Raw genomic sequence first — 65,501 nt, forward strand, 5'->3', positions numbered from 1 at the left:
GTCAAAGCGCTATATCGNCTATCTCATGCTGATGTAATAGCAGTCAAACTTCTTATACCCTGCATCTTTTTAAGCGTAAATCAGTTGGGAACACACTTAAAGATTTTAAATTTTTTTCTAAACAAGATGTCAAAGTTTTTGACCAAGTCAAAGAAAAAAAATTTCGTTACAAAAGTACGTTTGCTTATTGACTTGAGTAGAGCCTGTAGAAGAATGTTGTTAATAAAAAATATTATAGATGAATTTTTGCAAATTATAATACGCACCATATACAAACCAATATGTGACATATGAAAATATTTCGGCAGTAAAATTTGTTAGATAATAAAACAGGTTTGGTAGAGTGGATAGTAAGGACCCAAAGTATAAAGTGAGATGAAACTAGCGTTATTTGCCAATCAGGTATGCAGTGCATTTCTTTCAAATTATATTTTGCTCCGCTTTTGGCTAACCATGGCTAACGGTTACACAAAAAATTATATCCAACAAAAGAAAAAAATTTCATTATTAATTGGAGACGCTGGTAACATTTATGTTCAATAAAAACAAATAAAATTGTCAAGTAGTTTAAGATTAGCACCCGCCATTAATTTAACAAACTGTAATCACTGCGTTTCATAATAGCACTAGGTGGTACTATAGGGTATCCCAAAATTCAGGCAAGATTTGAATTTTACAACATTTGTGGCATAAAATGTTGTCAACGAAAAAAAGCAACGTGACAGCTGACACTTCAGGGTTATTAAAACTGGAGAACTACATGAAAAAACAATGCGTTTTCGTAGAAAATATGGTCGGAATAGTGATATATATACTTTATCAACTGTAAAAAGATTAACGAAACAATTCCATTATTACATGAATCATTCCCTGGTCGTGTAATTTCTCGTTTTGGAAATCAGAATTGGCCGCGCAGATCTTGCGATTTAAGACGGATTGACTTTTTTCTTTAGGGTTTTATGAAGTCTTAAGATTTATGCCAACAAGCTCACGAACACCCACGCTTTGAACGAGGAAATTGGGCACTGTATGGATGAAATTATATAAATCGGCAGTGAAAAATTTCGACAAAAATGTATATGCCAGCAAAGCCATGGAATCCATTTACCCTATATGCTATTCCGTACATACAATTTTTTATTAAAAAACCTGTGTTTTACATCAAAATTACTTCTTACGTGGATCTTAGGCACCTTTCATAATAAATTTCAAAAAGTCTTAGTACTATAATGGTACTTGTGATATTAAAATACTGTAATAGTCCAGGCAAGTTAGACCAAAATCACCCAGAATACGGAGATTTTTTTCTGATGAACCGATCGAGTTGCCGTTTTCGGCATTGTCTTCGGAAAAATATCAGGAAAAAAGTCTATCTATTACACGTTGGGGCTGGATCGAAACTGCATTGCGGGTGCATAAACTGCATCTTGGAGTGCATAAATTTTTTTGAATTTTCTAAAAATGGTAAAAATTGACTAAAAGTTGTAGAAATTTGTGTGCACGGGTTTTCGGGGTCGGAGATTCCGAATCTGACCCTGCAAATTATGCCCGACGGCCCTGTGACCCCCCAGGGGGCAAGGGGGGGCCTTCTGTAAAACATCGAATAGCTGAGTAGGTAATTATTGCCTTCTAAATTTCCACTCGGGTGTTTTTGGGGTCGGCGATTTCGATTCTGACACTGAAAAGTATGCCCGATGCCCTGGGGCTGCCACAATCACAGGAATTTCCTAACCTCAAAAAATAGGTCAAAAATAACAAAAATTCACGAAAAAATGCTAAGAAAAATATTATTTTTTTTCTATATTCAAATGTTCATTTATATGGTTAACACTCCGTCAAGCGTGATCCGCGATCAGAATTGATGGTTCTTTTTCTAACCTAAGAAAACGGATTAATTAAGGTCAGACATCACGAATTTTCAAAAATATAACAGATTCGCGACAAATTTGCTTTACGGGAGTTTTCGGGATCACTGATCACGGATCCGAGGTCAATTATGCAAAATTCAAGACGGCGGATCCAAGATGGCCGACCAAATTTTCAAAAAATAACGATATTCGATGTTTTACAGAAGCCCCCTCTTGCCCGCCTGGGGGGCCCCAAGGGCGTCGGGCATAATTTTCAGTTTCAGAATCGAAATCCCCGACCCCAAAAACACCCGAGTGGAAATTTAGAAGGCAATTACTCAGCTATTCGATGTTTTACAGAAGGACCCCCTTGCCCCCTGGAGGGCCCCAGGGCCGTCGGGCATATTTTTCAGGGTCAGATTCGGAATTTTCGACCCCGAAACCCGTGCACATAAATTTCTACAACTTTTAATCAATTTTTACCATTTTTAGAAAATTCGGAAAAATTGATGCACTCCAAGCACCCGCAATTCAGTTTCTATCCAGCCCCAAAATGTAATAGATAGACTTTTTCCCTGATATTTTTCCGAAGACAATGCCGAAAACCGCAACTCGATCGGTTCATCAGAAAAAAATTTCTGATTTATTGTCTAACTTGCCTGATCTATGCATCTATTACCTATGATATGCCAGCAGATAAAACAATGTTATAGTAATATTTGGGATATAGTTTAATATTAATCTGATATTATAATCCGTTTATTCAAAAACGATGAAAAATAAATTGATTTCAAGAGCCTTTGATACTTTTGATGCAACTTATAACACGTTTAAAGGCGGAAATACACATGCCTCTTGCTTGCACAATAGCATGCAAGTAGTTTGCAAGAGATAGCTCCTGGTATGTGTATTTATTAAAAGGCATGCCTGTAGAAGAACCGCAAGTAAATTGCACATCATTTGATTTTTTGGCATGCAATGTGAGGCGGGGTGATTTCGGGGGAGTTCAAGCGGCACGTCGGAACGTGTCTACTTGCTACCTACTGACATGCCAATAAGCCATATACTAACGAGGCATTCCATTTTACTTGCAAATGTATCAGCAGTGTGCCATTCGCCGGCATATGCCATTTCTTAGCATGCAAATTACTTACCTATTTTACTGGTATGTGTATTTCCGCCTTTATAAGCCCGTGGAAATCTTATCTATATCGGACATCGTTAAAACAAAACTATGCCAATGTAGACAAACACGACCAAGAAATGTATTACATTGTTGCTGATGGGTTTCAAATCTCATTGATAATATTTGGAAAAATATGTTTTTATCAGTGACGATGATAACGCAACTAAGACCGATCGATATTCTCTGTATTGTATTCGTAGAGGATCTGAAAATGCTATAAATATATAATAAACATTTTCTTAAAATATAAAGATTAAAAGAACCATTAAATGCAAGAAAATAAAAAAGCAATCAAAATCTTCAAGTGATAAGAGATAATGTGCACAGGAATATTTTCGAATACAGACACTAACTGGTATCTGAATTTACGACATGAAATTCTTTAAATATTCCATGCTCTTAAATTAGACCAATACTTGGCTAGGAACATATCTACTCCAAAAGTTTTGCTTTTCATACGTAAAGTATGAAGTACATGAAATGAATACGTAGAGTATAACAGAAAACAAAAAATATTCATATCTTGAAACCTTTTCAGAGAAGAAACTTTATCTAACAGAACTTTGCATAAATGCAAATATTAAAAAGGGTATTCGTTCAGTATCAGTAAATGCTGTTTTTCGCCGGATACTACATCTGAAAATGCATTTGTATAATAACAAAAGCGGATAATTTAAATAATTGCTCCTGACCTTGCGCCTTGACTTACTAACCTCCTTAACATTGCCAAACGTCTAGGCGTGTGTGCCTGTTAAACCGTCACTTTTTCCAATTCGAATGAAGTGAAGGTCTGCCCCATTCTAAAGCGTTTGCTTAAATGTTGGTGTTGATTTTGACATATCAAGAGTGGCCAAGTTTTAAGGACCAGGGACCGGTTTTTCAAATGGAGGTCTTTTGGATTAACAAAATGAACATTTTTAACACTTCTAGGCGATATAAAATTTGTCCTAATTTGTTACTGCTTTACAAAAATTTTATAAAATTCAATCAATGACTAAAAGACTACTAGATGATTTTACACCTTGTCAAATAGAATATACTGAACATGAAAACCATAATAATTATATGCAATTTTGAATATAACGAGCGTTCAAATAAAAACGCGGTCAAGTTGGTTCTGAAAATTTGGACGTAGGGCGTAGCGTATAGCAAATGAACTTAAACGTCATCTGTCAAAGCGCTATATCGCCGCTATCAATTTGAATATTTTCGTTTTAAAAAGCGTTTAAAATGGTGTTTTCTCAAGAACAAAAAGTGTTTATCATAGAGTCCTACTTTAGAAATGGACGCAAGATTGATGGAATATGGAAGTATTCTATTGAGGAATGTTTCATAGAATTTCAAAATCAATTTCCCGGCGTTGTTGAGTACAAAATTTTTCAAAGTGCAGTTCAGCGTTGTGTTAATGTTTTTCGTGAAACGGGCAGTGTAACAAGAAAAGAAGGAAGCGGCCGACCTAAAAAGCGGACTGAAGAATTAAAAGAAAATGTCCAACAAATAATGGAAAATGCGCCAAGAACTTCTGTACGTGTTTTATCACAAATGGTGGGAGTATCAGTCGGTACCTGCCACACAGTGTTAAAAAAAGATTTGCGTTTGTTCTCCTATCGTTTAACTTGTCAGCAAGAACTTCATGAAGTTGATTTTCCGCGACGGGCTGTATTTTGTGAATGGTTTTTAAACAACTACGGTGAACTTCATAATATCACCTTTTTTTCTGATGAAGCCTGGTTTCATTTAAGTGGTTACGTAAACTCACAGAATATGAGAATGTGGTCTTCTGAAAAACCAGATAACTTTTTTGTCGAGGGCCCTCTACACGCTCAAAAAATTGGAGTTTGGTGTGCTCTCAATCGAAGGAGGATTTATGGACCTATTTTTTTTAATGGTACTCTTACTGCGCAAAGGTATAGAGAAGAAATTATCGCTCCTTTTGTTAACCAGCTGGAAGAAAACGAAATTACAAACTTTTACTTTCAACAAGATGGCGCAAGGGCACATACGGCAGGCGAGACGATGAATATGTTGAGGGAAGTTTTCCAAAATCGACTAATAAGTCTCAATGCTGAACATGAATTTCCACCGAGGTCATGTGATATTACGCCGTGTGATTTCTTTTTGTGGCCTTACCTTAAAAACACTATTTTTGAACTGCCTATTCCTGATTTAAACCATCTGCAGGCTCGACTTATAGACAAGATTCGTGAAATTAACAATACCCCGAGCATCTTAGAAAATGTCTTTAATTCTTTGAGGAACAGGTGTGAAAAGTGCTTGGAACAAGGAGGGGGACACTTTCAGCAGCTGCTTTAATTTATTGTTATAACAAGGAGGGGGACACTTTCCGCAGCTCCTTTAATTGTTTGTTATTGTTATCACGATTATTCTTTAAAATAAAGTTATATAGTCATTAACGTTATTGAAACTGACAGCTGCTATACAGCTCGTTGAGAAATGAGGTTAAGTTGGTCGCTATAAGCTACTCCCTACGTCCAATGTGTCAGAGCCAACTTCGACCACGTTTTTATTTGAACGCTCGATATTTGTAAGGGTCCCCTGTACATCCATATTTTTTTTTGGATAAGTTCTGAATCACCCTGTATACTTAAAACAAGTCTATATACAGAATACATTAAAATAAACAAAAAAACCTTATATGATATGGATCCCAAACTTAACCATTTGTGAGAAAAAAATTATCAAAATTTATAGAACTAAAATTTACTTTACTGATTAAATGGTGAATAAATTTTAAAATTTTTCACGGTAAATAAAGTTAATAAAATTTGAAAATATGATATGCATTTAACTCTTCATCATCCAATGTCTCAGAAACGGTTGGCCCGAGAGATTTTGACCAAGTATACCTTTTTTGCTTAAAATTGATAAGAGGAGGAGTAGCCGAGCTCTCGACTCCCCCCACCAGTATCTCCCATACATTTTTCGTGAATTTCATGCTAGGTCCAATAGTTTTAATCGACATTTTATACGAGTTGCACAAGGGCGCAAGTTTTGCAAATTCACTTCCGGAAAGTACTCGGAATGACAAAGGTATTTGTTTAAAAAACAGCCCTCCAGCCCTCGTAGTTACGCCACAAATGCCGGTCAACTTTGATCGACTATAACTATGGAACCAATTAACGAATCACCACGTTTTTTTTTAAAAAAAGAAGCGACTTTCCGAGTACTTTAAAAGCATAATTTAAAAAATAATTATAATGAATTTATAAAGTTATTCTATTTGTTTATAAGCGCAAAAATTACGCATATCTTTAAACAATTACCACGGCCCTCCTAATTAACGGATTTCAATTTTTCTGGACGCATTTTAAAGTTTGAGTGCCTTTTTTATGTGATAAAATTTTCAGGTATCTAGAAGTCTTAATTTAGGCTCCGTTAAATTTGCAAAAATTTCAATTTTTTTCAAAATTCTGGATTGGAAAATTATTACTCGAANAATTAACGGATTTCAATTTTTCTGGACGCATTTTAAAGTTTGAGTGCCTTTTTTATGTGATAAAATTTTCAGGTATCTAGAAGTCTTAATTTAGGCTACGTTAAATTTGCAAAAATTTCAATTTTTTTCAAAAATCTGGATTGGAAAATTATTACTCGAAAACTGTCGGACCGATTTTAACGAAAATTGGTATATCTTGTGTAAAATATGATTACAAATATTTTTTCCTTTTCAATTTTTCTCTAAAATGTTTTTGAACTGTGTTGAAAAAAAAAGAGAAAAAAAATGGAATTTTTTCCCATTTTTTCACTATTTGTTTAATAATAAGTTTAGCACACGTTTTCAAGCGCACGCATAGTGAAAATATGTTTCGTTATTATCATTTTGGAGCCATTAAAGCAAAAATTAGCGATACCTACTATATAAAATATCCATACATTTGAAACAGATCCCACCTGGTCTATTACGGTTATAAAAATTTTTAATTTCGATAGTTATCTACTGTTTGCGATAAACAAGAAAGTCGTCACAGAAGTCATTGCTTTTAAAATAGTAATTCTGGAATAGCGACGAATTTTTATTTACAGCATATTTATACAAAGTTATTTACTTAATATTCGATATTTGTATACTGCGACACAGGGTGTTTATTAAGTATTTGTACAAACTTTAAAGGGTGAATCTACTTAAGTACTTAATAAACACCCTGTATATTTTTTAAATTAAATGCGTTTACTATGAAAACCAGCGAACTGTTAACTTTTGTGTTGTCAACTGTCAGTGTCTATTCTATTAATTAATTACCTATTTGTGAATTACGAGTAGTTGTATGGAGATTATGATAACTTTAGCTTTTCAGGTTTGTCGTCTAATTGTATTTTGTAGTAACTGTTTAAATGCCTTATTTTTGAATAATTAACTAAGCTTCTTGAGTAATTTAATAGACCTGCTCTTTAAACGTGACAATATTAAAAATTGTGATACTATTTAGTTAACCGAAATTAAATTCTTAATCGTTTAGGATTTTCTTTATTAAAAAGTTAAAGTTGGGATCATGACTATTGCATAATTTAATTTAAATTCTCTCGTAAAACCAATTACTTAGTACTTTTTACTACAAGTAAAATCCGTCACAGTGCATTAGTCAGATTTAACCTGCAGTATGAAAATAAAAGATTTAAGCATTATTCTACACTAATCCAAACAATTAAAGGGTCAAAAGAATTTCCGAAATTTTTCCGTGATTTTTGACAGGTAAAAATGTGAGCACCTCAAACAAATTTTTTTCTATTTTAATCATGATTATGAAGTGTTCAAGCTCAAAAATCATGAGCCTTTAATTTTTTTCAAAAGTTTGACTGTTTGAAGCAAAGAGACGGTTCGTTAGATCGATATGAAATTTCACAGGGTTCTTCTGGGTTGTACCGAACCCAGAAGTGAACTGTAAAAGTCATGCTTAACATTAGTCATTTCGTAAATATTTCTAATTTAGCCGTCAATTTTCTAAAAAGCCATTAATTACCCTTTTTTCCTGTTTTTTTAAATTAAAAAAAAAAATCCGAAAAGTTGCGGCAGCATGTTATAGGAAATTTATTACAGTTTTCGAAACTGCTCTTCAATTCTCTGTACGACCATTTGTCGCCGAGATATCGATGATTGAAGACAAAAGGATCCTTTTCCATTAAAAGTTCGATATTTCGATGAATAATGGTCGTATCGAAATTTTAAAAAAAGGAAATTAAAGCTGAAAAGCAAGCTATCTGGTCCATACAATGGCTTAGCTGAAAAAAAAATTCCAAGTTCGTGAACTCGGAAAAAAAAATAAAAAAATTTGCAAAATTTTCTTGTCGCGCTATTAGAATTGCATGATAACCGTAGCTCCTAAAAATTTTCGACCGAAAGATCTAAAAACTAGAATCTTAGTTTCCAAATGCTTTTTTTTAATTCTCGATACAACCATTTTTCACTTAAATACAGTGTCAAAAATCACGGAAAAATTTCAAAAATTCTTTTGACCCTTTAATTGTTTGCATTAGTGTATATGAACTCGTAATTTTTTTTGCACGCTGACATAAGGGTATATTTTCTACGTAATCGGAAGTTCTCAAAATGTACATGTAAAAGGACGGATTTTTAAAATATTAATACCTGTAAATATTTGTAATTTTGAAAATAACTTTCTTTAGACTTCGTATCGCCTTTACAGAATGCTAAATTGTATAGGAAAAGAGTGAAAGTTATGCAAAATAACAGATTACATGTATTCGATCAAAATAAAATTTGCATTTCAAATATCTGATGTCGTTTGGATTGAAACTTAATTTTTTAACGAACTCCATTTTATTTATGTATCCACAGAAAATCCCATTTAAACATCTTCATTTGTTTGGACATATTTATCGAAATTTATCAATACCTATCTCAAACATGAGCATTCTAAGAGCAATTGTTTATTAAAAAATAATTCTTTTTGCCCAAAGAAAATCCTTTATTTGGGCCTTACTGTACAAAACCCTATAGGTACCTATATCTTGATACATTCGAATTGTAGCTTGACTTGGCCTGTAACGCAGGAAGCCCTATAGTAAAATCTCAATATACACGCAATTTTGGAATCACATTAAGATAAGGGGAAACATTAAATATTGGCGTACGTCATGCGATGTTAGATAAAATTAAAACTTGTTCTTCCCGCGTAGTAGTGAGGTAGTAAACCTTATAGAATAACTACTCTCTGGATTTGAAAAATTAAATTCAGGTATGTTCATTGAACCTTTTCTATACCAATTACATTACATAACTGGAATATTAGGTATGTCTGCATCACTTTTCAAATATATTATAAAAAAACATAAAAAACTAAAATTAGATTCTTAGACACATGTATATGTATATTACGGTCCCTTAAAGGGTTAATTAAAAGGTATTTTATTTCAGCGCAGCAAACAACAAAATTTTCAGAATCAATGTTTTAATTTGACGGTGTTGAAATAAAATTCATATTGGTACGATTCGGAAAGGGTACTTTACGCAATGATGAAGAGTTTTGCTTTACTACTCATTTATTTTTTACTTTTTCCAAAGTCTATCTGATTTTATCATTTTATTAAAAAATATATTCAAAAAATTAAAACGAGTAATAATATTTTACTTGACAAAAAATGTCTTCTATGTCTGGTATTCCATTTTGAACAGAATGCGCGTGTTACATGTGGAAACGCTAAAAAGTACCTATAGTCTGTTTGGAAATTAAAGAGAGTAATAAAACCCCGAGATAAGAACCGGCCATGGGCGTGGTAATATTTCGTTTCAGGTAATTATCGGGTAACACTAATGCTAACAGGTAATGGGTGTACATTAGTATATTTTACTGGATACATCATAGGGCAGGAGCCAGTGTATTGTGACAGATCAATCCAGTCTTAGAGCTGAATATACGAAGACGTGCTAGTGCAGTAGAGTAAAATTCGACTTGTGTTTAGTGACTATTGTGCCAGTGGATATAATATTGTTTGGGTAAAATGTCGAGCTTATCAGATTACGTACCTGCTAAACGCGTGAAAAGATGTGCGCTGTCTCAGAATGAGAAGATTATTATATTAAATGTATTTAATGCATTGAAACACCAAAATCCTACCAACAGTGTTGACGACATCGTGGAAAAGTGTTCCAAAATGACAGGGATTGGAAAATCGACTATCTACAGACTTTTAAAGGAAACAAAAAATGAACAAGATACTGTAAATCCCCCAAAATCATCTACAGGGAGGTCAAAAGTCGTTATAGATGATTTCTTCAAAAATGTCATTCGCAGAAAAGTACACTCATTTTATTTTAAAAAAGAAATACCAACGCTAAACAAAATTTTAAGTGAACTTTCAGAGGACAACGATTTGCCAAAAATCAGTAGAAGCAAATTATGGGCCGTCTTACGAGAGTTGAATTTTTGCTGGGAAAAGCAGAACAGGAAGTCAGTTCTTATCGATAAAGATGAAATTATTTGTTGGCGAAGATCCTACTTAAGATCAATTAGAAAATTCCGTGACGAAGGGAGGAATATTTATTATCTAGACGAAACTTGGGTCAACGAGGGATATACTGTAACAAAAGTATGGCAAGATAAAAATGTAAAAAGTTTTCGACAAGCATTTTTGGATGGACTTTCAACAGGGTTCAAGGCACCTTCAGGTAAAGGGCGAAGATTAATAGTGACACATATAGGTAGTGCCAGTGGTTTTGTAGATGGCGGTTTACTTTTATTTGAATCTAAAAATACAGGTGACTATCACGAAGACATGAACGCAGATGTTTTCGAAGAGTATTTTACACAGATGTTGGATCTTATTCCTCCGGGGTCTGTAATTGTCATGGATAATGCCAGTTACCATTCACGGCAGACCGAGCGGACGCCTACGACTGCTTGGAGGAAAGCCGATATAATTCAATGGTTATCCGGAAAAAACATTTCTTTTGAAACAAATATGGTGAAAAAGGAACTTTTGACACTTGTCAATCTTAATAAAGATCAGAAAAAATATGTTATCGATGAAATGGCAACAAATCGCCAAATAACGGTACTACGGTTACCACCTTATCACTGTGAACTTAACCCAATCGAATTAGTCTGGGCGCAGGTAAAAGGAGATGTAGCGCGAAATAATACGACGTTTAAATTAAGTGACGTGAAAATTTTGTTAAAAAATTCCTTGGAACGAGTAACTGCAGATAACTGGCAAAGATGTATACATCATGTACAAAAAGAAGAGGAGAAAATGTGGGAACTCGATAATTTAATTGACGTTACTGTGGAACCTATCGTTATCAATCTAGGAGACGAAGATAATTCATCAGAATATTCAGAGGATGAATTTTAATATACCTACTTTTTTATTTTCTTTATTGTACATTTATACAACACTACATTTACTCACCATAATTTGAATTTTCAAAATACATATATTTTTGTGTGGAATAAAAGTCTATTCATTAAATTTAAATAAATATTTTGATAATAATATTGAATAATTTTATTTGAATTACTAAAAACCCTCTTAACCCGGTTATGATGCTTAAAGTAGCCTCATGTTTTGAAATGCTGTTTTTATATTGTTTACTTATAAGAGAAATGGACCGAGAAATTGAAGCGGCATAGACAAAGACGGATTGTCGGGGATTAAATTTTAACTACCTGCTACAATTTAGTACAACCCGGTCACACAAAGTTTTTTTAAAAGTACACCTCATCTATACCGATAATGCATAGTATAAGAATATTGAATATAAGCACCAGTACTACATTTATTTACGATTTGCATACATAATAAGCTTTTATTACTCTCTTTCATTTCTGAACAGACTATAGTCAATAATTTGCTGTATTATAAAATTATTTTTTGTTCGTGATCTTGATGTGTTATTATAAAGTTAGGCCAATCAATAGAGGTTTTGTTTGTGACAAAAATAATAGTAGCAAACGGACTGTGCCGTCATCTAAAAGACAGTCTGTAGATATGTTTATATGTTTCATACTCCAATTTGCCATCAATTATTAATTTTTATAAACATTTTTATGCAAAAAACGTATGTTTTTTAGTTTTTTGCTTATAAAACGTAAACTAACAAATCAATTTAAATGCTATACAATTTGTAGAGAATCGAAATACGAATAAAACGAGAGGTCGATCGATCCGTTCCGATAATTAGAAACGAAGAAAACCCGGAAAAATAGGAAAATTTAGCGTTTCTTTAAAAAAAATCATTACTGTGCCATGTTTAAGTTGTAGAGCTGACCATATGCACAAAAGTATTGAATTATATGTACTTTTAAGTGTGCACAAAGCAGGCGCTCTCGCTGTGCCAAAGCAATTATTATAATTTTAATTTTTTGGTGCACTATTTTGCAAAGTTTCTGCATGCGGAGGTGGTCCAATTTTTATTTTTCAGCCGGATTTTAAAAGTGCTCTACCGCGCGCCTTTTTTGAGCATGTTTGGAGGAATTTTTCATCTATTTCGCATCATTTTATTGGAAAATTATAATATACGTTTTGTAGTATTATAGTACACTCTACTACTACTTCTACTTTTAAAATCAGGCTGGAAAATTAATATCGGACCAACATCAATTATTTAATTTACCCTCTAAGACGTTGTAGCTACTTTATTATAGATAGACCCCCATTTGTTATTTTTATTTTTCACCAACAATTTTCACAAGCTGAAATTATCTAGATTTTTAATAGTCATAATGTTTTTGAACTGTGATTATTTCGCCAAAAAGTATAGGTATGTCAAAATGAATAAAATGTTCTCCGGCAGAACTCCAACAATAAGTAGAATTTTTCCTTGAAAAAAAAAGTGACCGGAAAAAATGATTATCTCAGAAACTTCTTGATTTTATTATTTAAAAATATGTGCGGTTATTTAAGACACAAAAAGGTATACTTTCGCCAAGTTTCGTCAAAATGAGAAATAATAAATGAAAAATAAGAAAAAAAACCTGTTTTTCACATTTTCTTGGAAATTTTGATGTTATCGTAAAAAGTGACCTTTACAAAAGTTGTAGATTTTTGCATGATCTACAGCTTTTGTATTGTATACTTTTTTGTTTGACGTCAACTTTCGCCAGAAATTCCAACGATACAATTTTTCACAACTTTTCAACCCTCCGCCACCCCTGCTTACGCATTTATTTTTTTAGGTTTATTATAAGCCCCTTTGCCATTTCCACTTATAAAAGTCCAGATAATAATTTTCTTTTTTTTCCTCTGAATGAGTTATTTCCATCGGTCTATAAATTAAAATAAAAACGATGAAAACAAAAGCTACATCTAAAGACATGTCGTAACATATCAAAAATTAATAAAGGATGCCATTTCGCGTTAAAAACTTTAATTTCCTTTTTCCTAAACAGTATTTCTATATATTAAGGCTGTTTGAAACGAATTTACTAATCGCAAGAAAGGGGACAACCAAGTTTCGTGTTTGTTATTCACAGCAATTACTCTTGGTTGGGCGTACGCTGTAATTTGAAGCAAACACAACACGAGTACACCATTTTGCGGGAAAAGTAAACACCACTGAATATTACCAAACAAAGGATGTGTAATAATGTGGAAGGATACATCACCACCGCCAGCCAAACAACTACAAGCAAGGCGAATTTTAATATCTATTAAGATTATTAATTAATGGTAATCACTCCCACTTCCCCTCCAACTAAAGTCTTCTTTAATCTTTTGACGGAAGATTAATGGATATTTTTAAATTTGCATAATTTATGCCGGGCGCACTTATTTTCCATGGTGAGCGAATTTTATTAGCTTTCATTTCCATGTCCAGCATGTCATAAATTTGAATTTAAAATCATCTCGTACCGTTGTAAATACGTAACGTCTTATTACCGTTATGACAAAACTCATTGGCAAATAACGTTTAATAATGACGATAGAAAAATAAATCAGTTGCGAAATTCCACATTTCTAATTAATTTGAATATTTGAATATGATATTAAAAAAATGAATTAAATTCGCTCAAAAAGAAAGCCATAACACACACTGTATAAAGTTGTAGACATATTTGTTTTGGTTACCTACTAATAGGCTATTGATTATAGGATTTTAAAAGAAACTATGACGTTCAATATATTTTGTTACATGAATCGTTCAAATGGTTATTTTAGATGAAAAAACCGCGAAGTGCTATTAAATTAGAGGGTGACAATTGAAGATAGGGGTGAAAATGCACCCTTTTCAGTTTTTTCACTGTAGTTCGAAAACGAAGCAAAATTTCGCTATAGTTCAAAGGAAAAATTACTTGGAGAATTGAATTTCCTATCGAAGTGGCTTATTTAATAAATTAAAAAGAAATATTTTATGCAAAAAATCGTTAATAAACAATTTAAAAAAAAGCAGAAAAATAAGATTTTTTTTTAGTAGAAGTAGGCACAGAAAATTGCTGTACAAAAAAACATTGACTGAGTTATAACCGGTCAAACTTAAATATTTTTTAGATTTTCGGCGTTTTTTAACATAATAATGATTATAATTATAATTTTTACAACGAATTGTTTCTTTACTTAATAAAAAATATTTCAAGTTTTATTTGTTAAATAAATAAAGATTTTCACAACTGTATGAAACTAAGGGGGATCTTTATTTATTATTAACAAATAAAAGGTTTGAAATAATTTTTTATTAAATAAAAAACCAATACGTTGTAATAACAATAATTATTATAATCATTATGTTAAAAACGCCGAAAATCTAAAAAATATTTATTTTGAAGGGAATCTCATTTAGTTTTTTTGTTTCTTTGCCTACTAACAAAAAATTAGTCAAAAAAGTAAAAAAATCTTATTTTTTACTTTTTTTTAATTGTTTATTAACTATTTTATGCAAAAAATTTTTCTTTTAAATTTTTTAAACGAGCCATTTCGATAGGAAATTCAATTCTCTACAAAATTTTTCCTTGAACTAGAACGAAATTTTGCTTCGTTTTCGTGCTATATAAAAACTGCAAAAGTGTATTTTCACCCCTATTTCAATTTCAACCCACTAATTTAATAGCACCCGCGGTTTTCTCAGTTTTAATGACCCTTCGAACAAGTCATGATGAAAATCCTTTAACGTCTTATTTCCTTCCTTTTTTGCAAAAAAATGAGAATTAAAACGTATAAGGGTAAACATGACGAAAATCGAAAAATTGCCTAGGCCTATACCTATCTTTACTCAAAAAAAAAACTAGAGGGGGGAAAAAATTAAAAAAAATAAAAAAATCGATTTTTTTGCATTTTTCAAATTGTTTATTAACGATTTTTTTGCATAAAATGTTCCTTTTAAATTTTTTAAATGAGCCACTTCAATGGGAAATTCAATTCTCTACAAAATTTTTCCAATGAACCATACCGAAAATTTGCTTCGTTTTCGAGCTAGAATTAAAAAACTGGAAGGGGTGCATTTTCACCCCTATCTTCAATTTTCACCCTCTAATTTAATAGCACTCCGCGGTTTTTTCATCTAAAATGACCCTTTGAACGATTCATGCAATAAAATTGCTTGAACGTCATAGTTCCTTTTAACCATGTTTTTTTTAGGTTATAATCAATAGCCTATAAAGGGTGCCCCAAAAGTAACGCAGGATTTTAATTGTGCGTCATGACTCTCGCAGTGCTATTGTAAACAGCCAAGATTATTCCATTGACAATTGAGAAATGGTTACTTTGTAGGTTATATCTCACCCACACTCAAAAAAGTCAGTAGACAGATCCAAATAGATAAATCGTTCGTCTCACTTACTGGCATACTAATGAAAATAAATTTGAAACCGGTCGTCTATGGTGATTTTGTTGAACAATAATTTTAACTGTTTACTAGATATGCTGGATTGGGCTATAGCCCGCACAGTAGCTGTTTCCCACAATATGTTATAAATAAAACTGACTTACTGAAATACAGTTGACACTTTCTGAAATAATTATGTAAAAGGTGTAATTATATGCTACCACATTAATATTTACCACTGGGACATTTCGACGACAAGCGAGACTTAAAACCCGAAAGCCTAATTAATTCGTAATACCAGACCAATGTGTATTAATCGTAAGCGAATACAGCAAACGAGATAACAAACGGGGCTAGCACTAATCCCTATGGGGTATAACAAGGCAGAGTTGACAAACGATTAATATCCATGTTATATGCCGTTGTACAGTCACGCGCAAATGTTCTCATATCTCATATTTATAATACCCAATATCAAGAATCTCAAACATCCAAGAGATGTGCTGTAACATAATCTACGTTGCGAGTTGAAACTGCTTTTTTACTTCTTCAGTTTGACAATTTTCTCCAGCTAATCTGCTGTCAACATTGTTGTAATTTCAAATCTCAGGACCAGCACACCTTTTTTATATAAATTTCAGAAAACAATTATATTTTGGATTAGTTAGTTCTTAGTTCTATTTCAGAAAGGGTAATTTGAATTTCTAGCCATTTGTCAAAAACTATTTCAGAATTTGTAGTCAGTTATAATTCATAGAATGTAATTGTATTTCAGTTAAGCCATTTAAGTTTCAGAATATGCAACATGGATTTCAAAAAGTGTCAAATATACAGGGTGTTCTGAATGTCCGTGAGGAAACTCCGGGAGGTGATTCTAGGAATTAAAATATGTAACAGCAGTATGTAATGAAAATTTTTTTCGCATTGTCAACTGTTTGCAAGTTACACCTTGTCAAAGTTCAATTTTTTTTATTTTTCTATTTACATAACTTATTAACTATAACTTCAGCAAAAATAATAATATAATAACTGTCTGAAATACATCTGATACTTTCTAAATTCGAACTTCTGAAATTAACTAAGATGAAATCGCAGTGACGCTTTCTAAAATTAAATTGGCAGTTTCTTAAATACATCCGGAAAAGGAGTAGAGTCTTAGAACTCGAGTACAACTATACCAAATGTTTATTAGTAGTCAAAGCGATAAAGCTTGACAAGAAAACTAAGGAGTGTACCAAAATTCACGCACCAAGTAATTTTGGTTTTTAATTAATATTTAATTAAAAACTAAATTTTTTATTGATTCATAACGTATACAGTATACGAAATAGCATATCGAATAAATGGCTTCCATGGCTTTGCACATACAGGGTCGGAAAGTACCGATGGTCCATCTGCCGTTACGTGAGAGCGATAAAGTAAGTCATAGAATTCCGTGCTATAGAGAAAGATGGCTATAATGAAGGCGTCTAATAGTCACCGCCCATTTCGCCCTTCCACAAATAAGAAGTGGATCTTATTTGTGGAAGGGCGAAACGGGCGGTGACTATGAGACGCCTTCAATATAGCCATCCTTCTCTATCGCATGGAATTCTATGTCTTACTCTATCGCTCTCACATAACGGCAGATGGACCATCGGTACGTTCCGAACCTGTATGCACTCTTTTGTGGAAATTTTCCATGACCGTTTTGCATAAATGCGGCTAAATTTCGTTGAAACAGTGCTGAATTTCCTCCTTCGAGGCGTGGGTGGTTGTGGACTTGTTGCCGTAAACCGTAGACTTAAAAAAAAAACAAGCAAAAACGTCCAACGGTGTTAAATCGCATTATCTCGACGGCCAATTCTGATTATCAAAACGGGAAATTACACGACCAAGAGTCGTAGAGTTGCAGTAATTGTATGGCATGTGGCACCATCTTATTGAAACCGCATGTCGTCTACATCCATACCTTGCAATTTTGGCATAAAAAAAACTAGATTATCATGTCGCGCTAGCGACTGTTATTGCCTGACCAACTGCATTTTCGAAGAATACTTCGATAATGCCTCCAGTCTAAAATCCACATCAAACAGTGACAAGTTGAGGAAGCATTTGTTTCTCAACAATCACTCGTGGATTTTCTAAACCCCAAATGCGATAATTTTGTCGACTAACGAAGCCACTTGAAAATGAGCCTCATCGCTGAAGATGATTTTGTTCGAAAAATCAGCAACCACTTGTTCCATCATCCATTCAACGAACTCTCCTTGCTCTGCGTGGTCAATAGGCTTCAGTTCTTGAGTAAATTGAACTTTGTAAGCATGAAAATGCAAATTTTTCGTAAGAATACGCTGTAGAAAGTTTATCGAAATGTCCAATTCTTAACCACGGTGCCAAATTGATGTTCCTGGACTCTCAGCAACACTCTCACGAGCTACTTCGATGTTTTGTGTTGAATGACTTGTTAAAGGACGGCCAGAGTGTTTAAGATCCAGTCTCCCTGAATTTTTCAATTAATTTCTTCACAGTTGATGAGGTATCACTATTCCGACCATATTTTGTACGAAAATTGCAAACTGTAGCTGCCAAACCTTCATTACTTTTAAAAGATTGCTCAACAATGAAAACGCGTTGTTGTTCCGTGTAGCGTCTATTTTTAATAACCCTGAAATGTCAGCTGTCAAACTGACTTTATTTTTTCGTTGACACCGCACAAATGACGCAAAATTTAAATCTTGCGTAAAATTTGGGACACCCGATACATACAGTGTACCGAATTTAAACCATGGAAATTAAGGAGTTCATAGAGTAAGTAAAAATAATGGCACTTTGCTATATAAACTTGTTTCAAAACTCCATTGTTTTTTGAGATTAAGTGCTAAAATTTAAAGAAAATGTTATCTCTAAATATCTTCTGAAAAAAATGAAGATACTGAAATAAAATTTTGTATGCAATATATGAATAAATTGACATTCAACGTGAAAAAATTAAGTCGCTATTCGCGCTAGTGGCGTAAGTAGATATGAGGTATTATAGTTACATTTACTTAAAAAATTATAGTATGCCCCTTGATTTTTTTTATTTTTGAAGAAAACATTCCTTCATTTTGACAAATTGTAAAAAACCCTGTACAATTTTAAATTAATGTATACATATCTTTACAAATTGTTAATTTGTGCCAAGAGTAAAAGCTACGCAAAAAAGTCGAGATCATTTTCATTCAAAATAAAGTTTCCATTTAAAAAATGAATTTTATTTTTCAATAGCATGTTATAATACCTCATATCTACGCCATTGGTTATAGGCAAGGCTTGAATACCATTTTATTCATGTGCTGTAGGTACATACAAAATTTTTGAATATTTTCATTAGTATTTTTTTAATTTTAGCACTTCTCAAACACGGTGGGGTTTCATATACAAGTTTATATAGTAAAGCGCCATTATTTTTACATAAGTACTTCATGGATTCCTAAGTTTTAGTGGTAAAAATTGTTCCAAGAAAAAATAAATAAATTTCAATTTTATACTTCTACAATTTATTCAATTTTACTATCGCCAATGATCATTAAAGTTATTATGTAAGATTCATGTTCATTTGCTCCTATTTCGTGTGTTGGCGTGCGGGTTACCCGACCGACAAAATCTACAGCTTTAAACAGGTCGACTTTCTAGCAAAGGAAGAGAAACTAGGCTGCAATTTACGCCCCAAACTTCGACCTGGATTGTGGGTTTAAGAAAACGGCAAATAAAAAGCAAACATCGCGAAGAAAACGCCTCGTGAAATTTGTTGTATCTTACCCGAGGCTAAGCGAGGAGGTGGAAAGGGAGGTTAAATTTCAGTAAAGCGGGCGAATACAAAATTCTCCGAAATTTTGCGTCGACTAGCAAAAATGTTTGGGGGCAATATTAAAATGAAATTAATTAATGACTTAACAAAGGAATTTTATAGAAATAAAATCTCCAAAACGGTTGTCCCACTACTGCGAAGAAAAAATTATTTCTAGAAAAACCTAAAAATACACCAAAACAATTTTGAAACTGTGCTTAAGAAAAAAAAACAATTTAAAATATGTAGGTCTTTGCACAAGCACAAAAAAGTAACGAGTGGTTTGTAGTTAAAACAAAGCTGAATATTAAATAAGTTATTGGTAATATAAGATTTAGAAAAAACTCATATTGACTGATGAAGACGACATGAAAGTTGAAGAAGAGTCGAGACCAACATCAAAGCTGTTTTTGGTGTGTTTGGCATGAGTTAGATATGGCAGAGTGACGCCCTCACGAGCGTTTGAATTTAGTCAGTGCAAAACCAATGATGTAACTGTGATCATGTTAATAATGAGTGGAAAAATCTCAAACGCATCAGCCATGAAACGCGATAGAATATTGGAGGATGAAGTGAGGAAACCTAAGTACCAGACTGGGGAAAAAATTAAAAAATGTGGTATAGAAAATCGAACTTGAGACACTGACTGCTTTTTTTACCTCCCTCTTCAAGAAGTAGGAAAAATTTCACTAATACATTGAAAATTTATTGATGAAAATTTGAACCGATTTCTATGCAGTGCAGTGGAGTACAATGTACAAATTCCAAAGTTCTATTTACTGCAGCATGGATAATAATATATGCCTATTATTTTTTTAAAATATGAATCAAAGCAGTGGCACGCAATCATCAAAGACTTTATTTTTGAAAAATATATATTATATTATAGGAAATTAAACATATTTCACCAAACTCTATAGTCATAATTAAATAGTTTAATTCTTTGAATATCACTTCATGTTAATATAATATTTTATTGAATTTAGAGCCAGTTCTACCCTGAACAATTGCACAATGCCCGAAACTGATGATCCTTACTTTAAATATTCTGTGCTGGAGCAATGACAACCACCAGTAAAAAGTTATAATGCAAGATTAAATAAAATAATAATTTACCAACACTTGTCACATATAATTGGGTGTATCTACTGTTGAATAATGTAGGCAATTTAAATACAGCAAATGTTTAGCGTTTCTTTTTATAATTAAATTAATATCTATTATACTATGTATTACTTTTTTCACTGGCGCTCTTGACTTGTTATTTATTTATTTATTTAAAATTGCACCTGTTCAATGGGAAGTAATCAATTATATGTTAGGAAAGTACAAACTTGTGTTTATATTTTTTAATTTTAATTCAAACTGAAAGCCAATAATACCTCTGAAAAAATATATGTATTTCAAAATTTGTAAAAAATATCAATATTTTATAAAACACAAGCATAATGATAGAAATATAAAATTCTCACATTCAGGCTTTTGGATAATTATTATACCACACAAATTGCATGTACAGGGTGGGCAAATAAGCGAGGTAAGCGGCTGTATCTCAGAAACTAGTGATCGTAGAGAGCTACGGTAAAAACTTTTATAGGTAAAGTGGGTAAGGGAAAATGCTGGAAATTATTTTCAAGTTTCCAAGATGGCCGCCAGTGGGCGTTTCCACCATCTTGAATCACATAAAGTTACGTTTCTCGCGATTTTCCCCAATGAATGTAACNCTCTATCGAATGGCATATCAATTTTTATATGTAACGTTTCGCCTTTCCAGGATCATCATCAATTTCATTTTTTTAAATACGACTGGAAATTTTATTACATTTTTTGGAAGCATTCATGACCCCCAATACTGTACTGCCTCAGCCCGAACTAGACTCAGACGTTTTGTCTCGAAAAATTCATCTTCAATATATTCTTTCCAAATTTATCTAAATTTTTTATTTAGATTTCTATTTTTCTATTAGATTTTTATGTTTATTGAATTATCATACACTCTAAATGTCGTTAGACCCTGTGAAATATATCTAGTTATTTAAACTATTGCCACGATGCATTACAATACAACATTATTAGAGTTTTAATCCCGTGCCCATAGTTATTCCTATGCCTTCTCGAGTGTCAAAATTCAAACAAATTCTGATCTATTTTTTTTTTTCAGGACATTCATACAAATACATCTGACTCTTTCGCAGTTGCGGTTACAGGTATAATAAATTTATATAATATTACGCTGACCTTCATTTTCAACCTTGGCCAAAACATGTTTTTGAACATTTACTGAAATGTTTTAAATAATAATATTCAGTTGGCGTTTTGGTTGTTCATATGCATTTTTATGAACTAGTTTGTCATAATAAAATTAAAATTGTAATAATGTTTTAATTTTAACGCAACATGTGTGTTATGTATGACCAAGTGATGGCAATAGTTAATAATAATGTTTTACTGTAACGAGTGGTGGTATTAGTTTAAATAACTAGATGGATTTCACAGGGTCTAATGACACTTACAGTGTACGATAACTAAAGAAACAGAAATCTAAAAAAAAAAATAGATTTTGGAACGAATACATTGAAGATGAATTTTTCGAGACTGAATCTGGTTCGGGCTGATACAATACAGTATTAGGGGGTCATGAAGGCTTGCAAAAAATGTAATAAAATTTCCAGGGTGGTATTTAAAAAAAATGAAGATGATGGAGAGACGAAATGTTACATATAAAAATTGATTATGTCATTCGATAGAGGGCAAAAGGTGGCCATGAGAAAGCGTTCTTCTTTTTTCAATATCACCTCGAACAAGGCTGAAATTAAACAAAAACGGATTCCCAAAATTTCGTTTTTTTTCAAATATTTCGAAAACTAATCATGTTAGCCCTGATTTTTTAGAGGCATAATGTTGGTCCCCTGATACTACTTCGTACCTCTTACCGTTTCCGAGATCCCTGTAGTGAGAAGTGAATTTGTAACAGCCTGTATTTATACAAAAAATAATAATAATACAGGCACGAAATGTTAATTATTTGTAATTCAACTGTCTTGTAGTTCTATGTCACAATGTTTTACATTGATACATCAAAAACAACCAACAAGAAATAAGAAACAATTAAATTGCAAAAAAAAATTATTCAGTCAGATATAAGAAAGTCAATCGCCACTGCTTTTCAATGTCCAGGAATTCAATGCGACCAACCTGGCAGAGAGTAACCTGCTATTTCACAGGTACTATGAAAACACGACCTGTCACTTCCATGTTGTCCAAAACAATTTTAACTGATATTGGAAAGAACTACTCTATGCACTAATGTCTAACATTGAATTATTCCCGCAATATCTATTAAATGCTAGGATCATTCGTCAGCAGAACCACCAGACATATACTGGCTTCAATATGTTGAAGTTTGAAACTGGTACATCTCCGGTGAGTCTGCTGATCCTAGCTTTTACTAGATATTATAGATATAATACAATGTTATTTGAGGCATTAGTCAACAGAGTAGTTGATTTATTTTATTTATTTTGAAATGAATTTGTATGCAGACCATAAAAATCTAAAAATTGGATGAGTATAACTAAAAGACTGGACGTTATATAAAATATTGCAGAAGTATGCTATTGGATTGTATGCAGAAAAAACAAATCTTTATAGACATGAAAATATCAAATATGGTCTACCCTGTACACCAGTGATGGTTTTATAAAAATAACTAGACGTTATTTGACAAACATACATAATCGAGTTGTAAAAAGGTATAACACCACCTTAATTGTACAAAAAATATGAATATATAAAAAATTTAAAGCAGCATTCGATATTCAAGCGTAAATATTTACCTGTTGTTGGTGTCTCATTGGTTGTAGCTGTTGGTTAAGGGACTGTGGCAAATACTGATGTGGGTGTACCGCCATGCCTCCAGGAATCTGATTTGACATGTAGACCAAATGTTCAGGAGGGATGGACTTGTTCTGTCCCATATCGTAAAGCCCCGGCATCGTCGTGTTCTGTCCAATATAGGACATGCTGTTGGGTGGAGTGGCTACTTTGTTATTTACCACTGGATACTTCCATTTGTCATGATTCTACAATACAAAATGGTAACGATTCAAACTCAACTTTCAGTTAAATTTCAATTCCGATGGCAAGCTTTACAGGTTATTCAATTAGCAAGCAAAATTTATAAGGTCTTCCCCTCATTTCCAAAAACGAGGTGCACCCTTTTCGGTTTTATATTTCAAAACAAACACAATTTATTGATCTCACTCACAGTGACTTTTCCACACACCACAATATCTAGTTCTCAATTCATTCTGATGGCAGCAAATATTAAATTAAAATTCAATGATTTTTAATTCCATATAAAACACTTAAAATTAATTTGGACATTTATTTACTGGCGCTCACACAATATTGCAATGGCAAACCAAAAGTAAATTATGAATCATAAAACAGATTAAGCTCAATCCCAAACTCAAACATTTGGTTTTAATTATTTAGCCTTCTCTGTCAAAATGGAAACTTAAATGGCTTGTGCAAAAATAAACATTTATAACACAAAACTAGATATAAGATTATTTCCAAATTAAACATAACTACACTGCATTTGGATAACGTTTAATTTTGTTTGCTAATATTTCTTAATTAGTAGGTTCCCTGTTTAATCGAATAGTCACCAAATTAAAATATTTCTCTTTAGATCTTATTTTTAAAAAGAAATTGCACTTTTAGTAAGAGAGAATATTACTAGAAAATCCATCTAAACATGTAATGCAAATGAAAGATCATGGAAAACAGGGACACACATATAAACATTGGAATATACCTTTCCTGTTTTGTCGAGGATTTTATAAAAATACTCAGTAATTGTAATTAATTCATGTGTTAATAGTTTCATAGAAGCATTTTGCAGGATGTGATTATGTTTACAGTACCGTATGTGATTTTCTGTCTATTAAACAGGCGTGTAAAGTTCAGGAAATGTAATCATAAATATAAGTAAAAATAAGCTTTTTTTTACCTATTCTAAATGTATTGTCAGCTTGTAAAATGTCTTACACCCTGGAGAAAACCTGTATAACTAATACAGTGAACAAATATTGTTTCTAACTTGCTTAGATTTATTAAAACCCTCATCAAAACATTGCAATAAATTCATTGTAAATCTTAACAAAATATGTAAGTACATTTTTTTGAAATCTTGAGAAAAATGGAGAAATTATCCACAAAAAAACAAGTTAATATTTTTCAGCTTATACTGGGAAATTGAACACGACATTTCATAAAAGCAATAGCAATTTCGGTTTTCATTAACACTACATTTTTATGTTTAAAATTAAAAGTTTACAATAGAACAATTTTTTTATTATGGTATTAGTATTACGAGGACAAAGTTCCTCCTCGCTTTAGACAAGTGTAAATGTTATTTAATAAGTAATAGGCAAACAGCCCCCACAATGAACCAGGATATAATCTTGTGAAGAATTACTTTGTCACAAAAAATTTTGTGGAAATGAATTGGAGAAAATGACTCGATTCACCAAATAATGCTATCTCATGTGAACGAGTCCAGTGTTGACAATTTACAAATCTTTGGGCAGATCCAGACATCCAAATTGAGAGGTTAGTTTTTTATTTTCGTTATCTTCGAGATTTTGAAAAACTATTACATATTTGAAAACCGTGCTTACTTTATCAAATTCTATTTTACGTTAAAAATAAAACTAACTTAAAAAAATTTTACATATAGTTTAAACAGATATTAAAAAAGTGAGGTTATACCACAACTACCACGTTAAAACAAATGTTTTATGTTATAAAAAATAAAACCTATGTTTACTACTCTATAATAAAAATATAAGCATTTGTCTATGGGTGTAAAAAATATGCGATAAAACACATTCAAACATAGGCGCAGAAAATAATATTTATTTACTTATTTATGTAGAATTATGACCACGTTACTAGAAATTTCTCTGGATAATCATACAGTAGTGACTGTAATAAAAATATATGTAACCATTTCAGAAAATTACTGCACTATACTGTACTTTTCAGTATTATGGACTATCGACTATTATTTTTTTTTTATTTCACTCATAACTTCATAATTACTTTCTACTCTATTAAGAGTAAAATCTTCAATTACATACTAAGTGAAGCAATAGGTATCTGCAGCAAAACCAAGCAATCTCATGCAAGCAATGTTAGAATTGAAACAAATGAAGCGGCATAGTATAGAGAAACAAATTACTAACATCGATAATACTGTCGTCTCCATGAGCCCAACGCAACTGTTTTGGTCCAAAAGAAGGAAATTCTGGATCAGGAGGTCGTTGGAATACATAGCCTACTGCAGCATCGTCTTGAGTACGATGTGGCCCTCGGTCCATTTCTACTTTGATTAAACCATCTCCTTCACCACTCCCCAACCACTTCATTGGTGTCACTGAAATATACAAGAGATCCTCTAAAAAGCCTTGTTTCACAAACGCCTAAATTTTCTGGATAATCAATAACCCAACCAATAATTATAAATTTAATCAGTAGACTACAACATTAAACAAAAGATTAAGATCAACTGTCAAGACTCACTATATTTATTGTTATCCATTAAACAACATTGCATTATTAATGTATTTCAACAATAAAAAAATTTAACCGTTGTTGAGGCAGACACTTTCATCAAATTCAAAATGGGAGTGGATTTATGACAGTTGTTTACGACATGACATTTCATATTCCCGGTAACAAACAAAATAATGGCGTTTGACAACTCGCACCAAGACACAAAGAAAATCATTATAAAGTGTTTCAATTTTGACAAAAACAACACTATTGACAACTAACAATCTACCTGTTTTTATTTGGTAAAGTCTTTGTGCATTAACAAAATGTATTTTCTGCAATATTCACTGTTCTGGTTGTTCTGTACGTCGGCGTCGGCTTTATTAAAGATTTTTCCACTATACACAAACACAATTTTCAATCACAATTTGTACACTATTTTGAAATCACAACACAAAATATTATCACTAACTATACAATAAACTATTTACAATTTACAATAAATACAGTATTCGCGATTTACGCCATTTATACAGGATGATGTTAAGAGATTTAAAAATGACAGCAATATCTGAGCAACTTGCTCGCCATTTTGAAGTTCTGCGCACGCACCTCAAAACGGCCGTAGAATTATAACTCTGCAACCAACATTACAGCTTCTACCTATTAGGAAAGTATACCTGAGACAATACGTGGACATTTTCGAGAAAATCAGGGAGATGTGGAGGTCTCCATGGATAAAATCTTTTTTGTGTTCAAGATTTATATGCACATATCTGCATTATTTGATTTGTCATTGTGATGTGCTTATATTTATTGAATTTACTAATATAATTAAATGGTATATAAATATTGGCAATAGAAAAAAATTATTTTATTACCTACTTATATATACCTACGCATTTTACTTGGTTATATTTTGACAAAACGTATAAACAAGAAAAATAAAAATTGAAATGTTTATTTATCAGTCAATCTTTCCAAAATTCTTTAATTGCTAATTTCATATATACATATATAAGAGATATTCTGTATTGCTTGTTATTATCTCAAAATATTAAATGTTTTTTGAAATGAATAGCGCCTATTAGCACCTACTCCATCAATTTTAACTGTTGGATGCCTAGAGCACTTTGTAAAATTTTTAAGGTTCCATTTTACTAAATAATGCTTACAGAAACATTTTTTAAAGAAAATCTCATATTTACAAAAAAAATTATCACAGTAGGTTCTGCTAAAGAATTTTTAACCATATTTAAGAATTCATAAAAATAATAGACATAATCTAGTGTTGCTATACTTTTATGTAATATGATCGTATTTTTTTCTCAGGGTTTAACAAAAACAACCCTTGACTGAACCTTTTGGCACAAAAATTTATTCCCAAATAAACGGAGAAACGGTTAAAACAATTCCACTTCAAGTAATATACCAGCACTGTAGTTAAATGCATCCTAAATTTTATATTTTCTCATATATAGATCAAACTTTTTAGGTAGGTACATGGTTGGATATATAATGTGAAATTCAAGGATTTTATATTTTACACAATTGTGCTCCTAAATTGATTACTAGGTTTCAACTGTAAATTATGTTAGGCCATCGTCCATATCGATGCGTAGAATAAAACAGTTATTTTCAAAATCGTTTCCTAATAAATACTTAGCATTTTTTTTTCAGGCACATACATATTAACAATTTCGCAATGTTTGAACAATTAATAGGCAATCATTTCACTTTTAATATCCCATTTGTTTAGCTTGGTTTGGTATGTAGATACTTAATTGGAACAACAGTAATTATGGGATCAGATGCAAATTTTTATGATTTCTATAGAAATGTAAAGAAATATAAATATAAAAAAATGTTCTCTAATATTATAATAATAATTATTATTATAATTTAAACATAGTTATGTTTCTATTATACATTAAAATGGCATTAAGATAATTTTAAGTTCCTAATAAATAAAAAAAATAGAAAATGTTTAATCGTAGATCGAATAAAACATATTTCCAATGATTTTTATTTTTTCATGTAAATATAAAAAAGAATTATGGAATGCTGTATTTGTACTAGTAACAAAGTAACTATTTAAATTACCATGATAATTATTATTTGTTTACGAGAAACAACTTTTAATAATGAAGTGATTTTTCCATTGAAGTAATTTTATTTACATACTTAATTTACATTAGTGTGAAGAAAAATCTTCTCATTCTCAAGGTATTTAAGAAAATAATGAAAAGAACGAGTTTTTGATATGTATGTACATTATACATTACTTAATATTACCTATATTGTTAGAATACCAAAATTTAATAACACATTTTTTAGGTTACTATATTATCAGTTGTAAAATATAAAAATAAATTGTAAACAAATTAATGCAATTATTAAAATTAACAAAATGCACAATTACAAAAAAAATGAGCTCAATTTTTTAATGCAGTTTTAGTTACTAATAGGCGAGTATTTGGCAGTACCAAATAATTAATTATGTTTAAAAAAGGATATAGTCACTCAGGCATTCTTCCCCTTTCATTTTCTACTTTGGTATTAGAATAGAACACATTATTTCATAAGGAGAAAAAAGTGAGATTGAAATAAAGGCTGATGATGCTGTAAAATTAATTAAAATATAAGAACTTAATAGGGAAAAATGAAAAAGAAAAACGCTGTGCGATTAATAAGTTTACTATACTGTAAGGAATGAAGAAACTGAAAAAAATGTTATTAATTTAAAAAAAAATCCAAAACAAATTAATTTTTGTTTTTGAAATGAGCTAAAGGCATTGATTTTTTTTTTATTACTGTTTTGGAAAGATTTGCTTTGCTGCTACCTAAAGCCAATGTTAAACAATTTATCATCAAATTATGAAACATTTGTCAATACCTTATTCAGACCTAATTGTCCATGTTAACATGTGATTGAAAATGCTAGTCTCATTGGAGAATAAAACTCTCATTGTATTTTTTGATACAGTCTTTTGCCTTACTTTAACCCCCTAACCGGTAGTAACAAAGTTCTATCTGCTGGTTACCCCGAAAAATATTGAAATTTTGAAAATGTAGTAGGAAAATAGTAAATGCAAGTTGAAATCGCAAAAAGATTTCTTTTACTTTACTTATTGCAGTATTTTTATACAAAGACGAAAGTTTAACAACTTATGTAGGTACTTATAGTGGATTATTTTTTAAATTTTATAATATGTAGGTATTTACCTATATGCGCTGTTTTTGAAAATTTTATATTAAATTATACTTACCTGCCTTTCAGTAGATGTTTAAATTTTCAAAATTCTTTTTCAGAGTAGCCAATTCACCGAATTTGCCAAATTTTATGTCACTGAATAAAACATACCTATCCAATTTAACATTGTCAGTGGAGTGAGGGGAACAATTGTTTCACACATGCACAACATGTACCTAATTTAAAAGAACAATTAACGTGTTTTAGAATACATCCTAAAATTAAGTACATAATACTTAAAATATAGGTATATTATTATTATTAGGTATACATTCGGACTACACTCTACAATGTTTATTAGATATACCTAACTTTTTTTTTCACCATAAAATTTTAACGTATTACGCTATTTTAAAAAGGAGCACCTTGGATTTTTCTTTTGTAACTGTCTTAAATCTCTAATTTACAAAGACATTATTAATAGTCAAGAACAACTGTGGACAAATGTTCAAGAATCGGTTAATATTATCAAACAACATAGAACTTTAATTAACATTAGACAAAATTTAAATAAGTACATTGAAGTCGGTGATGGTTGCTTTGAGAATCTTTTATAATTGTTAAGATATGCATAATAAAATTTTCAGTTGCTGTAATATTTGTCTTAATTCTTAATTCATGCCGAATCTCAAAAACTACAAATTTTCATAATAATCGGTCTATACATACTTAAAATACAGCAAATAATCAAAAATATTTTTTCAACTTTAACACCCTGTAGAACGAATAGGAGCTACAATTGACTATGGCATGTTTGGCTCAATCGCTACATTTTGACGTTAACAATCTGTCAGTAAGCTGTGTACCATTATTATTAAAGACTCACCCTGTATAAGTCTGTAACTAGAAAAACCATGGTACTGTAATGTCTATTCTAATAAAACAATATTTTTAAATAGGCTTTTGAAATCAATGTTTTAATGATAACAATCAGAAAAACTAATATGTTTTACCCATTATATGGAAACTGCCAACTCCATCAGTAAGAAGAGCATGATCGATATATATAAATAAATTTGTATATTGTTTTGTGTGAGTTCTGATTTATCGCATATATAAAATTATTTTATTTGGCAAAGATCTTTTGAATTGAAAAAAGTAAATTATTAAATTTTAACAGTCATTTTATATTAAAATACATTTTCATTGTAACAACATTTTGGATACTAATTAATGACATGGGTGTTCAGTTACTAATAGATCAAATGTGACTAATAAATTCTACTAAGAAAATCAGTGGCGATAGTTCAAATTCAGTTTTATCGAGAAAATTTTTGTTCCAAGATACAGTTTTAAGGATGGAAGAATTAAAAATATTTGCAGACGTATCTCGAACCAGGTTCATTACCAGGTACAATTTCAAAAATATCAAAAAAAAACAGTGACTGCATTCTTGGAGCCCTTTTATAAAAAAATAAATGTTAAGCAACTGTGTAAAGCAGAAATAATGACATATTTCAATTTTTCATTTATTTTTAAATGTAAACATACATGGGCGTAGCTACAACTTTAGCTTGGATTGGGCTCAGGGCTTCAAGCTCTATGGAAGCCTCTAAAAAAAAGGCACGCAGTTACCGACTTCCTGATTTGACAAAGACGATAATATTAGATCTTTTTTTCTGGAGCCCCCCTTCCCTAGCTGCGCCCATGAACATAAAAGGCTGCATATCCCTAAAATGATTGGTTCCTAAGTAAAATGAAGTTTAGGATATTCCATTCTAACTTCGCTTTTTTTTGTTGAATTTGCTTCCGAGGTAAGTAACTTTGTAAACCAACGCATTTAAAAACCTATATCTCAGTAGGTGATGACCTAGAAGTAGGAGTAGGTCTAGGAATGGGAATAGGAATAGGAATAGGAATAGAAGTAAGTTGGTCTAAATTATAAAAAATACTCAGTACACAAATTTAGCAAAAACATGATGTTTAATCAACGCTGCAGTAGAAAATTGAAATCCATTTTTTTTTCTCAGTTATTATGTGTTTTAACGATAGGCAACAATTATACTTTTTATGTTTATATGATATAGTTTCTGCTTTTAGCAACATATTTAAGAGTTCTGTGAATGAAATTTGTGCGCCACTGGGTTTCTGTATGTTCATGAAATTGTACCTGGTGATGAAATACTTGAAAACGTTTTTAGTTTTTTAACTTTAACACCCTGTATCTCGGAAACGAATCATTTTTTGACGAAATATCATATGAACTACCCCTTTTAACTTTCATTATAGAATCTATTAGGGACGTTTGACCCATTAGTAAATAAACATCCTGTAAATAATATGAAATTGGGCATATGAATTTATGTAAACATCAGGGTTTTTCGAAAAACATAAGAAAGTAGTAATTTGTAGGAAACTGAAAGACGAATCCGAAAATATCATGGTTGTTACCGTAAAGCAGTGGCGTACAATTTTAATTAGGAAAATATGCCACCGATACCCTGTATCTCCGCCACTGGAGCATATAAATTTCAGGAAAAGCCCTCAGATTTTGAACAATGTTCACATAAATACATGTGCCCAATTTCAAATTATTTCACTTACTAGTTTTTAAATTATTTAAAGAAATTAAAAATATTTTTTGAAATTTAACACCCTGTATCTTTTTAACGAAGCGTCCTAGATACAAAATTTATAGGAAGAACTCCCGTTAAAATTCACCAGAGAAAGAATACGAGATTTCATTTTTGGTCACCATTTGTGAATAACCCTGTATTGTATCTAATAAACATTTGATATTTTTAACTAAACTTCCTACTATTTTAAACCAATATGCCTCAGTGTAGGAAATTCATATACCGAGTGTTTCAAAACATATTTCAGAAAATAAACGGCGCGAGTCTTTGGCTCCTCTATGAAAAATGTTAAAAAAAATCTTTTTTCTCAAACTCAAATTTTCCACACATGTTATCATTAATAACCCTAGTAAATTTTGGGCATTTATTAATAGTAAAAACGGTTCTACAAATATATCCCAGTCTATGCATTACAATGGGCGTCATATTGATAATGCAAATGATATTATTGATGCATTTGCAGATTCCTTCTCTAAATCTTATTTACCGTCCTCTTCTAACAGCAATAATTCATATTCCAGCAATAACATTAATAATATCATACATATTCACGACTTCACTGAAACCGAAATTCTTTCAGCATTAAAAAGAGTTAAACCCAAAATGACTACTGGTCCGGATGGTGTTCCCGCGTTTCTGATAAGAGACTGTGCTCAGATTTTTTCTCGTCCCTTAAAAAAAATATTCAAGTTATGCCTAACTGAGTGTCGGTTACCTGATTTGTGGAAGCGTTCAAAAGTGTGTCCAATTTTTAAAAAGGGTGATAAATTTAACATTACTAATTTTCGTCCTATCTCCATTATATGTAATTTTTGTAAGGTGTTTGAAATATTACTTCATGACTATATTTATTATAGCATCTCTAATATGATAACACCTTGTCAGCATGGTTTTATGAAAGGACGTTCTACTGTCACTAACTTGATCTGTGTTACGCAATTTATAGCCGATTCTATAGACAACAACTTACAAACTGATGTTATATATACGGACTTCAGCAAGGCGTTTGATAGGCTTGATCACTCAATTTTACTCCAGAAGCTTGATATGTTTGGCGTATCAGGGGCCTTATTGAATTTCTTTAAATCATATTTAGACAACAGAAAACAGTATATTGTTTATAATGGGTATAAATCGGTTGAGTATGTCGCTACATCAGGAGTTCCTCAAGGTTCCATAGTTGGACCTTTACTATTCATTATATTCATCAACGATTTAGTTAACAACTTAGATGTAAATTTTCTTCTTTATGCCGATGATGTGAAAATATACAGCTCAGTTCGCAACATTAATGACTGTATTCAACTTCAACGAAACTTACTTAATATATAATCTTGGTGTAATAATAACAGACTAATGTTAAATGTGGAAAAATGTAATGTCATGTCTTTCACCAACAAGTTCAGCCGCATTATGTTTAATTACAGCATTGATAATGACGTTTTGTCAAGACCGAATACATTTTGAGACCTAGGCGTTGTATTTGATGATTTTTATTATTGTCTGTAAAATCCCTGTTCTATAATTGGGTAGTACCTGTTGAACAGTGTATTAAATAAAATAAAATAAAATTAATATTAGCTAATTTGTAACCCTAAATCAATTTTTGTTTATATGACAGTGGCGGAGATTTTAGGATTGCGTGAGGTTCTTTTGCCCTTAATTTTTTCCACTCTGGGAAAATTGACATTTTAAAAGCATATTTTAAACCGCCAATGTTATCTACACAAAAAAGATCCTCATCATTAAAAGCTCTAATGTGAACCGTTTTCAAGATAAATGGCATTTTATGATGGAAAACATGAAAGAAACTGGCAACTTGATAAAAAAAATATTTCAAACCTAACCAAATAAACAACAAAAATCACAACAGTTGTTAAAAATGGCCTCCTACTATGGTAATGCAGGCTTCCAACCTACGTCTGAGAGAGTTGTAAAAATTATACCAAAAGAACCTCACGCAATCCTAAAATCTCCGCCACTGACATATAAATGTAAATTGAATTAGCGCTCAAAAGTAGCTAATATCAATGATAATACGTGTACAAAATTTGAGTTTTATATCTCAAACAGTTCTCGAGATATCGTCAAAAAACTGAAAACAATCTTTTTTGGCACCTTTATATCTCGAAAACGGTGTGTTTGCGGACCCATGTTAATATGAACATTTTTCTTAGAATAAACTAAAGAATCACACTCTTCATTTTCCGATATATGTTTTGAAACACCCTGTATAATACTCAAATGATTTAATTTACTAAATATTGGTGTATCTGCCTTTGGGTTTACGTTTACACGAACTATAGTAGGTAGATTTTCTTTTGTATTCTCAAGCTCAGGCGAACATACTTACAATAAGTTGAGAATGAATACAGCCCTAACCTGCCAAACGCTTCACCTGTTATTAGTGTGTCTTTACCTGAGATATGCACGCCATAGAGTATCATCCTCCGTTCCGCGTCACTCCAAATCAGTTCTAGCTCAACCGCGGCAGTGTCAGGAACCATGACGCTGGTACCATGGTGGTGTCTCTTCCTGCACGTGATGGGGTTTGATGGGCACATCTACAGGCACGGTAAATCGTGGAACGGGTACAACTTCCATACGTACCCCCATCCCGCCAAAAAACCGGTGATTCCCCGGGACGTCATGGTCGACATCATTAACAACGTGGGGTTGAAGTTGTTAGCGGTGAGTCCGTTTATTTTAATTATGTTCTGCGGAGATGATGATGTCCGGTCATTAGCCGGCAACACTTTTGAGGGAAATATGATTAATTATGCTCTAATTGGGGGATTTGTGCTAGTTTGTCGTTATAGAGGTTTATGAAGCCGGAGCCTGAATTTAATGGGGGAAAAAATAAAAAATTGGAGTCAGTGTTTCATATATTCATGAAGCCATCCTGTTTTCATATTTTAAATTTAAACAATTCGACATTTTAGTACGAAATACTTGCAAATCGATTAATTTTATATAACCAAAATTGATTTTAGTTATAGGCGTTCGGTTCTAAAATAAAAAAAAAGATGGACTTTAAAAAATATATTAGCAATTTTTTTTCTATGTTCTAATTTAACATCCATGGGAATTCTTGTTTTTACAAAATTTAGAAAAAAATATTTCAAAGTGCCCAAGATACGGTCTAGCCGTTAAAACAGATTACTGCAGGAACCTACATGCTCTTATTATTTTCACATTTACTGAAAATATTCTTATCAAGTAATATATGGCAAAAGAAGAAACATTAAATAATTAAATAATTATCTCCATACTTGGAGCACTGATAACTATCATTTATATGGATAAGCTTCGTTTTAGAGAGTATTATAGAGAATAAAGTTACGCAGATATGTGGCGAAATTACTAAGCAAGAAAGAAGAAAAGTAATAAAAATTTGGAAAATGCATAAAAAAAGGAAATTGGTTAATTGAAATGGAGATAATTGTTTAGTTAGATACTTAAAGTTCTTATATTACAAATATTGTTAGTTGTTTTGTCATGTAAGTATTTTCCGTTGCGAATATTTTCAATAAATGTGAAAAATTTAGGGTCGGATAGATTCCTTTACCATAAACTTTTGTTACTAATTAGATAACAAAAAATAGGTCGAGAATTGAACAAGCTTGATAAAAAAGTAAAAGTAAAAGCTTGTCTAACTTTAATACTTTTAATTATTTTGTGTGAATGAAACACTACAATGCCTGTACATATAAAGTTGACAAAGGCATTGTACAAGAATTAATGAAAAAAGATACAGTTTATGAAAAGAAAACCACGTATGTAAATATTTAATTTGATATATGATTTATGGACAATATGATTGAATTATTATTATCATGATCATTACGTACAGGTCATGACATTCAACAATAATTATTTATACAGGGTGTCCAGAAAGAGCCATACTTCAAGGGTAGCTTGAATCTTTGAACGAATCTAAACCGATTTAGACTAAGTTTCTTTAGTAGGTACATTTCCATTTCCTAAAAAAATAAATTACTGACCTACAAAAAAAAATATGTTGGAATTAATTATAATATTGAATAATAGTGGATGGTTTTTAAGATATTCTAATGAAATCATACAGGAAGAATTTTGGAATCTATGAGCGGGTTTTTGGGGTGGGAAAGATAAATGTAGACTAAATTTTTATCTGAAATATAGGGATAGTTAGACACTGGACGAAGTTTTTGTTTTTTTTTGCACCTTTTTTTTGTAGAGATTTAGAGAAAACTCAAGTTTTATGAATTTCTAATCATTCCAATATAATTAAATTTCATTCTTTCGCTAAATTTGCACGTTTATTAAACTATTTTAATGATTTGCGTCAAACGCCTACAATAGGACATAGGCCTCTAAATGTTGTTGTGTTGAATTATAACCAAAAAGAATAAAAAAGTTTAATAAAAATACAAATTTAATGAAAGGGTGGTTTGATGAAATTCGAATATGTACTCCAAAAATTACCAAAATTTTATAACATTTAACCAATAACTGATAAAAATAGAAATCCAAATGTCAACCCGTATTTATTTTTGCTGTAAATAAAATTCCTGCATTTAGTGAATATCTACCAACAAAAAAATAAAAACCTCTGTTTCAAGTATTCTCGATCATTTACAAGTACAAATAGCTATAAAGAATAAAAATTGGCAATTAAAATTAAGTTCGCTCTTGGCGTTATTTTATATTTTATCAAATTTTAAATCAAGAAGAGAATTTTTATCAGTGTAAGAAATCTTCCTGATCACTAAATTTTTCCGCCAGAAAAGATGCTAATAAAGTATGAATGTGCGACTAATTTTTAACTACTAAATTACTAGTTTATACAAAACACTTTCCTGTATGCTTGTTGAGTTTGTAACCTTAGAATATTTAATTAGTTAAATGAGAGTTTCTTCATGAATCAGAAATACAATTAAGATGAAGATATATCTCATGTTCAACGCAGTAAGAATATTACACATTCTACAAGTTTATTATGATAAACATTCCATATAACTAATCGTAATGTGTTGTGTTAAACGTAATTACAGTCATTATTATTACTAGTTTGTCACTTTATCTTGTATAGGTATATAGTTCATTTTAATTGTGGGATATCTCGTCAGGTGTAAAAATATATACATTTTTTTTATTTAAAATTGAAAATGTTAAGTTAAAATATTAATCAATTTTACTGGTACAGGACCGTACCATATTTAACTTTATAACGAACATGGGGCATTTTTGTAAAAATGTGCATACAAAAATTATTTTATTAATTTTCAAAAATGATTTTGTAAAATTAGCATTTCTTTTATTAATTTACTGTTCAATAAAATTTAAAATTAATTATATATGAGTATGTTATGACTTTACAGTCTTTAGTTCTATCTGACTTGTTTTGTCATCTGTCAATGATAGAACTATTTCTTGCAAGAAACTCCGAGTCCTAAAAGATTCCTCTGAAGAAGGGAGCGATATGTCTCGAAATGTTAAGAATCCAAAATCGATGACGTAGCAACGATCTCGAAAATTGTAACCACAGACACATTCGTGAAATGTAAACATTATAGGTACATGAAAAAATATGATGTCAATAGTGTTACAGTAATTAATTTGATTTGTATGAATTTTCTTGTATTAATTATGCGATTATAAAAAAGAACCCCTTAAGAATTTTGAAAAATTTATTAACTTTTGTAGTCAGTCATAGCTATAACTTTCTACCAAAAATAACATTAGGGTGATTTGGCAGTAACTTTTTATTTTTCAACATTTTTCTCTTCATTGCGGAGAAATTGAATTAATGACAAACGATATTAGCAATTTTTATAGTGGCTATTTATTTATTATACTCGTACTCCTCATTTATGATTTCTAGTTGACCTTGTGCGAATTTTGCGACAGATATAATCAATCTATTCGAACTAATATGTAGGTATTTGTAGCTTTAACAAACGTTGGTAAATACACTCATCAATAAAAATAATATCAAAATGCTATATATATATATATATAGGTGTTTGTGGACCCATGTTAATATGAACATTTNTTAAATCTTCTATGTATAAAAAGCTAATATAATATTTTTAAAGAATGGATTATACAGGGATTTATATGTTATTTAAATACTTGGCCAAACTTGAAGGGGCGAGTCTTTGAGTGATTCTAAGATGAAAAGTTTATATAAACATAGGTCCGGTAATACTTTGTTTTCAAGGTTGTCAAACCTTTTTAATAAATCGTTTTTTCGTAAAAATCTTAACAATCCTTTACCCGATTTTGTTGACATTTGACATTGTTATTTATAGTAGAAAAGGGCTAATTTAGCTCAAACTAAATTAAAATTATTAAGTCCAGTGGCGTCCCGAGGGCGCCTTAACAAATATTTTTGACAAAAAAAATGTGCTCCACTTGTTTTTTTGGACAACAAAAAAACATTTTTAATAATTAATAAAACACAAATTTCTTTTTAAGCTAGCATTAATTTTTATAACAATTTCTAAGACTTGAATAGACTATTGATATGGAAAAAATAACAGGTACACCCCAGTTTTTGAATGTTTGGTATTTTTATTTTTTATTGTGCTGTCCCAGGGACATGCAATAAAGTGATTTTTTTTTCTCCACGAATTAAGCAAGATATGACAAAAATTCAAGGAACAAAAAAGTTGCATTTTTAGTTCTTAATGCCAATGTAATTTTAAGAAAAAATAATGTGGAAAATAAAAAAATACCTGTTTGTATTTATCAGTTGGTCAAGAAAGAAAATTATGTAAATATATGGGGATGTACATATACCTATCCAAAGTTTCAAAGTCGGCCACCCCGTTTTGATTTTGTGTTTTGCAAATTTCCTTAGAAATTTTTTCCTCAAAAAGGTCCTCTATTTCGATTTTGGGACCAGAAACATCCTCTAAAAAATAGTATGGGTCCCACATTTCATTATCAAACTATAACTACATTAATTTTCATAAGCTGTCGCTGATAACCATGTTTTCCAGTTTTTAAATCATATAAAATTCGTAATTGTTTAATAAACTACTGTAAGTGTTCAACAATTTGAATGTACGTACATCTAACTTTACAACTTTACAATAAAAAACAGTAGTCCGGATATTATAGAGGTCACAGATATTAATAATATAATGCGATTATGCATTATAATTATCTTGCAAAATACTAGTAATTTTAGAAGTGAAAATTATATTGTTGCAGGTTACAAACCTTAAACCATTATTTTAATTAAACGCTTTAAATTTAGGAAATAGAATAATTTATACAATGTTACAATTGACAATGTTTAGAGTACCTGGAACTCCATAATTTACTTTAATAGATCTACAAGGATATTGTTGCTATATTTTTCTCATTAATAGTACATACAAAAACATTTTATAAATTATAAACGACTTAAATGTTCTTTTCTGGGAACAGATCGACTACAAAAATAAGAAAAATAGTTAATGTTTCCGGAAAAATGTTAACAGTTTTCAGTAGCACCATTTCAAAATATGGCGAATGCGCCAATGTTACACAAAATTTAAATACATAATATGTCCATTAAAAAAAGTGAACTATTGTACGCATACAACTTTTTTTGTTATTGTATTGGATGCCATGTTAATTATTGAGCGTTTTGGATTTACATTGTCCAAGGTATTTGCGTGCAGCTTATACTTACTACAAATTGTACGTCTATTTTTAGTTGAGCTACCTGTCAATATACGTAGGCCGAAAATTATTGAATCCTTTATCGTATTATCGCAAGGATAATTGTGTTGGGTCGAGTCTATCTATTAGTGAAGTCAAAATATTGATTAATTATGATTTACATTTGAAATGTGATATTTACTGAGAAACTTATGTCGTACCAGTTCATAAACGATATGTATACAGGCTGGATATAGGTATCTATACAGGGTGTTTCGAAATTAACTTCCAAGAGGAAAGTTTGTGTACTTACGTGAAACTATCATAGTTAGCTTTGGTTATTTTGAAATAAAATGTACCGACTATTGACACTTACCTACCCAACTTATGTCAAATTTATGTGTAAAACTTTAACAATATTGTCTGAAATATACCTCTAATTTATTTCGCAATGAAGAAATACGAGATATGGTATACATTTATGCAAAAGAAAATTTTAATGGACGTCATGCGTCACAAGGTATTCAGAAACATACCTAAACATCTAAAAAATCATTATGACCGTTTATGAGAAACTGGGTCATATTATCCTAAAATAAGAGATGTTGGTCGTCCAAAAAACATTACTCCAGAACAAGGGGGAGATATTTCGTGCAACAGAAGATCCAGAAATAAGTTTTAGACAAATGTTTGGCGACATCGTATTGTAATAAAAGCCTGGACGAGTAATTTATTTGTTAGTTCTCGGAACGGATGGGCCAAAAAGTAAAATATTTCAGTCAACACTAATTATCGAAAGTTAAGGGCTCTCAAGTAGGTTGAGCGTCGTCCTTCGGAGAAATTTAGCAATATTTTTTAACAAGTTCACTGAGACTGTCGGGGCCATGTGTTGAGCATCTGGTATAAATAGGAAAATCGATATTTCTAATAACGCGCGAAATGCATTCGAAAGAACACGTAGGAATTCCAAGATATTTAAATAAGTTGTTAGAATGTTGTCAGGAAAATAATAATAGGTCAAATAGCTGATTTTTAGGCGGATTTTCCAAGCTATAAAAATATATTAAATGAGAGTGACTAATCCGTCCCGTATTGCTATGCGGAGTCACAAGAGGAAGGTATAGGGTTGTTTGTAAGTTTAGTCTCAAAATTATTTTGACAATTTTAAAAATCAGTCAATTAGATAACGATTAACATGGCATAGTTATGCCAAAGCGTCCCGATATTCAGGGTTCCCGCCAGCAAGATAAGAACAGAAACGTCTGGATCCAAGAAATGGGCATGTAGAAGCGAGGTGTCGAATTCAGGAGAGATCTCCGAAAAAATAGGCAGTTCTTCCTTGGGTTTCACATTAGGCAGTCTACTTAGTTTTAGAGTCTCGGGTTAATTTAATAATGGATAAAGTCATTCTAAATTTTGCTATGGATCGCGCATTCCCTGAATCACGGTACGTTCTGTCGCGTGTCAATAAATTAATTAATAATGTTGTTCGAGCCCATTGTGTCGTTATTTTGTTTGTTTCTTCTGTTTTTATTGTTATTAAAACCCTTCCTGGAAGTTTTGGTGTTTCTTTCTTGTTCATCCAACTTAAGTGTCACCCTATACAACCAACCACTGGATTACCTTATACATAAGCGACATACGGTAAGTCTCTGTGGTATTCATTCTCTGAACGTACAACATTTCTAAGGTCCCACGTATTAATTAAAGTATAATGATAATTATAAACTCCCTTTCGAGAATTGAATAGTAAACTCTTTTGAAATCCAGATTCGTTATGATACTGCTCATAACGATATATAGATAAATAAAAAAATAATCCCTCAGGTTACAGTATTATATTGTCGTCACGACTCTTGCTCTGTGTTCCATTAATCTTGGTACATTGTGTACATTATTTTGTTTTTTATTGGTCATAATGTATCCATACTTCAGAAATACAAGTCTCTATGCGGAGTACCGCAAAGTTCAAACCTGGGACCTTTACTACTTATAATTGTTATGAACATGTTTTTTGTTGTGTCTGGCCAATCACATGAAATTTTATTTACCAGTAACACAGACAAAATAGCTATGGCGATAAGCTAGATATATTGTCTGTACCAGTAAGATACGCATTGCCAAAAACTGTAATAGGATATTATAATCAACATGCACAGTTGGACAGTCCTTAATAAACCGCTTTTTAATAAATGTTTTGCCTTTTCGTTGACTAATAAGAAACCTTCAGTTAACCTCAACTATAAAATTATTAAAATTAATTATACCAAATTGACCACAATCAGTTATTATTATTTTTTTTTATTTTGAGAGCAGTTTTTGTTAAATTCTTTTGATTTTCTCCTGTAAGAAGACATGTTATCTGTTGACGAATAAAGAAAAAATAATGACCATTAAATTCAAAGATGTCACATTTTATTAAGACCGAAAAGAGCTGTATTTGAAGGACTGTAATTTTTAAATAATATAGTTCTATATTATTAAGATTTATTTAGACAAATTTTATACATCTGTGAGGTCCCCCAAAATTTTAATCATTCAAAAATAGGCGGTGTGACTAATTTTTGTTAAAAATACTGCTACCACATATTTTCTTGTTAGTTGTAATAAGTGTTTATATTAAGAATAAGGTTAGGAATATTTAAATTTTACACTTTTGGTAAGTACAGGGTTAAAAATATTATTACCATTAAATGAAAACTACATAAATTTCATATGATACCTACCTAAATGAAAATCCTTTATAAGACAATTCATGTTGTGATAACCATCATATTATGTAACCATTCATCTTTGTTTGGATATTTAGAAACTATTTAACTGCTTACATATTAGTGCAGGGTAGAGGAAACTATTTTAATAATGTCACATGGAACAAAATAGCACACATATGTAAGTAAACCAATTTATTATAAACTTGGCACTTTATCAGGGTGAAAATATGCATGTATGTAACCCTTATGTAAACCAACGAGGTATATAAAGTAAAATCGTTGTACATGATGTTGTATTATAAGTACCCAGTGCAAAAAAAAGCTTTCGTACACAATTTTTTGAAAACTAAAACCCTAATTTCAAATAATATATAAACACAATGCTATTACCTTTTATAATTAAGGATTTTTGTAATGTCAATAAATTTGATTTTTATAATAAAAAACTATATTTTCTCTATTTACTAGGAATTTTAAAAAGCCGTACAGAAATACTGGTAGTACCTAATGTTAATAATGTTTATATTTTTAAACCTGCCTGCTATTTCTCCTCTACAATTATCTGTTTAATAAACATATGAATTGAACAGTGTCTGACTCTGTTCAATATGAAAAGCATAATCCTATACTTCCCATACTAATATTGAATAAACTTCTATATGCGTTACAACTTATGCATTTTTATTGTTAATATGCGAATTTGTTGAACCATGTCATTGTAACAATATTACGTAAATGATTATACCGTTTCAAAAGTTTAATCTAAATAGTGCAAACAAGACGCATTTTATAGTTCCTGCATCTTTTTATGATATAAAGTTATCTGTAAAAATCGACAATTATCCGTTTTTTTAAATCCTATAGATGTATATTCAGAGTGAAAATATCTACCAATTAGTTATGAATACTATAATAATGATGGTTTATATCCAATCTGCAATTTTTGATAACGGTAAAATTAGCCAGATACCTACCACGGGGGAAAGTGATCATCCGATTTCACACTATTCGCCATAATTTTATAATAATAGAGGATTCGGACACGATCCAAATTTTGATTCCGGTAAGCACGGCTCAGCGTCCAATAAACATCAGACACTTAGTTATACACTAACTCTGTATGTAGAACAAATGGCTTTGTTTGCGTTATTAGGTTTAGTTGCACCTAATAAACTACCCATTGAACCGTTGAGACCGCTGCGCATATTTGAATATTTTTTAATAGCTGTAAAACACACGAAAATGTATGGTTCACGTTCACACTGGCGTGATACCTATCGCTATGTCGCGTGAATTATAAAATAAAAAAAACTTTTTTATTTGCGAAAAAACGTTCTTCAAAAAAAATTCCCACTCGCCCAAAACTCTTAAATATGTACTTGATTTTTTAACTTTTATTTACAGGTTATTCAATTTTTTGAACGACATAAAGGTGACCCACAAGCAAAGTATACAGATTTTTTTAAATATAGAGTATAAGATACATTGTTAAGAAATTGTTTAAAAAAAACGGTACTTCATTTCATATGACTGTGATTCTCATAATTAATCCAGAAAGTGATTAATAAGTGATAATAATTAATTAAATCCATTGAATTCAAATCGGGACATCAAGGTTTTCATATTTCATATGCAATTTTTGCATTTTCGAATACTGTGACTGAATTATGGACGTATTGTTGAGTTTTCTGAATTGTGAAGTCGTACTTGATATTATAACCTTACACTGAGGGAAATTGGCCTATAAGAAAGATTTGTCAGGATAATCTGTATTATAACAGCTATTTCTTTTATTAGTGTTACAATATCATATGCAAAGCTTATTCAAAATTATTTTGTAACACGATTTTACTACTTTAAATTGTAATTGTAAACATTTGTAACATTTCTTCGATTAAAGATTACTAGATAACTTATTGCAACAGGTATTTAACTTTAGTTCAGGCTTATCTGTTAATGATTAAAAATAATTTACCTTTTTTAGCGCTTAGTAATCATAGTTGACATACAAACGCGCGAGGTACTATGTTGTGTCCAACTTTGCAACAAGAAGGATGCCTTGTCCGTCCTTCATACAAATAACGTATTATATTATGTCAGTAATATAATAATAACCAACAAAGCGTTAGCTGTGTGTTGCACACCTTATGTAAAAGATAAAGATAAAGATAAAGATAAAGATAAAGATAAAGATAAAGATAAAGATAAAGATAACGATAAAGATAAAGATAAAGATAAAGATAAAGATAAAGATAAAGATAAAGATAAAGATAAAGATAAAGATAAAGATAAAGATAAAGATAAAGATAAACTTTGGCTTATAATTTTTGTTTATATTTAAAAAGTTAAAATTAAAAATTGTATAATAGTTACCGTAATAAGAAGATGGATTCGCAACAATAAACAAACAGTAACCACTAATAACCACTAATTGACTCCTTTAGCAAAATATTTTTAATATTACAGCAGCCTAACCTTTCTGAAACCTATAATGCAGCAATTACTTTTGGCTAAAAGATATCTTCCTCAGTATAGGATTTTGGCTGTTTCCCAAAATTCAAACACTCAGTAGAAACATTCAGAAAACAATACCATTTCTGGTGTTCTCATACCTATTTCGTAATTTAAAGTAACTCCAAATATATTACATTTATAATCCAATAACGGAACAAAAAAAATCAGTAAAATTTTAGTCTAGAAGTCTCGAGTTTTTACAATACCCTTCCTTGGATATTTAAAAAACTGGGATGCTTTTAAATTTTGTTAAAAATTAAAAACCATGTACATAAAATTAAGAAAGTAGTAACATCTTTGAGACTTTGAGGATACGAAGGAAATTTTTTAAAGAATTGTCTCATAAATTTGCTAATAGTTTTTTCCCTTCAAGGCACAATAGTGTGTCAAACTATATACTGTATGTGGCGGCTTAACTCGACTTGCAAAATTCGTTTGCAAAACACTGAATACATTACTTCCTTGTACTTCGCCTCTACCTCTGTAAAGTGTTTACAGCGGCGGTCATGGTTACTGTCGCCCAGCACTGAAAGATGGAGTGAGAGTAGCGTATAGTTACTGTGCAATTCGGGCTCTATTTAGTCCGACGACCGTAACCAAATAATAGCTATTCACCGCTTTTTTTCGTAATAAACGTAATTTGTTTAGGTATGGTGTAAAATTTAATTACTTGCACATTGTTTCTTGTGTTTTTTCAAAAACTGTAAAAGTTTAAATTGATTTACCCTAAATTTAAATAGTACATAAAATAAAACTGATTGATTTTTTTTTCAATACTTTGTACCCATTCCGCCCTCCCAGGTATGGAAGTCAATAGCCGCCACTGACTGTATGACTATTTAGAAATGCCATACAAATTTCACATGAACACATGAATAAATGTAATATAAAAATACTATGTTGAAGATTTGAGAATCCTTGTAAAAACACCGAGAAGTTTTATAAAACGTCGGATTTTAAGATCTGCCTAGAACAGATACATTGGTTCCTTTTTCTATCTATCACTGATATTTTTTTCACTGATGGTTGTAAATTTTAAGTTTACTTCAAATTCATCGTATTCGTACCTTCTCTAACTGTATGACAACGATGAACTTGTCGAAATAAACGCAGAAGATTCATACATTTAGTTTTTTAGTCAACTAAGAGTAAATTGCGTAAATATGGGCCTTTTGCGAAATATAAACAATGTTTAAATACTGGATTTTTTTAATGAATCGGCGTTGATATAATGTAACTGTTTATAATTACAATGCAATAAATATTTAAATAATTCAAATACCGTATAAACTTTCAAAGTAAATATATATATTATATGAATCCGTACGATATTTGTTGAGATAGAATTTCAAGAAAATAATAAGCCAATAAAGTTCTGTTATTGAAACTTTACCGTGGCAGGGGCGTACCTTGAAATTTCTTCCTACCTCGGGTGTCGAATGCGGTTAATTCCAAGAAAGTGGCGCAGGGGTCTTCCTCGAATTCTATAATCAGAAAAAATAGAGGAGTCCAAAAACTTACACAAATATCAGGTGTTTTATTTAAAAAAATAAAGTACTTCTAATTTACTTAAAGGTGCTCGCATTAGAGCTTGAGAAAGATAATAAGAGATACAAAGTTGGTTATATTACAAAAAATTGTACAATAATAATAATTGATGCTATTAAATTTCTTGTAACTTTCATAGATCAATAAAAAAAAATAAATTTTATAAACCTTACAGTTTTTTATATTTTTTAAATTATATTTAAATTTGAATTTCTGGTATTATCGACATCGATCATCAGAATTTCTTAAAGCTTCTAGCTTTTTTCTCTTTATGTACCTACAAAAAGTGAAATTGAAAAATGGTAAACTCATGAGTACTAGTGGGTGCAGGATATAATTCTAACGTCCCTATTATCACGTAGAGGCGTATGTGTATATCCATTTCTTGGATTATACGCCCGTACGTGATAAGAGGGACGCCAAGGAACGGAATATTTGTGTTTATTTTTATCGCTTCTAGCTCGTGTCGGAAATTATACAGGGCGTACCACTGAAAACTTTGCACCCGGCTTATTTTGAACTACGTTCCAAAATATTAAAATTGCCGCGACACGTCCATTTTGTTTTCGAGGGGGACACATTTTAGCAAATGGCAAACGATCAAAATGTTTTATATTCAATATCTTTTTATCTGAATGACTTGGTTAATCATCATAACTGCCGTTATTGGAGTAACACCAATCCGACATTATTTAGAGAGGAACACACTCAACATTCTGAAAAACTTAATGTGTGGGCAGAAAGGGCTCAGAAATAAGATTATTGTACCATATTTTCTGCCAGGAAATCTTAATGGGGATATGTACCTTGAGCTTTTGAGTAACTACATTTATCCAATGATTGTTGAAACTATGGAAAATGATGACAATTTTAGAAGACAATGTTTGGTTGCAACAAGATGGCGCACCTCCACATTTTACAGTTGCAGTTCGACAGTTTTTAAATGAAAATTTTCCAAATCAATCGATAGGTCGCCGCGGACCCATTTAGTGGCCACCCAGATCACCTGATCTGACACCACTCGATTTCTTTTTATGGGGACATTTAAAGTCTAAAATTTATACCACTCAGCAGCAGTCTCTAGAAGAACTCAGGCGGCGTATCATTGAAGAATGCCACTTAATTACCCCCGAAATTCTTAACGTTTTTATTATTGCATGGAAGTGGGATGCGGACATTTTGAACAATTAATTAAATGATTATGACCAATTTTTTTTCATTATTCAAAATGCCTTTTATTTATAAACAGTTTTTCCAGTGAAAATAAATTGAAACTTTTTATAGTTTTCCCTTTGGCATTTTGAACAATTAATTAAATGATTAATACAAAACAAAATTGTTTTTTATTTCTAAGCATAATTATTTTTTTTTTCAACAACAGATGAACTAAAATCGAAAAAAATTACATGATGACAGCCATAATTAAAAACACTTTGGAATGAGGTGTCACTCGACCTAGAGTGCCATATAAGATTCTAAAGTTGAATGCGCCCCCGCGAAGGGGTTTGTTCTGGCGAGTCTGTATTTAACGCTAAAATGTGTCCCCCTCGAAAACAAAATGGACGTGTCGCGGCAATTTTAATATTTTGGAACGTAGTTCAAAATAAGCCGGGTGCAAAGTTTTCAATGGTACACCCTGTTTAGAAATTGACTATAATATTTTTTTTCAGATACATAATGAATACAACGAAAATAATATAGCCATATCGCCTTATGGGGCAGTTAGCGTTATTATAGCGCTTGGAGAAGGACTTGAAGGAGACTCTGTTTACGAAATTCAACAAGCCACCCACATACCAAACGATATTTCCGTCATTCGTGTAGGTCTGAGGGATATTCACAGGCATTTGAAGGTATTACATCTACAAGGTCTCCCGTAAGTACGTGTACGATGGAAGATTCCTGAACTCAAAATAGGCCGATTGAGGCTGATTCACTATATCCGAAATCGCTTCATTTGTCCTACAGTTCCTGAAACATGTTATAATTTTTTAAATAACTCTAATATGCCTTATATGTATTTTTTTATATCTCATTTCATAAAAATTATACAAGCGACAAAAAAAACTTCCAAATGGTGTCAGCTGCCAACTATAAAATATAAAATATTTGTTATGGTTGTGTGAACTGAAAAAAATTGTGGACGGATATTTTTACACCACATTAATTTTCTAGCAGCTATATGTTTTAAAAACTACTCTGTATAATACCAAAATGTGTCAACTCACACCCCAAAATAATCAAAATCTATTGTGTTTCTAGTTATTTAAATAATTCAAAACATTTTCTGCAATATTGAGGCCCTCTTGCGTCCAAACGAAGCAATTTCGTATATGTTTTCCATTCATTGTATTTACACGTACCTACAGGCACCCTTCATTGTTGCATGAGTATGTTTTTATTAAAAACAATAACAACAAATATTACTATGTTCGACTGATATACGGGTTCTGTACAGAAAATAACAGAACGTTTTTAATTACGCGCTAATGGAGATATTTAGTTATAGATGGTTGGCAGCATTGCGTTACGCATTCCCGCCTCTGAAACTACATATTCTTGGATTGTTGATATCTCATTTAGCCTTCGTGATATTTTTTGAGTGTAACGTATTTAAGCGTTAGAGACGATTTTTGAAATGTGCAAATTTTTGCGATGCAACGGAAAATTTTGCGTGAAACTGGAGAAAACTTTCACGGAAACGTTTCAACTTTTAAAACAAGCTTACGGAGACGATACTCTGGATCGTACGCAATGTTACGAATGGTTTTCACGATTTAAAAGTGGTCGTCAGTCAATTGAAGATGATCCGAGCAAAATCTGTTCCTCGTTTGATGACCGAGCAACAAAAAGAAAATCGTGTGCACTTTTGTCAGCAACTCCTTGAACAATCCAATGACGATGAAACATTCATTCAAAAAATCATAACGGGAGACGACACTGAATCACAATGGATATGCATAGCGTCTCCACTCCCCAAGAAAATACGTCAGTCTCCATCCAATGTCAAAGTGTTCACTGTTTTTTTTTTCAACTTTAATGGAATTGTGCATTTTAAAGGTGAAACGGTAAAATGTGCACTATCAAGGCGTTTTAAAACAAATACAATTCTTGTACCACGACAATGCTCCCGCACACTCAGCTTTGTCAATTCGTCAGTTTTGTCCCAAAAATCAGATTGCTGTCCTCTCTCTTCCTTCTTACTCACCAGAGCTGGCTCTTTGCTATTTATTTTTTTTATTTTCAAAATTAAAATCAGTACTGGAAGTACACAGACTTTAAAGGCCATTTCAAATGAATTATCCACGAGTGCTTCAGGAAATAGAAACACCGCTGGGAAAAGTGTGTGATTAGGGGAGGGGAGTACTTTGAAGGAGGCAAGAACCAATAATGTATAAAATCAATAATAAAGTTTATAAAAATAAAGTTCGGTTATTTTCTGAACAGTCCTCGTACCTAGATCTCCTTTTCTTTAGAGTACTGGGACAATACCAAATAACTAAATATTGGAATAAAATTTTAACGTTTGCAAAAAGTATTAAAAAATAATTTAATATATAATATACCTAGTTGTTTTCAAGATATGCGTTTTCTTTTAAAATTAAATGTTATTTACACAATGTTAATCATTATTTTACCAAATTCACAAAATTTGTGTGCAACTGATGATGCTATAAAAATTAATTAAAATGTTGGTAGAGGAAAAGAGATTAAATATTACCCGACAATTTTTGTAAAACAAAGTGTGAAACATTGTTAATTTTTCAAGTGAATCATTTCTTTAACAATGTAACACAATAATGGGTCTCCTTGATAACTTAAAGGATGGTTAATGGGGTACTCTACCAGAAAGTAATAATTAAATGGCCTATTGTATCATAGAATTTTTAAATGAATTATACCCACCTATTGGAATTGCATTTGGGGCAAGACATACAGCTTTATTTTTATAAAACATCGATGTAAATGAAAATACAATCTTTGTACGATTGCCCTTAATTAATATCAAAAGGAACTGAATGTAATCCATTTGGTAATACAACTTATAAGATCAATAGCGGGCTTAAATATGCTGTATTCCTTAAAGGAAGATTAAGTAACTACAATTTTTTAACTAAATACTTATACGTATTATGAAAATAGTTATATTCATTCTTTTGTGATTTGAAATGTGATGTTTTCTTTGGTATTATAGTTCTACATTAGTTCATATTAAAAACGGAATATGTTAATATAAAGATATATTAATCGCCCTATACTATATTATACCTTCCTTTTTACTAAACAAAATTAATTCATCCGCAGGCATTAAAATATAGATAGAAATATATTTCTATGTTTCATATAGATCAACCTCATTTTTGCACGGAAATGTAAGTTTTACTAGTGTGCGATGCACTAATAGTACTCGTATAAATGTGACCTTCATGGTGATGACTACAGTCAACTCTGCTTCATTTAAATTCATGGCATTGTGTCTTGGGCGTATCATATATGATACAATGCACTTATTAGAGGTACCTTCATGAATATACTTGTATATTATCTACAAATGAAACAAAGACATTATATTCACCGATTCAATTGATTTAGTGATAACTAAGTTATTCTGATATGTATTGATCTGATCTTAATTTTAGAGCTACTTCATACCAAAAGAAGGCTTCCTAGCTGGTCTGACTTTGAATCACGAAAATGTTACACTAAGACCAGAATATGAAGACATTTTAAGGTTTTACGGATATGATACTGCTACATTCAATAACGCCTTGTATCCTCAACCAGAAACATCAGAGGTACCAGAGACAACGACTGGAGAAATCACCACGATAGAATCACAGGTCACGACTGAATCACAGGTCACAACAGAAATAGGAAGAAACGATGTTATGGAGATGACAACAAAAGCCATTACAGCATCTACGGTACCTTCAGAAACGACGACATTAGTAGTATCTACTGAGAAAGCTACAACACTGCCAGAGACAACTACTATAAGGACTATAGAGGAAACAACATTATCAATTGAACAAAGTACAACTACTGCACTACCACTAACTACTGAAGCAAAAACAACAGAGGTAACAACTGTACAAGTAACTACAATCGCAATTGAGCCCACTACTGAAAAAGTGACCACTCCAATAACTGAAGGAAGTACAACTCCAAGTTCTGTAACTAGTTTGTTGACAACCACACAAGACAGTACTTCTGAAAGAGATATTACACTATCAATTAGTACTACGGAAGGAACTTCTACAACTGAGGTGGCAAATATACCGGAGGTTTTACCTTCTTCTGAATTACCAACGAGTTCAAGCACTGTGGAATCAACGGAAGCAGGTACAAGCATTCGTAAGTTCTTCATAGTCATATTTTCACAAACTTTACTTTTTTAGATACCACTCATTTACCAACAACATTACTGACATCAACGCAGAGTAGCAGTTCACTCTCTTCGGAGACAACTATTGGCAGTACTATCCCTGACTTAACCTCTACAACAACAACAGAACCTGTTACTAATACAGATGTTTTCACGCCAACCACAACTATAATTGAAGATTCTGTAAGCACCCTTTTTACAGAGAGCACTACCACTCAACCTGTTGTTACTGATACGACTACACTTTTTGCTACAGACTCAACTACAGTTAATACTACTCCAACTGACACCAGCACTGAAAAGGATAATAAAGATAATGAAATTGACAGTACTGATGCCTCTGTAGATGATGTTGGATTCGGTGGCATTTCCAAGCGAAAGGTACGATCTGGTGCGTCTAGAATTAACCAAACCAATGTGGTGCAACTTAACATAAGAAATTCAAATTTTGAGTTTAAAAGGAACAGTCGATCCGTAGTCGACTACTTACTAGCAAGGTACTACGATGATCAGTTCAATTTTCATAATCCTGAGCCCTACGTTCCAGACGAACAACCAAGTTTTCTTATTTACGGTAAATACAGGGAATACAACATTAATTTTATGAAGTACAACACTATACTTCCCTTTCATTATGAGCCGCATTTGAACGCTTTGGCTTTAAGTTTTCCCTTGGACAGCACCAAATACTACCTTTTGTTGCTACTACCAGTGGATGACACTGGCATCGATAAGCTGATATGCGATTTGCGTTTAAATGGAAGCTTAAAATATATCATCGCAAATCTGAAGTACAGGCATGTTATTGCCACGATACCTAGCTTCAATCTGAAGGGTTATGTCACTCTGACTCCCAGTTTTCAAAAGGTAAGTTTTACATTTATGGAAATATTATTAAAACATACTAAGTAGCTGATCGTCTAAAGGAAGCGTAAATTATTTAAGCAAACTTCACTCCCCCACAGTTTTAGTTTTTTGCCTGAATACTATTTATAGTAATAAAAAAATTATATATAACGATAAGCAGTAGTTCAGTAGTTTACCACCATAAAACCGAAATCATTTAGATTGATCAGATTTATTTATTTTAGTTACGATTCCATCGTGACAAGTTAAAACATGTTGTTTCTTATTAACATATGTTCATGTCATTATTTCTGTTTGCTGCATTTATATTTTTTATGATTGCAGTTGGGCATAAGAAAAGTTTTCGAACCAAGACAAGCAGATTTTTCGCCGATGACAAATCAAAGGGGAATATACGTAACCAATATTGAGCAAGCCATTACCGTAAATATAAGAAATTATGTAGACCCAAATGCTATTCCAGATCATAGTAAGTATCTGCATAATTTTTCGTAAACAAACTCAGAGTGAAAATGTTATACACTATAAAACACTGAAAAAATCTAATAAAACCGCTGACATGTTGTTAAACGCGACAATAAATTTCAGTTTATTACCCCTAATTGATGGTTCGTTTGTCTTTGCTTTTATAATTCAGGCATCGTAAAGGTATTAATATTTAATCAGTTGTGGTGAATAACATTGAAAGGCTAGCCGATGACTATCTTCTGAAACCACGGTTTCACCTATTGGCACTTGGAATGTCTAGCAGTGTTATTGACCTTGTACATTTTGCAACATTAAGTTCTTCAATCAATTCTGCTTGATGATAATATCCTTTAGACGGTTAATTTTTTACGAGCAGATTACAAAAAAGTGTTTTAATTATTTAGTTATTTAACTGGGAAGACCAGAAATAATTTTACCCACATTACGGTACATTGTTTTAGCGTTATTCTAATAGCTTTTATAAAAAAAGCACTTCATCACATTTTTATATTTATTTAAAGATTTGCCTTTTTAAATCACAGCTGGCGATTAAATTTCATCAACCTCATAAGAAGTGTGCGGAAAGTTCCAAACAAACATAAATGGACAAACAGGTTTAAAAGAAATGCAGTGAATAAATTCAAAATAAGAAGAGTTGCTTCTTGGAAGTCGATAATCAATTGCTTGTAGCAAAATATGCGATCGCTATATTTCTTTATACACATAAAATGTCATTAATACACGAACGATCATCGGCGCAAGAGGTCAATACTCGAGATCCATTTTAAAAAAATTAATATTAAGTCTAAAACAAAATGCATATTTTTTCTCATTGATAGTGTTTCTTCTGAAATGTATATACATTATGTGTTCATTCAAGCTTATGATTATTGGTTTAACTCAACTTGTCATTTTCCAATTTAACTGTAGAAGGTTCGGAAAAAAATCCGACATTGACAAGTGATGACAAACATTTAACTAATTATACAGTAATTTTCTTGTCATTCTACCATCAGCGACTAAAGTTAATTTAGAAGGAATGGAAGTTTCATTTCGAGACACAGGTGTAACAGTGATGTTGGGACAAATTTTAAAGAAATCTCGTTGAAATAAACAAATAAAATAAACTTTTTTCCAGTAACACAGTGTTTAATTAATTATTTAAGAACAATTGAAAACATGCNTATATAACGAACGTTCGCCAGTTGACTTTATTGATGCCTGAGCGCCTTAGTTCATGTCTACTTGTAATGATGCACATGGTCTAGTTCTGAGTTAATGTTTTCACAACGTGCTTATTAGAAGAATTATGGGGATACGCCACGCCTTTCGCGCATTTCGCGGCTCATGAGATATTAAAAGACCTCTAACACAGTGTTTAATTAATTATTTAAGAACAATTGAAAACATGCAAGCTTCAGTTGTGGTACTATTTTCTCAAAGTAGTTCAGTGGCGACTCGTCAGGTGACGCAAGTGACGCACCGCTTCACCTAAAATTTCCGTTTGGTTGTGCAATTTAAAATTATTTTTAATTTTGTATAAATTTTATAATTTAGGTATAATTCTATATTGAAAATGTATTTTGTTTGTTTTGTTTAATACGCAGAAATAAACAGAATAGTTGCGCGGTGAACGCCTTCTAAAAAAACATTGCCTTCGTTGAGCGCGAACATCAACCTCGTACCGTACAACGTATATCTAGTATAAGCAAGTGACGCGGATCGAAATCAGTCTGTATTCTGCTTCTCTTTGTAGCGTTATTTACGGCGGTTGTTATGGCCACGAAGCGGCCAACACGGGATTAAACTACGGCGTGGGGGAACGAGTGATGCAGAAATTGAAGCAGCATCGCCCATCGCCTGCCTTTGACAGTTTATACGATACGCGTCGCCCAGTGCACGATTATCACGGTTTTTACTTAATATTTGTTTTGTATAATAATAATTGTAGAAATGTTTCCTATGTATGATCCACTATGTATTTTATTGGAAACGCCATTTTCCAGATGGAAAATTGAGGACAAAAAGGATTTTTTAAATTGTGAGAGACCTGTGCCTTATACGCTCGATATGGAAAAAAGGGGAAATTTCGAAATGAATGGTATTCCGAGTATAAGTGGTTGTGTGGAAGTGTTTATTTAAAAAAAACTTTCCTGTATGCCGTATTTAATTGTGGGTGTAAGGTCGGTGTGTGAAATAGGAAGGGATTTAACAATTTTGAGAACACCACGCGAGGTCTTTAAAATTGTGATAAAATGCTTGGTGGTTTTATTAATCCAAAATTGTAATCTTAAAAAGAAGAGGCGATTAAATATTGATAATCTTTTGATATAAATAGCTGCGAAATAGAAAAAATATGCAGTGGAATATTTATAAACTTCAAACACAAACTGACATTTGTTACTATAGTTGGTCAATCTAGGGACTTTAGTATTTATAAAATTGCAGGTCGCCCTCTGCTAGTGTGACCGAATTAAAAATATCTAATCGAGTGGCTGTGCATATGTACCACTCTGCTAATTGTCGTGTATAATCTACAGAGCGATACTTTTTTTGGAATCACAATAACAAGTAACCACACAAGGAACCACAACCAAGTAAAACTCAAGTCCGTCTTCCATCTACCATAAAACATATAAAACAAATTTAATGAGTGGCTAAAAAAAAATAGTTAAGCTGTATCACCCTGTATCTTAAAAAGTTTGCGGACGTATGTCCATACAAACTTATTTTTGGCCAAAAAATGGCCTACACAGTTACTGCAGAATATCTTTAAACAAAAAAAGACGTATATTTTATGATTACCAAATTTTTTAGGTACTTGTGGTATTTGACTTAAAGACTAACAGGCTAGCGGTTCATCCCTAAAAAAAGGCATGAACCGACTACATTTTTAAAACAAAAACCTACAGCATGAAACTTTTTTAATTTTATAGTGTATTTTTCTGATAATTTACGTATTTTTTTATATTTTTCGGCGTGATCAATCAATTGTTATAAACAAAAAAGTTGTAAAAAAAAATTACTCACCGAATGGCGTTGAAAATGTTTATTGTAAAATGGACCAAAATAAACACTTTTTGTTTGACAAAAATTCGGAAAATGCTTTGTTTCCGAGATATTTACAATTTCATGTGAAAAAAGTGACGAAATCGACAAACTTTCGAAATTTTTTTCTCAAAAACTACTAAACAGATTTTAATTCTAAAAAAAGCATAATAATCGGCAGATTTTCTACTTTAAGATATATTTTTTTGGTATGGGTCAATCATTTTATTGAAGGTCTAAAGCGAGTAAAAAAAAGTATTTTAAAGAAAATTATGATAACACTTCAAATTTAAATTTTCTTTTTACAATATCTTGGATTAGATTATATTTAGAATAAACATTATTATGATATTTTTTAATCGATATATGTTAACAGTACAAATGTTCAAAAGATCATTTTGTTTGGTTTTGTAGCCGGAGTAAGGTATTTGCAAGTAATTAGTAAAATTTAAATATTTTTGATTTTATAAATGGCTAAAATTGACTTGAAAGTTATACCAAAACTAAACTAATTAAACTTTTTAAATCGTAAAATTAACCTAATAATAATGATTGACCTAGCCGTCTCGAAAAATAAAAAAGTTATTGGATAATTTATTGTATAGGATAATTATTTTATTTTTATTTTACAAAAATATTAAGAGCAATAAAAGTATATTAATTTCTTTTTTATTTAATTTTTAAATAATAAGTTTTTCGTTATTTTCGACAAGTTCTTGAGTTGAAATAAGCGTTTCATCATCAATTTTGGATGGAACATTCTGACATTCATCTGAGCAGTCACAGACTGCACAGCATTCCAAGTTCGATGACAAACAGTTACAATTTTTCGTAGAACATTTTCCACTACATGAACATAAATATTTTGAAGCATATTTAACGCAGTTTCTCTTTCGAAATAATTAAAATGCAAACAACCATTTTCGATTTTCCATCCACGTGTCAATGGATCTAGAGTTACAATTTCATTTGTAGACCAATTTTTACTCGCTTTAGACCTTGAATAAAATAATTGACCTATACCAAAAAAATATATATTGAGTAGAAGATTTGCCGATTATTATGCTTTTTTTAGAATTAAACTGTTCAGTAATTTTCGAGAAAAAATTCCGAAAGTTTGTCGATTTCGTCACTTTTTTCACATTAAATTGTAAATGGTCCATTTTACAATAAAAATTTTCAAAGCCATTCGGCGAGTAATTTTGACTGACCACGCCGAAAAATATAAAAAAAAATATGTAAATTATCAGAAAAATACACTTTATAAATAATTGAAAAAAGTTTCATTCTGTAGGTTTTTGTTTTAAAAATTTAGTCGGTTAACTTCATTTAGAAGCATCTTTTTCCATAACATTATTTATTTATTAACTGATTTCAACAACCTTATTTTATCAGATATTATTATTCAAATTTATGACTAAAGTGCTAAAAGAACGTTATTATTAAATACTTTTTTGAGGGTAAAAATGCCAATGGATTTTTATACAAAATTTTTTGAAGTATTTATTCTCTACAGTACCAGTATAGTGTTTTTTAACCTCAACTGAAAAGTAAAAAATTCCTACATTTGTGTTTTGAAGTAATAAGTAATTTTTACCTTAAAAAATGTCGGTTAGCCATAGCTTTGAATTATAAAATGAAGAGGTCGCCGGAATCAGTCATTAAATAAAAAAGTTACGAATGAGATGAGACCTGAAATCGAACACAGCATATGTTCTCTTATACGAGAACAAACAAAGCAATTTTGTAATTTAAGGTGACAAAATATTCTCTCCCCGTAAATCAAAACATTTGTACGTAATAAAAATAGGTTAACCGTTTAATTACTAATGTTGACGCAATTAACCTTAAAAAAAACAGAACGCCCTCAAACGCGTTGCGAAACAATTAAAATGAAAGAAATGCCTCGCTTCTTCCGGTGAATAATTGTCTGATAATTGCAGATATTGTTCAGGTTAAACACTAAGCAAGACTGTCGAATTACAAAACGTCTCATTAAGTTTAAGCAAGCATCTCTGGCAAATAATCTAAAAATAAATGCCAACGTTTCAGTCATTCAGTCAAGGAAACAATTAAATGTTACCCTCTTTCACAGGAAACTTACACCGGTATGACCCGGTGCACTTCAAGGCTGACCATCCTTTTCTGTACTTCGTCATCGACTCAGACATCCACGTCACCCTCATGGCAGGCAAGATCGTCAACCCCCTTAATTCCAGAATTAGTTAAGTCTAGACTAGGATACGTTCTAAGCTATACTACATTTGTACATATTAATAAAGTATTTTTTGTAATGAAGTGTTATTACTGTAAAAAATTTACTTTTTGACAGTCGGAGTACACTTAGCTGTGTTAACCAAAATAAGTATTTAGTAGGTACAAAAATACACATATCAATAATTATAATTAACATTTCGAAAAATTAATATTTTTCCAAATCAATACGTATAATGATTTTTTTTCAGTTAATGTTTGGGAGAGGAACGTCGTTATAAGTTTTGAGAACAAGAAAAGATTAATGTTCCGAAATGTTAACTATAATTGAAATGTGCGATATATGCATAGGGTGGTGTTACGAAAATCTTCCTCCGCTATTGTTCGAGATACAAACAAAAGTGTACGAATGAAGGTTATGGATTTTTAAAACGTTATTGACAAATAGGTATACCATAAAGACAACTGAATTGACTGTCAGAAGAGCTTTCCAAAAACAAAATATATATTATACATACATTTTGCAGTTAGTCGAGGAAATAAAGCACTGAACCTTCGAAATTTTTCGATCAAGTCGTATCAAGATGGGGTTTTTTGCATTCGGTTTCTAAAATTATGTGGAAAAAATGTATCAACTTTGTTATGTTTTTCGGCATTTGTACAGTGCAAAATGCATCCGGAAAAATGCATTTTTTAAAGTCACTTAGAAAAAATTCATAACTCTGTTAATAATGCCTGGAATTTACTCAAATCAGGGTTCTGGGAGTTTTCGAGGTCGCTGATCCCAAATATGACCTTCAAATTGGTCCATCGCCGACCTAGAGCTTAGGATTGATGATGAACGTCATCTTCGAGGCTTCTCCTGAATTTCACACTTAAATGCAACGAGACTTGACACCCGGGGGTTTTTCGGGTCGCTGATTCCTAATCTGGCGTCAGCGAGAACCCCCCGGACACCTGGTGCACCGTAACCTGGACATGGACGTCATCACCGGGACTTTTCCTGTAAAATTCGCGTAAACGAGCCGAAAATTGCATTAGGGGTTCTTTCGGGGCGCTCTTCTCGATTCTGGCATCGGCGACCACCCCCCGGACACCTGATGCACCGGAACCTGGACCTTGAAATCGGCGTCATCGCCAGAAAAATCAATAAACAGTGAATTTTCAATATATTTCAGACTGCCGTTAATACTGCAATAACTTGTTTGGAATTGTTGATCTCATTTAAAGTGTACAAGATGAAAATAGAGAGAATAAATTGAATGAATGTCACAATGTATGCAAGTGTTGTTTCAAAATCAAATCAAAATCATTTATTTCCAAATCAATTGCCATTTCTAGCCTACACTTAACTTCAATTTAATTTAACTCAAATATAATCTAACTCCATTTTATCCTAATTTAATCAATTATTAACTTTAATTTGAAAATATTCTATTAAATATAATTTTCATCATCAACTGACGTATAGAGCCCGGATAGTTTTTCGAGGGCCCCGGCCTGGGGGTCCACAGTCGTGCATGCGTCATATTATAAGATGATTTCGAGAAGAGCGACCCGAAAACCCCTGATGCGATTTTCGGCTCGTTTACGTGAATTTTACAGGAAAACTCCCGTAGATGACATCCATGTCCAGGTTCCGGTGCACCAGGTGTCTGGGAGGCGGGTGGTACTCGACGACGCCAGATTAGGAATCAGCGACCCGAAAAACCTCCGGGTGTCAAGTCTCGTTGCATTTAAGAGTGAAATTCAATTATTTTTCTGTAGTAATATTTAATAAACCAAGCATTTTTAATTACAAATGCAATTTTTTCACTAACAAACAATTTTATTTCTCAAATCGCAGTTTCGCTAAATATTGCTCTTCATTGAAGATTATAATTTTAAATTTTGAATGGCTTTCCGATTTTTACATTCGCCACATCGGTTCCGCCATCTTTTATTCGGGAATTTTCAGATTCAGTATTCAGATTCGTAATCAGCGACCTCAACACGCGGTAACAAAATTCTGGCAAAAATATTGATTAGAAAAATATGTGACTAATGGGGTAAATGGGACCTTAGTCTGTAGGTGGTTTCCAGCCCTTTGAGGGAGGTTTTATTATATTTTTTTGGTATGTTGTCTATCAACTTACATTTATACAGGGTGGGCCATTAGTTTGAGAAAGTAAAATAACTCCCTTGTTATTTATAATACAGAAAAAAGTATATATAAAAGTAATACAGAATCAAAAAACCTAAAGGACAAAATTAATTTTAAACACAGGGCGATGAGTAAAAACAGGACACGCCAAATATTACATGTTTTAAATGGAACACCCTGTATATTTTTAAACATGGATTTCTGAGAAAATTCTATATGTGGCAATATAAACAGTTTAACATTTTAGTGCGGGGTTGCCAAGTTATGTAGAAAATTCTTCGAATTTTGGAAAAAACCATTACTTCGAAGAAGTTGTATTAACTTTCAAGTACTAACACTTGGAGCAAAAATATTTGACAGAGTTATAGGCAAATGTTAGGCAAAGACTCCTATATTAGGTAATATCGATATTTTATACAGGGCATTTTTTATAATACGATCATTTTAAGAAAGTTCAAACTTGATTTTCTAAAATATTTCAAATGGAACTCCCTGTATTTTATTGTTCTATTTTATTCACATATCTGTCCACTTTAACTTTTATTAAGTTTGTTCTACACCTAAAGTTGTTAGTTTTTAAGATATAGCAACATTTCTGGAAATACCTATTTTTGTATAAAATTAATTTTGTAGTTTGTTTCTTGATTCTGTATAACTTTTATATAAACTTTTTTTCTGTATTATGAGTAACAAGGGAATTATTTTACTTTCTCACACTAATGGCCCACCCTGTATATTTATTAGTATAAAATACAAGGTTATGGTTTTTCACATTGTCTGTTTCTCACTAACATTCCTTATTCGATCTTAGGGGTGGAAATATTTCTTTCTAATGCATAAAATTTTATTTTAAAATTTTTTCTCAAAGTATGTATCTACAAATTATTGCTTTTCATTATAAAGCTTTACCTTATCCTCATTAGTTCACCCTATTTTAGTTTTTTTTACTTCGGATTCGGATTCAGCATAAAAAAAACACAAAATCTATGTACTCGTGTTTCCGGTACATAACTTTTTTTTTGTTTGGATGTGTTATTAATCAATAGATACTTTTTCTTCAAATTTACAAAATTGTTATTATTATTTTTATTTTGTGGTAGTCGTACAGTGTTCCGTTTTTTGATTTCATGGCACATTACAAGTTAAAGAGGAAGTTCCGCCAATTATTTGTTTACATTTAAGCGGTTTTGATGTCGAACTATATTTTTTGTTTTCCTCGAGAAGGCATACATTATTTTCTACATCGGGTATAATATACTAATATATACAGGTTCCCCGGAAGCAAATGATCCATACTCAGTAACTTTCTTGGTTAAAAATGAACCGATATAGAATCTAGTTACCCTAGTAAAATTTCGTTTCTATAAAAAATTAGGTACCTCAAAGAAAATTTTTTTCAATTTTTTTTAAAAATAATAATTCCGTCATTTTTAAATATAGTTCAATGAAATTTGTTATGGCAAAGTTGTTGGGGTAGCTGAGCTTAATATGGATAGGGCTTATATCTTGTTTAAAACAAAAAGATGGAGAGATTATAAAAAAAATGTAATAAATGTACATACAAATATATGTATTTACGTTACAAAAACCTCAAATTATTCAAAAACCCATTATTTAAAACAATAATAATTAAGTAGGTAAATGAGTAAATATTGGAAACTTTGTAGAGACTATCAAATAAATAAACAGTAGTAATCTATATGCCAAAAAACATGTGCCATACACTCGACCAAACAAAGCGTCAAATTCACACATACACAAAGACAATGAATTGCACGACCAACGTCCCTCAGCAAAAAACCTGGATTGTTCACCGGCACGCCAGGCCGACAGGGCAGACATTAGGGTGCCGCTAGATATGTATCGAATACATTGATCGATGCGAAGCTTCAAATCAGAGGCAGACATGTACATGTACAATGACGCGAATAGTGGAATTACTAAAATGTAAAGTAGTTCTTCGCCTAGTAAAAATAGCACCTATTAAAATCTTCGACTATACCTATGCACCTGTGATATCGGTAAATATTAATCGGTCATTTTCGTTTAAATGGGTATTTACCGACGATCAACGCAGACGATTAACCGCGAACACTTAGGACAACTGTTAATTATTTTCTACAATCGCTTTCTTTATGTTAGAAATTATTATTTTGATAACTTTTGCTTGTACTTATTATTACTGTACTAAATACTATATATTTTATGGTAAGTTCCATGTGAAGCGTTTTGTGTAGAAAAATAGTCAAAGTAAATAAAGTGATGTTTCAAAGAATAACTGCATTTTCTGAAAATTTGTATAAAAAAATAATATGGCAAAATGAAAATACTGTTTAAGGTGTTCGTAACGACTTGTTTAAGTAAAAAATAAGTTCATATTAAAATTATCTTATAAATATAAAAAGAATATTTTAAGGTCTGTACCATTTCAAGGAAGCAAAGTTATACTAAGGTAGCTTTTAACAAAACATGTTTTTCCTACTTTCTTTATTCGTCTGCCCTCGAACACTTTAAATATAAAAATGATTAATATAAAAAGAATAGTAATAACGCAGTTACAGTGTGTCCTTGGGCCACACTGTATATAGTGTAACTGATTTATGTCAACGTGAAGTAAATCATGTCGAAGTAAAACTGTCTTGTCAAAATTTTCAATGCATTAAAATTTGTAGAATTGTTATGTGGTGTAAGAAAGTATGTTGTCATTCTTTTACGACGCAATCGGATATTTTCTTGGAGATGATAAAGTTACGGAAGAAATAGAGGAATTGGATTTTGAATCTGGTCCATTCTTAGATTATGGCATTTCTTGGGTATATGTAAGTTGCAATTGATTTTCTAATATCTTAAAGTATAATTGATTAATTTGTTTATAGACCTTCAAAAAACTCATTCTTCCGAAGGAATTCAGAACAAGTGGTCGAAAATGTCCTTCGCAATGTAAAACTAAAATAAAGTGTAAAACATAGTAAATGTGTAAGGTTTGAACAAAAATAGGAGAAATAAAAAATTACTGTACCGATCTTTGTAGGATTTTTTTTCTTATTTTTTTTAAAACATCAAGAAACTTAATGGCAGAAATACTGAATCAGCATATCGGCTTTGTTCAGCTAAATCACGTCTGCTTTGTAATACTAGTCTGTCTATTCTAACGAACATGAAGACTATACAAGGAGCACGAACTCCATGTAAACAAATATCTTATCAGATTAGAAGGCGCTAGTGTCCCACATGCACCGAAATATTGGAGGGGATATAAAGAAAGCGGCAGTTTGTATTAAAAATCAATTATGCCGTTTTTGTGATGTTTTAAAAATTTTAAAATAAATAATATAGGCTACTTAGAATAAATAAATTAGAATAAATCGTGAAAATATGTATGTCTGTGCACAAGGAATACTAGCGACTCTAACGGCAAAATTTATAAATAATTGCTACTATTACATAGACAAATTTTGTCCATTTTCCCGTATGAGTTCATGCTTCTTGTCTAGTCTCCCTGCTGACGAATCTCGATAGGGTACCTCTAATGGGCTCTAATTTTTTTTATTTGCTTAACGAAAAGATATTCCATGTTAAGGTTCTCTGCAAAAAACTAGATCCGCTGAACCGGCCGGTGTAACGTCACTGCATGGGAAACCGCTGCTGTATGCTTGCGTGTTATGCGGCGGCTACACGACAGCGACTTGCCTGCACGGTATGGTTTGCGCAATAAACACGGAATACTGTATTGTGGCCACACGATGCAGGTAAGACCGTGCAGGCTGTAGACACTGCAGGCAGCAATCAGTATGTTTCTCAGGAATAAGTATCCAAGCGAAGAATTTTTGGTATTATACTGAATCACTAGGATTGGTGATCCCTTCATACACCGACAAAATACTGTAATGCGCGAATCTATGTACATATGTACAGTGTGTTTCACTTAAAGTCGGGACACCTCCGTATTTAGGAAAAAGTCCTACTTTTTGATATTATATTTTTTGACATGTGATCTTTTCTACGGCCTACTATCATTAAGAAAANTTATTTTTTTAAACATCAAGAAACTTAATGGCAGAAATACTGAATCGGCATATCGGCTTTGTTCAGTTAAATCACGTCTGCTTTGTAATACTAGTCTGTCTATTCTAACGAACTTGAAGACTTTACAAGGAGCACGAACTCCATGTAAACAAATATCTTATCAAATTAGAAGGCGCTAGTGTCCCACATGCACCGAAATATTGGAGGGGATATAAAGAAAGTGGCAATTTGAATTAAAAATCAATTATGACGTTTTTGTGATGTTTTAAAAATTTTTAAATAAATAATATAGGCTACTTTGAATAAATAAATAAATCAATAAATCCTGAAAATATGTCTGTGCACAAGGAATACTAGCGACTCTAACGGCAAAAACTATAAATAATTTCTACTATTACATAGACAAATTTTGTCCATTTTCCCGTATGAGTTCGTGCTTCTTGCCTAGTCTCCCTGCTGACGAATCTCGATAGGGTACCTCTAATGGGCTCTAATTTTTTTTTATTTGCTTAACGAAAAGATATTCCAATGTTAAAGTTCTCTGCAAAAACTAGATTTTTATATCGCCTACAAGTCATCAAAAAAAATCATAAACTGGCGCGCTAAGTATCCGCTGAACCGGCCGGTGTAACGTCACTGCATGGGAAACTGCTGCTGCATGCTTGCGTGTTAGTCAGTCTAGTCCATTGAAATGAAGGCTGAACCTCCATTTTTTCCTCTGTCGATCAAACCTGGGCGCAAATATGTTTTCGACCCTCAGGAATCCGAATCCGCAAAAATTTTTGACCTAGGTGGTCAGGAAAGGGGTCAAAAGGTCAAAAAACCGTAAAAAATAAGGTTTTTCGCAAATATCTCGTAAACTACGGCAAGTAGCAAAAAAATAATTGCACCATCGTGTTCCCAGGGAAATTTTACATCGATTTTATGCTATTGCTTATTAAAATTAAATAAATTTATGTCAT

At 31.7% G+C, this 65,501-nt stretch overlaps 2 protein-coding genes across 2 annotated transcripts; one reads left to right on the plus strand and one right to left on the minus strand.

The window, feature by feature from the left end:
* Positions 1 to 23,416: 23,416 nt before the first annotated feature.
* On the minus strand, positions 23,417 to 26,254 carry LOC108917727 (the record flags this gene model as incomplete). The annotated part of the gene is made up of 3 exons (XM_018724470.2): positions 26,172 to 26,254; positions 25,835 to 26,025; positions 23,417 to 23,662 (listed from the first exon to the last, which is right to left on the minus strand). Coding segments are annotated over exons 1-3 (471 nt in total), but the record flags the coding sequence as incomplete, so codon positions are not given.
* Positions 26,255 to 34,448: 8,194 nt separating this feature from the next.
* On the plus strand, positions 34,449 to 58,450 carry LOC108917702. Its single transcript, XM_023455683.1, has 6 exons — positions 34,449 to 34,664; positions 48,058 to 48,240; positions 51,028 to 51,730; positions 51,787 to 52,640; positions 52,965 to 53,109; positions 58,252 to 58,450. Exons 1-6 carry the CDS (start codon positions 34,479 to 34,481, stop codon positions 58,383 to 58,385), a joined length of 2,205 nt encoding a protein of 734 aa, XP_023311451.1. The 5' UTR covers positions 34,449 to 34,478; the 3' UTR covers positions 58,386 to 58,450.
* Positions 58,451 to 65,501: the final 7,051 nt, after the last annotated feature.

This window comes from Anoplophora glabripennis, unplaced genomic scaffold (assembly GCF_000390285.2).
Source record: "Anoplophora glabripennis isolate ALB-LARVAE unplaced genomic scaffold, Agla_2.0 scaffold61, whole genome shotgun sequence".
Lineage (NCBI taxonomy): Eukaryota > Metazoa > Arthropoda > Insecta > Coleoptera > Cerambycidae > Anoplophora > Anoplophora glabripennis.

What these genes read in the sequence shown, in the direction of transcription:
- LOC108917702 (XM_023455683.1), top strand. Translation starts at nt 34,479, where the DNA reads ATGACGCTGGTACCATGGTGGTGTCTCTTCCTGCACGTGATGGGGTTT. An exon ending in ATATTCACAGGCATTTGAAG is followed by an intron (nt 48,241 to 51,027) that starts GTATTACATCTA and finishes TCTTAATTTTAG; the next exon opens with AGCTACTTCATACCAAAAGA. An exon ending in TGTGGAATCAACGGAAGCAG is followed by an intron (nt 51,731 to 51,786) that starts GTACAAGCATTC and finishes TTACTTTTTTAG; the next exon opens with ATACCACTCATTTACCAACA.